Source organism: Podarcis melisellensis (genome assembly GCF_964234715.1).
Source record: "Podarcis melisellensis genome assembly, chromosome: 9".
NCBI lineage: Eukaryota > Metazoa > Chordata > Lepidosauria > Squamata > Lacertidae > Podarcis > Podarcis melisellensis.
Window position 1 is genome coordinate 21,782,261 of NC_138541.1, and position 72,089 is coordinate 21,854,349.

The 72,089-nt window shown below is 43.9% G+C and overlaps 1 protein-coding gene across 1 annotated transcript; it reads right to left on the minus strand.

Annotated features, from left to right (window-relative positions):
* Positions 1-18,425: 18,425 nt before the first annotated feature.
* TACR3 (tachykinin receptor 3) lies at positions 18,426-52,929 on the minus strand. The gene is made up of 5 exons (XM_081925164.1): positions 52,014-52,929; positions 42,077-42,265; positions 41,117-41,267; positions 22,939-23,135; positions 18,426-19,946 (listed from the first exon to the last, which is right to left on the minus strand). The coding sequence occupies exons 1-5, from the start codon at positions 52,472-52,474 to the stop codon at positions 19,631-19,633; spliced, it is 1,314 nt and encodes a 437-aa protein (XP_081781290.1). The 5' UTR covers positions 52,475-52,929; the 3' UTR covers positions 18,426-19,630.
* Positions 52,930-72,089: the final 19,160 nt, after the last annotated feature.

The following is a 72,089-nucleotide window of genomic DNA, read 5'->3' on the forward strand; positions in this document are numbered from 1 at the left end:
GTTTGTTTGAGAACAAGAGAGGAAAGAGACAAGATATTAGGCCAACACTTTAAAAAATCCCTGGAAGTCGAAGGCAAAAGGGCAGAAATTTATAGAGACATTCCTAAATATTTGTTGGACCTTAGAGCCACATACACAGACTTGGCCAAATTGTTAAGATACAACGCAATTCCTTATAGGTGGGAATTTCCTCAAGGTCTGTCATTCACCTATAAAGGAAAGAAGGTAAGAATTAAAACACCAGAAGACCACCAGAAGTTCCTACACGACAACGAGGAGGACCTCCAAAAGAGAGCCGTAGATTCTTGGCCTCCACCACCGGGATTACCACCAGGATCCATACCATCTGGAGGCGGCCCGGCACCACAGCTTCCGGAAAAGGACGACAAACTAGATACCCAACTGTGATACCCAAGAAGTAAACCGGGATGTCTCTACAGCTTCTTAGTTGGAATATAAATGGCGGGAATTCTCCAGAAAAACGCAGAAAAGTATTTCATATTTTGAAAAAAGAACAATTGGACATTATTTGCCTGCAAGAAACACATGTGACAAGACTCCATAGAAAAGTGCTAATCAACAAAAGGTTAGGCCAAGAATTTATTTCATCGGATAAAGTTAAGAAAAGAGGAGTGGTGATTTATGCAAAGGAGAACTTGTCCCCAAAATTTGTATTTAAAGACGAACAGGGCAGAATTTTGGCAATTGAAATCCAGACACAAGGTGAAAAGTTTTTAATTCTAGGAATCTACGCCCCAAATGATGGAAAATCGGAATTTTTTAAGAAGCTGCACGAGATTATGCTGGACTATTTGGACTATAACAACATTATCATGTTGGGAGATATGAACGGTGTCGCCTCAGTGAATATGGATAAGTCACAAAGTGCTAATATAACGAAAGATGGCAGGCTTCCAAAAACCTTTTTTGAAATGACTGACAATTTGGATTTGATCGACATATGGAGGATCAAGAACCCTCTAGGGAAAGAAGGAACTTTCTTTTCTGAGGCCCATATGACATGGACGCGAATCGACCAAATATGGATAACTAGAGGGCTGGCGCCTAAGACCAGAAAAGTGGAAATCTGCCCAAAAACCTGCTCCGACCACAACGCCTTGAGAATGGAATTGAGACTAAATACAACCGGATCGTTCAGATGGAGAATGAATGACGCCCTGTTAAGAGATCAGGAGATTGTTAAGAAGGCCCAAAAAGTTTTAAAGGACTATTTCGAAATAAACTTAAAGACAAATGTGGAAAAAAGAATAATTTGGGACGCAAGCAAAGCAGTGATAAGAGGGTTTCTAATACAACAGAACACGATTAAAAAAAGACTCTGGAATGAAAAGAAGGAGAAGATCTTGGAGAAAATAAGAGAAGGAGAGAGAAAACTGAGATCCAGGCCTAAATCAAAGGAAGTATTGAGAGAAGTGAAGTTTTTCCAGGCACAATACTCGAAACTGATAAATCAAGAGGTGGAATGGAAAATTAAACAAATGAAACAAAGATCCTTCGAATCTGCAAACAAATGTGGAAAATTGTTAGCCTGGCAGTTGAAAAAGAGACAAAAACTTAACACAGTTACAAATCTAGAGATTGAAGGGAGAATGGTTCAGAAACCCGATGAAATTAGAAGGTCCTTTCAGAGATATTTCAAAGAACTCTACTCTCAAAGGCCACAAAAAAGCTTAGAGGTGGACCAATTTGTTATAACTAATGGATTACAAAAAATACCCCAGGAAATGAGAGCAACCCTGAACTGTAATATTACAACCCAAGAAATTGAATGCGCCATTCAGAACCTCCAACTGGGCAAATCTCCGGGACCTGATGGGCTCACTTCCAAATATTATAAGGTACTGAAGGACTCATTGACACAACCATTGCTGGAAGTTTGTAACCAGATTATGGAGGGGAGGAAGGCACCGGAAACGTGGAAAGAAGCTTTCATCACGTTGATTCCAAAACTAGAATCTGAAAAAACTCAACTTAAAAACTACCGTCCTATCTCACTCCTAAATGTGGATTACAAAATTTTTGCAGACATTTTGGCAAGTAGGTTTAAGAAAGTCTTAAATGAAGTGATTCATAAGGACCAAGCAGGCTTTCTCCCTGGTAGGCATTTATTTGACAACACAAGAAACATCATTGACATTTTGGAGTTTTTACAGATTAATTCAAACACAAGAGCGGTGTTGATTTTTATTGATGCGGAGAAGGCCTTTGACAACATTTCTTGGCTGTTTATGAAGAAAAATTTGGAAAGGATGGGAGTAGGGCGGGGGTTTGAAAATGGAATAGAAGCAATTTATTCAGAACAAAAAGCCAAATTGATAGTAAACAACGTGGTGACAGAGGAGTTTAAAATTGAAAAAGGGACACGACAGGGGTGCCCTCTATCTCCTCTGTTGTTTATTTCAGTCCTGGAGGTGCTACTGAACATGATTAGAAATGACCGGTTGACACAGGGAATTGTGGTCGGAGAGAAACAATATAAACTGAAAGCTTTTGCAGACGACTTGGTATTAACATTACAGGAGCCAGCCTCTAGTACTAAAAGAGCGTTAGAATTAATTTCTGATTTTGGTCGGGTGGCGGGATTCAAGCTGAATAAACAAAAAACTAAAGTTCTAGCAAAAAACTTGACAACTACTGAAATAGAGGAGTTCAGAAAAGAAACAGAACTAAATGTGGTTAAAAAAGTAAAGTACCTAGGGGTGCACTTGACCTCCAAAAATTTGAATTTATTTAAGGATAACTATGAGAAATGTTGGTCAGAGATAAAAAGAGATCTGGAAACATGGTCAAGATTAAAACTTTCCTTGCTGGGCAGAATAGCTGCTATAAAGATGAATGTATTGCCGAAAATGCTATTTTTGTTTCAGTCCCTCCAGATCGTGGATAAGGTGGAATGTTTTGGAAAATGGCAGAGGGATTTATCTAAATTTGTCTGGCAGGGCAAAAAGCCCCGAATAAAGTTTAAAATACTAACAGATGCGAAAGAAAGAGGGGGGTTTGCCCTGCCGGACTTGAGGTTATATTATGAAGCTGCAGCCCTCTGCTGGTTGAAGGATTGGATTCTATTGGAGAACACCGACGTCCTTGACCTGGAGGGATTTGATAATGCTTTTGGGTGGCATGCATATTTGTGGTATGACAAGGCTAAAGTTCATAAATTGTTCAAAAACCATATTGTCAGAAGGGCAATTTTCATGGTCTGGTCAAAATATAAAGACTTATTGGAGAGTAAAACTCCGAGGTGGCTCTCACCGATGGAGGCCAAAGCACGTAAAAGACTCAATATGGAGGCCCACTGGCCTAAATATTGGGAAATAATTGAAAAAATTGGAGATAAATGGAGGTTACAGAGTATGGAAAAGTTAAAAAACAAGGTGCGAGATTGGTTGCATTATGCTCAAATCCAGGAAGTTTTTAAAGCAGACAAAAAAGTGGGTTTCCAGGAGGAAAAATCGAAACTAGAAACAGAGTTGCTTGAGCCAAAATCTAAGCTAATTTCGAGAATGTATAACTTGCTGCTTAAATGGAACACACAGGATGAGATTGTCAAATCCTCTATGATAAAGTGGGCACAGGATTTGGGGCATAACATTATGTTTGAAGACTGGGAAAGGTTATGGAACACCGGAATGAAATTCACGGCATGTACTGCCTTGAAGGAAAACATTATGAAAATGATATACCGGTGGTACATGACCCCAGTCAAGCTTGCAAAGATATATCACCTGTCCGATAATAAATGTTGGAAATGTAAGGAAGAGGAAGGGACATTTTTACACCTCTGGTGGACCTGCCCGAAAGTGAAGGCCTTCTGGGAAATGATACATAATGAATTAAAAAAGGTGCTGAGATTCACCTTACCTAAGAAACCGGAGGCCTTCCTTCTGGGCATGGTAGACCAGAGGATGGTCAAGAAAGATAGAACTTTCTTTATGTACGCTACTACAGCAGCGAGGATTCTGTTGGCAAAGCACTGGAAGACACAAAATCTACCCACATTGGAAGAATGGCAGACGCAGCTGATGGACTATATGGAACTGGCTGAAATGACTGGCAGAATTCGAGACTCGGGAGAAGAAGAAACGGAGGAAGTTTGGGAAAAATTTAAGGACTATTTGAAAAAGCATTATAAGTTGTATGAATGTTAAAAAATGCTCCTCTCTAGGAAGGTATAGCTTCAGTATCGGCAAATTTCTGAATTGATAAATAAGACACTATAAGACAGAAGTGAGGTAACGAAATATTTTTATTGTGTGGAAATTAAAAATTAATGCAATTGTATTGAAATGTTCACATCAGATAACACGATAAAATGGAAGATATATTGTTATGTATAAAACAAGTTAACAAATTGCTGAGGTTTTGGTTACACAGGGAATGCAGTGCCCGGGAGATGGGGGGAGTCCATTGGATTTATGGAAGTAAGTATTTGAAAGTGGAAATTTGTTTATTAAAAACCTAATAAAATATTTATAAAAAAATAAAAAAAAATAAAGTGTCCTTGTCTCTGAATGTGAAAATACAGCACACATCCATTCATTCATTCACACATCTTTCAACATGATGTATAAGCCTCATCTGTCAACAATAGCTTGCACTGTAGCTGACCTGTAGAAAGGACCTTATGAATTGAAAATGGAGACATTGTATGTACCCTTGTTAGCTATGAAAATCCATTAATGAAAACAACTTTTAAAAAATGACCTGCACTCTAACAGGACAAACTGGCTAGGCATCAGTCACCAAACTTTTTAGGCACATCTGGAATTTTGAGAAAGTGCACATGGATACCAGTCACAAAATGGCTGCTATGTGAGTGTGGCATACCACAAAATGGATCCCTTATAGAAAAGAGCAGAAAGAGAGAGGACCCTAACATAGCATAGACATGCCCTTCCATCGGCTGACCCTTCAAGCACTGCCATGGTTGCTCATACAGAGAAGCTCCTTGTACCTAACCACTGTTCAGAACAGATGTGAAGGGGTTGTCCAGTCCTGGCATCCAAGAAAATGTGAACCCATTAAAGAGGATGTGCTCAGTATAGCAGAGGCTGAGACACTGAGCAGGAAGACCCAAGAGCATTGTTGCACACAGTTCCAATCTCTCAGTGGTTTGAGGTTTCCATTTGCTTTCCCAGGGTTTATGTTTCCTTTGGAAATGAGGCACAGCGGAGACTGTGGTGTCTTTATGATATATGGTTTATTTACACACATCTACAGCCTAAGGCTACGATGGAGCATTAACACATGAGAAGGGTCTTGGTTCTGTCATTGCTGCAGCCTTGGATTCAAACAGAAATCCAACATTGCTGTAACTTTATACAGCCTAGGACCCTCATACCTACAGGACCGCCTCTCCTGATACGCCCCGCGGAGGACCTTACAGTCCACAAACAATAATACTTTGGAGGTCCCAGGCCTCAAGTACGTTAGACTGGCCTTGACCAGGGCCAGAGCCTTCTCAGCCCTGGCCCCAGTCTGGTGGAACACTCTCCCACAAGAGACCAGGGCCCTGTGGGATTTGACATCTTTCTGCAGGGTCTGCAAGAGGGAGCTGTTCCACCAGGCCTTTGGTCCGGGCCCAGATTGACCCCCCTCTCTCTATGGGAGAGAAGTGGCCTCTTTGGCTATTTCTATCGGCCCATATGGGACCAACATGAATGTCCTGGCCTGGTGAAATTTTAATTCCTTACCCCTACGGTTATGATTCGTGGGTTCCCACTTAATTTTATTTTGATTTTAAATGTGATTTGAATTGTATTTTAAACTAAGCATTTGATTTTGTGTTTTTATTGTATTTTATATATTTGGTGTTAGCCGCCCTAAGCCCGGTCTCAGTCACGGAGGGCAGGGTATTATTATTATTATTATTATTATTATTAATAATAAACCCGTTCTTCAGCTTGCGGCTTTCCCTCTAGCTCACATCATGGCAACTTTCCACTCTCCACTCTGGCTTTGTCTTTCTAATTACCCATGAAGTGAGGGAAGGGCCTTGCCCATTTGCCATCCTGCACAAAGCGCCCTTCCTTTGTTCCCCTTAATGGCCAATCACCTAGGTAATCTGTTCACCAGTTTGGCTTATATTTTAACACTTGCTGGATCCAGCGTCAGAAGGGGCTCAGCCTACAGTCTACTCTCCCCCAACTCATAACAGTCTATCTTTGTGCATTGTGAATCACTGAGGGGATATTTACTGAAACCTTTTCTGTATGTGCTACTGGTGCGCATGAATACTGTTTACACAAACGGATAAATGAACTTTCTTTCTTTCTTTCTTTCTTTCTTTCTTTCTTTCTTTCTTTCTTTCTTTCTTTCTTCCTTTCTTTCTTTCTTCCTTTCTTCCTTTCTTCCTTTCTTCCTTTCTTCCTTTCTTCCTTTCTTCCTTTCTTCCTTTCTTCCTTTCTTCCTTTCTTCCTTTCTTCCTTTCTTCCTTTCTTCCTTTCTTCCTTTCTTTCTTTTTCTTTATACATACATACATACATACATACCCCGCCCATCTGGCTGGGTTTCCCCAGCCACTCAAAAGCAACAAAACATTAAACATTAAAAACAGGGCTGCCTTCAGATGTCTTCTAAAAGTCAGATAGTTGACTTCTGGTGGTAGGGTGTTCCACAAGGCGGGTGCCACTACTGAGAAGGCCCTCTGCCTGGTTCCCTGTAGCTTCACTTCTCACAGTGAGGGAACTGCCAGAAGGCCCTCAGAGGTGGACCTCAGTATCCGGGCAGAAAGATGGGGGTGGAGACTCTTCTTCAGGTACACTGGACCGAGGCCAAGTACATGAACATGACATCAGAAATGGCAACATCCAAAACTTAGTGGAGGAATATTACAACCACCCAGGATACTCTGTAACTTATCTGAAAGCAGTCATTCTTGGACAAAGGAGCTTATTGGGAAGATGGCAATGTTAAGCTACTGAATTAGAATTCATTATGAGGCGGCTGTTCATCATCCCTGCACTTATGTGTATACATACCTCTGCAACCCAGGATAAGACTTCATGCATCTGTTTGCAGTCCACAAAAAACTTATGCCATAATAAGTGTGCTGGTCTTTAAGATGCCACAAGATTCTTTGTTGTTCTGTGTACAAGAGGGAATTTAGTCAAAGGCGGTTACATTTCTAATCAGCATCTGCCAAGGAAAGCAGAACAGAATTACCTCTGAGAAATGGTGACTTAGCTGAAGATACCCAGTAAGCCTTCTGGCAGAATTGAGATTTGAACCTGTGCTTCCTAACTCCATGGCTGGATTTAGGAGCGGGGAACTGAGACAATTGTCTAGGGTACCAGGCAGTGGGGTGGGACAGGGGGTATGGAGAGGCTTGTTGCAGGCTGCTTACTCTAAAATCCACTGAACAGCTGAAGCAAATTGTACCAACAGTTCAATTGCGTGACCGGGTGGTGATAGCCCCAGCACCCCAGGATCAAAAGGAAGGAATAAAAACTCTGACAACATTATATGGAATTAAAATTAGGCCACAACTTTATTAAACTTCTGAATGTAGGAAGACCTTGGCTTGGGTGTGTATCTCTCCCAGCCCCCCAGCCGGGGGGGGACTGGGGCTCATCAGGGTAAACAGGATATGGGGGTGCTCTGCAAGACGTAAGTGTAGCAGGCAGCCAAGCCCATATCCCTGCACTTAGGTAGTTCACTGATGACCTTTCAGTGTATGGCCAGTGACACCCATATATATGTATATGTGTGTGTACACACACCCACACCCTGGAATTGCTGCTGCAGGGGGGTGAGTCACCACTTCATGCCCCACCCCCAATATAGGGAAGAAAAGGCTAAAGGATTCCACCCAAGGCCATAAAAGTTGTGACGAACTGCTACGGGGAAGACAAAAACCTGCCAATGCAGGAATTTTTCCCCCTGGCCCTTCAACAGCAACCAGTCAAAGACTGTAGCAACGCCTGCTAAACAGGAAGAAAAAGTTAACCTGCAAACAAGAAACATTAAACATAAGGAGAGGAAGGAGGATGAATCTCCAGAGCCGAATGCCTGGCTATTGTTGGCTCCATCCTCTATTTATAAATGGGGCTGGCCCCACCTCCCAGCAAGAAACTTGATTGCTGAGGCTGGGCGTGAACCTCCACAATTAACACTGAGAGGCAAGCCAGCCCCTGTTTGCCAGTAAGCTCCCTGGGAACTGTAGCACCACAAGCGATCCCACAAAGGGTACCCACAATGTAAAGTGTGAGTGCTCATTTCCCACATGTACACATGAGGGGTTTTTTTAATAATAAAAAAAGCCCCTCCCTCCCTCCCTCCCTCCCTCTCTCCCTTCCTTCCTTCCTTCCTCTTTATTTGGTGTTAGGGTCGGCAAGGTTTTACCTGCCTGGGTCTGTCAAGTCCCGTGGGGATCTCTCCATGGGCTGGATCGTGAGTGCACGTATGATTTCTGGCATCTGGGCATGTGCAGACGTGATTTCTGGCGCCACGGAACCGAGTCCCCACTCCGCTTTAGCACAGCATGCAGGGACTTGCTGAGCGGGCAGCTCGGTTCGGGGGCGGCTCATGGGTTAGTTAAACTGCCCGCATGGGATGCTTGTGGCCCATGGGCCGCAGGTTGCTGATCCGTGTTAGGGGAAGGGTAGCATCTCTGGTGTGGGACACATCATGCTCCTTCTGGTGTATGTTGTCCACCTTTGGTTCCTCCCCCCCACGCCACTCATCTCTCACCTGTGGCTCCTAGAAGCTGTCAGCATGCGATATGGCCACACCCTAGGAATGGATTCAACTGGCTGGCTAAACCAGGTAAGGGTAGCTGATGGCTCTCAAACCGTTAGTGACTTAGGGACTTTCCTTGCATGTGAAGACAGCCTCCAGGAGATTGAGTGGATGAGACCAACAGCAGGTCCATTGTTCAAGAAGGCAGTTTCTGCATGTGCTGTAGAGGTAATTGAGGAGCAGATGAAGCTCATCAACCTGGGAAGGTAGCCCATCTAGGAGAAGGAAAACTCTGACCCAAAGCCTCAGCTGCCTTGTGGGATATATTCGGGAGAAGAAAAGGCTAAGGAGTAAACCCTACACAAATCCAAAGTTCCTAAGATGGCGTCTTGTATGCCTCCTTCTGGCAACTCCTGTAGCCAAGCTGGTGCCAAATGTATTGCTTTCCTTTCCTTTGGACCACATCAGCGAGACCAAGAGAGGGGTCTTGTCATGTGGGCAGCCCAGGACCTCCACACACACTGCCCACCCTTGTGCCCTGGGGAAGTTACTTCATTGACTTCACTCGCCCAGGTGCACTCCATTCTCTTTTTAAAAAGATGAATAAAATACAGAAAGCTAAAAGTATTTAAAAGATAATCATTTAAAAATAACCAGACTTTTAAGTAAAACAATATGAAAAACAGATCTGTTTTTCATATTGTTTTACTTAAAAGTCTGGTTATTTTTAAATGATTATCTTTTAAATACTTTTAGCTTTCTGTATTTTATTCATCTTTTTAAAAATTTGTGCAAGCTGACTTGAGTCTGGACGAAAGGTTGTTGCTGGTATCCATCTGTCTCGAGAGAGAGAATGGAGTGCACCTGGGCGAGTGAAGTCAATGAAGTAACTTCCCCAGGGCACAAGGGTGGGCAGTGTGTGTGGAGGTCCTGGGCTGCCCACATGACAAGACCCCTCTCTTGGTCTCGCTGATGTGGTCCAAAGGAAAGGAAAGCAATCCATTTAATTAAAACCATTAGATAGACTTGTACGTGATTTTGCTTGAAACACACATTTCTGCAAAGCACATTTCCTCTAATATAATATATTTTAATGCCATTTTCACCCACACATGCATTTTTATGCTAGGGTTGCCATATTTCAAAAAGTGAAAATTTGAACACAAATTTGTTGAGCTATTTTTAAGGAAATTCACACAGATTTGAAGGATAGCTGCATTTTCATTTTCATGGTGTGTATTTTTTGAAAAGAAATTGCAAATCAGGCAAGTTTGCCTTTAAATGTGAAGTGAATGAAACTTCTCCTCCATCCATGCCTTCAAGTCTATGCCTCTTACTTGGGACTAAGCTTCACTGGACTTAATATTCCATGATCAGTCACAGGCCAGTGCTGTATGTTAAACAATAAACACTCAGCAATGCCTAAGTCAGCATGGAAATGTCTGTGGAATTATCCCAAAATCAGAGTGCAAGTGAAGGAGCCCAGGTCCCCAGAGGGAAGATTTCCAGATGAAGATATTTTTGGTTCTGTGCCTAATGAATATCGCAAAATGGATATGGTTTCATATGCTAGGAGGTGAGAGGTTGTGAGAGCAAAGTCTGCCCATATCCTTTATAGCCGTTTTGATTTTTAAAGGCTGTTTCTCAAGTTGCTTTTCATATTTAGAAAATCAGACCTAGAGGAGGTAATCCCTGAGCAACCCCTGGATGCAGATGAATAATTCACGGTCTAAATAAATGTATAAATATACAGTGGTACCTCGGGTTTAGTACTTAATTCGTTCCAGAGGTCCGTTCTTAACCTGAAACTGTTCTTAACCTGAAGCACCACTTTAGCTAATGGGGCCTCCCGCTGCCTCCGCACCGCTGGAGCATGATTTCTGTTCTCATCCTGAAGCAAAGTTCTTAACCAGGCAGAGGGCCTTCTCGGTAGTGGCGCCCACCCTGTGGAACGCCCTTCCAGCAGATGTCAAAGCGATAAACAACTACCTGACATTCAGAAGACATCTTAAGGCAGCCCTGTTCAGGGAAGTTTTTAACTTGTGATATTTTAGTGTATTTTTGGTTTTTATGGAAGCCGCCCAGAGTGGCTGGGGAGGCCCAGCCAGATGGGCGGGGTATAAATAATAAATTATTATTATTATTATTATTATTATTATTATTATTATTATTATTAACCAGGGGTACTATTTCTGGGTTAGTGGAGTCTGTAACCTGAAGCGTATGTAACCTGAAGTGTATGTAACCCGAGGTACCACTGTAATATATTTCTATCACCTAGCTATGCAATAATTCTAAAAAGTCCGCACCCCCACCCCCCCAGATCTACAGCTGGTGGCCAACAGAATGCCTGACAATAACCAAATAATCTTAAGTGGCTTCACAGCTTCCCAAAGCAGGCACAGCTTGTTGACTTTCAAATACTAACTGCACCACAGCAGCGGAATACAAAATCCAGAACATGAAGGCTATTTACAGATGTGTTTCAGAAAACATGTCAGATGTGTTTTGACTTATAAAGTCTTCTTCAGTGGCGTATAGTTCAAGGGCGTTCTCCTGTGTGTGGTCTCACAGAGTCAATTCATATAATATGTTACTTCAGATTCACCATTTGCTTTGTAGCAATATCCAAGCCCTAATGTCTCTTAGTCTTCATTTTTCTCATAGAGGGATGCTCTGTGCCTCTCTCAGATTTGGAATAGCAAATCCTGTTTGCCCACTGATGTAGCTCACTGCATATTGTCCGAAGAGATTAGCTGCTCTACCTTGCGACACACCCTAGACCACAAGAAGTTATATTTAGGAGGCCTCAACAATTGAGCCAGCCTGATTTTAGCCAGCCAGCTGCACACAGTCTTCAGGCAATTTCAGCTTTTTCAGCCACCTCTCCTGTAAAAAATAACACCATCCAGATATATTCGACGCACAGCTTGCTGTATCGTTACGCTGCGAAGGGTACCAAAGGGCGCTATGATGTATTTTTATCAAAAGTCCAGGACGTGACAGATTTTTGTCAAGGAAGCAGAGGTTACCTGCTGAGGTTTGCCGCTTAGGCAAGCCCAAATAATCAAGATGAAGCCCAAGTTTACAGTCTAGCTGCAGAAAGTGCACATTGGGTAAATTTTCTTGCAGCATAAAATTTGCTGAATGTGAACATGCTATGGGGACAAGAATGATATTTTCCAGATACAGAATAATGTACTTTCAGTACACAGATAACTTTCAGGACACAGAAATGTTCTGCCTCTAAGAAAGAAGGAACTCCTTGGCAAAACATTGAGCATCTGGAGGAGTCATTAACCTGCCCCCTGGGATCATCAGATCATAGGTGACCTCTGCATCCACAGATGTATTCTATGGTTTTTTGGGTAGTTTTGTTGTCATCCTGTCAAAATTCATGAAGGATCCATGCCTTGAATCAATGTTTTTGGTGGTGCTCACAAGTACTGAAGCTATGATTTTCATTGTGTGGTCTACCATTGTAAGCTTTAATTTGATGATATTTCCTCCCAGAGAGACTCCACGTAAAATCAGGGCTTTTGGGGTGGGAACTAACCAGAACTCAGTTCTGGCACCTCTCATGTGAGTTCTGGCACCTCTCAGGTGGGCAACATTGCCATTCTAATAGAATGATGCAATGAATGATTGAATTCATGGTGAACTCTGGCACCTCTTTTTCTAGAAAAATAGCACTCTGTAAAATCATGCAGATTCAAGAGGACCCCTTTCAATTTATTGCATCTGACTTTTACCCAAACCCTTTGGAAGTGCAAAGTGTACCAGTTCAGCCTGCTCTTCAAGTGCTAAAGGTGTCTTCAAGCCTCTGCTCTCCTTTCTTACAGTTTGCTATCTTTAAACTGAACTTGGGCATATACTGTATAACCAAAGTGTGGTGTAGTGGTTAAGAGCGGTAGTCTCTAATCTGGGGAACCGGGTTCGCGTCTCCGCTCCTCCACATGCAGCTGCTGGGTGACCTTGGGCCAGTCACACTTCTATGAAGTCTCTCAGCCCCACTCACCTCACAGAGTGTTTGTTGTGGGGGAGGAAGGGAAAGGAGAATGTTAGCCGCTTTGAGACTCCTCAAAGGGAGTGAAAGGCGGGATATCAAATCCAAACTCTTCTTCTTCTTCTTCTTCAAAGTTTCCTGTCGTTGATTTCTGGGCTTGTTTCAACATGTTGATGTTTACCCGTGTAGCCTTGTGCAGTCCCAGAAAACACCTTAGGATCCCTCCTGCACTTTAACATAACCAGTTCCATCTGCTACACAAGTAGCATCACTAGTGGGATAGAGCAGGGAATCACAGTACTGTACTGGCTTCTATGTTGTGGAGTATATGTCTCAAAGAAACCCATGTCAAACAGAGACTGCCAGTTCTTTAGAAGATAATATTAGACTTTCCCATAATATTTCCCATAATATCAGACTTTCCCATTCAGAAAGGATTTGGATTGGAGTACAGTGGTACCTTGGGTTAAGTACTTAATTCGTTCCGGAGGTCTGTTCTTAACCTGAAACTGTTCTTAACCTGAAGCACCACATTAGCTAATTGGGCCTCCTACTGCCGCTGCACCACCGGAGCCTGATTTCTGTTCTTATCTTGAAGCAAAGTTCTTAATCTGAAGCACTATTTCTGGGTTAGCGGAGTGTGTAACCTGAAGCATATGTAACCTGAGGTACCACTGTAGCTGGATCTGTAGTTGGATTGGAGTTCATACACACCGTACAAAGAATGCTGGGAGCTGTAGTTTACCCCCTGACAGATCTACAATTCCTAGCTCTCTTAACAAACTACAATTCCCAGTCATGTGCCTTCAGTGCGCTTTAAATGTATGATGTGTACACAGCCAAGACGTTAAATGTTCTTGTCTTTTAATATTATAACAAGCTGCAGTATTTGTTTGGGTTGCTCAGTAGTTTTAAACTCTTTCATACTGTCCTGTCCTGTGAACACACAGAAACAGACACAGACACACAGAATGTTTTGATCCATTTGGGAGCAAAAAGCTTTGCCTTTTCTGTGGATTTTCCTGTGGTTCTCACCTCCTCAGAAGTGTGGATCCTGCCTGGGGATGTGCAAAAAGTAATTCCTGCTCAGTGGTGTGTTCTTACCAGGCCACCTCCATCAGAGCATCCTTTGCTGTGTGAACCCATATGTGACCCCGGAGACACTGTTTCATTCTTACTGTAAAAATATTTTCCGGAAAGCTTCAAATGGAAATTGATCTCCCTCCTTTCTCATGTTGCAAACCTGGCTTTTAAAAATCAGACTATCCCTACATGGGCTTCACAGCGGCAAGAACTTCATTTCCTAGTGTGCAGCTTGATGATTCTACAGTATTGTGACATTTCATTGAGTCAGTAATTATGGAAATTACTCCTAATGAAGTGTAAAAACAAGCTGACAATTGCCATGGGGGTGGAGAAAATAACCTCCAATCTTTGATTTGTTGAACAAAGCAGCAGAGAGTGACCTTTGAAGGAAAAGGCAAGGCTGATTTGAGTTTCCCCTGTAACTTTTCCAACCTCTGTTATGAGTAAGTTAATTGACCTATGAATTCCCTGCTCTTCAGGTACATTCAAGCTACTTTACTGTTTGTTTCTCCATGCTAAATGGATTCTCCAGGGTCATAAAAGGAGGCAAGCTCTGGCCATTAACTACCTAAGGAAGGTGGCCTAGGAGAAGGTGGAATCTTTTGGGCTCTGGGGGCCAAATCTTTATCTGGCCCCCATCCCATGCATGGGGTTCCCAAGTGCCTGATAGCCTGCTGACTGTCAGGGTCTTGGGGACCGCAGTGCAAAGGACATTGCCCAGTCTTTCATAACCTGACATTTTCTACATGTTGCAGGACCTCAGCTACCATCATCCCTGACCATTGGCCATGCTATCTTGGGATTATGGGAATTGGAGTCCAAAACTCTGGGAGGGCACAAGGTTGGAGGAAATCTGTGCTACATATTCATCGTGTTTGAATAAAATGTACTGGGACAAACCACCCTTTCATATTTTTGGGCAAATGGGCTGTTCTAGCTGTTCTTAGGCAAGTGGTATAAACAATGGACTGGATCCAGAACAAATTAGTCACACTTGTATCCCATTAAGACCAATGTGAAATGACTAACAGAAGCCCTTGAAATCAAAGGAACATCCTTGTGACCACTTGTCCTGGAACCAACCCAATATTCTTGTGATGCAAAAAGCATAGTTTGCTTCTCAGTGACTACAGTATTAGCACCAGGCATGAAGAGCTACACATTTGGGAAACCTGGGCACAATCCAAATTGAGTTTAACCCCTTTTCTCACTTTTAAGCCTACTCACAGCCTTGCCTCTTCTTATCTATTTTCTCTGTTTTCACTCTAACCTTAAAAACCAATCTCCTACTAGACTTCCACTGCTGTATACTATTAGTGGATGTCAGAGGTGAGGGGCTGATGGGGTTGGTTGGTGCTGTGGAACTGGCCTCATGACAGCAACATCTGTGCCTCTTAACAGGATGGTCTGGAGTGGGTGGGGCAGAGAGCGGGCACATTGGCATAGCCAACCTACTGCCCCACCAGCAGCTCATGCTTGTCTTCGCACTCCTTCATGGGCATACATGGAACTGCCTCCATCTGACCTTCTCCTAAGGAATGTTTAAACATTCAATTTCCCCCCTTGTGAGTACTTCTTTATATTCATTGTTGATTAACTTGATACTATTACCATTTCTGTGATGATTATGGTCCTGGTTTTTAACTTTTCCATTTCCATTTCTGTAAGCTGAAGCCACAAAAGGTGTCTGCTATCTGCCCCTGCCTAGGTCATTTGATTGCCCTTTTTACCCATTGCTGTCTTTTTTGTTTGTATATATTTTATTTGTATATATATTTTGCTTGTTTTATGTTGCTATGGCCGTTGGCTAATGTGAATAAAGTCTATCATCTATCTATCTATCTATCTATCTATCTATCTATCTATCTATCTATCTATCATCTATCTATCTATCTATCTATCATCTATCATCTATCTATCTATCTATCTATCTATCTATCTATCATCTATCTATCTATCTATCTATCATCTATCATCTATCTATATCTATCTATCTATCTATCTATCTATCTATCTATCTATCTATCTATCTATCATCTATCTATCTCTATCTATCTCTATCTATCTATCTATCTATCTATCTATCTATCTATCTATCATCTATCTATCTATCTATCTATCTATCTATCTATCTATCTATCTATCTATCATCTATCTATATCTATCTATCTATCTATCTATCTATCTATCTATCTATCTATCTATCTATCTATCTATCTATCATCATCTATCTATCTATCTATCTATCTATCTATCTATCTATCTATCTGCCCCTGCTTCCCTGTTCTGGTCAGGGGGCCTTTCAGAATCACATGGGAGTTGATGCCAGGAGGCTTCAGACCAGGTCAGTAGAAATCAGTGCTTCTATCTGGGGACCCCAAGCTTCACACTTTGCCCTTGCATGCCTAGTAACAATCTTTTCCTTTCCCACTTTTATTTCACCTTTTTTTAAGAGTGTGAGCTTATGAGCAGGGATGAATTCATTTCATTCCTGCACAGCGTTTAATATATTGTAGGCACTTCAATATACCATGGCAATGAATCCAGGGAAAGTAATACCATTTAAATTCCCAATAATTTCTGGAGCAGAGTCTTAAACATGCCAGTGGGACTTAACACGTCCTTAACATTGGCTGAATGGTGTCCCAAGGTCCTCCCCATCTTAACTGTGCATCTCTATAACAATTAGCGCCTGGACAGCAGAACACTGGTAACTTGGTAAGTGACTTTCATGGTTACCATGACATCTGGCATTACGGATCTCTCCAAAGCAAAGCAGGGACATTCTTCTAATAAATCTCAGCATGCAGCAGAAACACAAGGTGTTGATTCTATAATATTTCAGCAGCAAGAAAATATTTTCAAACATGGGTTTCATTTTCTCTCTCTACTTTTTTTTACATTTGATCACGTGCCATTGCACATTTGTAAAGACATATACTTTACAAAATATTACAATATTAAACCTGTACAGACAAAACTGGTTTGAACTGAGTGGAGGAAAAAATGTCCTTGCAATGTAATGTACATTCCATTTTTTGTACAATCTTCACAGTTCCTTCTAATGTAGTGTTCCTTGGACACTGAGCACTGTTATGGGACTTCTTCTGTCAACCTCCATGTTCTGTTCAGGAGTGAACCAAAGATGAAGCTGGGCTGAAACGAAGGACTCTTTCTTGATTTTGTACAGTCCTGTGATTGATTCTCTATGCTTGGACTTCTTGCCAGGTCTTGAGGTCATGAGGATCCAGAAAGCCTATTGATTGGCTCTCCAGGGAGCTAGGTTGCAATAACAGTAGAAAGGTGAAATGATTGTTAAACAAAAGGATACCAGATGAATTTTTTTCCCCTATCTAAAAACCCCTGCATTGAACTCTGGAGACAAACTTCTTCCATCAACCAGAAATTGTATAGACCAGGTGGAACAATAGCATCGGCAGGCAAGGCAGCATGACTCAATATTCAATTTCCATTTCACCAGTCCCCTCATTTTGAGAAGGTTCCTCCTTTGAGGTCAACTATGACTGTGTTTCATTTCCTTAGCAATTGTCCACTTACATGTCACATGTTATACAATCTCAAAATCACCCTGAGCATTTGGGTAATCATTTATCTCCGGTATGAAAACTCTTGGAAGAAGGTTTCTGTGACATTAAATTATGAGGTATGGAATTGAGGTGAATTATTCATTTTCTTGCGTCATCCTGGCTTGGATGGGGCTATGAAGTTACTGACCGATAAATCCTGGGTTTTTCCAGCAAGGGTCAAAACTTAATTAACAACAACAACAACAACAACTTATTATTTATAGCCCACCCACCTGGCTGGGTTTCCCCAGCCACTCTTTGCTGTCATACAACACAGTATTTGCATGCAGAACATTGCATCTTCAATTTACAATAACTCCAAGAAGGTTGGACGAGGCCCCTGCCTGAAGTCCTGGAGAGTTACTGCCAGTCAGTGTAATTCAGAGGTGGGAAAACCCAAGAGTTAATGTGGCCCTAGAGCCATCTCTGCTTGGCCTTCAGGACTCACTAGGCCATAAAAGCTCCCCTAGCCACACACCCCTTTTAGGCCATGTCCCTCAGCATCCCTGCCCTGCACCCTCCTTTCACAGGTGCCTTCTGTGCCAACTTTTAAACACCTGCTGAATACTCTTCTGTTCCACCGGGCCTATGCAGGCAATTAAGAGTGCACCCCCCACTTAATGTATATAATGGGTAAGATCAAGTAATATAGCATACCCTCCAAACTTCCCTATACAGGATTGCCTTTAGACGGCTCGGGGGGGTCAGATAACTCCATACCCTCCAACATTCCTCTAAGGAAAAGTGGGACATTTGGGGATCAAATCAGAAACTGAGACGGCTTCTCTAAATCAGGGACAAACTCTCGGAGAATAGGGACACTTGGAGGGTTTGCTATAGAAGCTTTCTATGGTATGAAAAAAAACACCATGAAAGGGTGGGTGGGAAGTCAATGGATGTGAGTGCCGTTTAAAAGAATTTGTAAATTCTGAAAACTTAATGAAAAGGTTCACTTCTAATGGTTTTATTGTTTGGATTTATGTTTTTATATTGTTGTAAACCACTGTGATATATCTTTGGCATATAATTACCGTATTTTTTAAATAAATAAATAAATAGTGCTTTTGCCCAGCTGGAATGTGTCCCTGAACTGTGATAAGTTATCTTGCTTGTCTGGTTAGAGAGATATGCATATGTAAATGTGCACATAGAAGCCTCTGACTTCTGTATGAAATGAAGCTCAGTCCGTCCTTCCACCCTTTCTCCCTTCCGATGTAGCAAATGGGACTGATGTAGGATATCATTATTTTAGTTGTGCTTTTTGTTTTAAATGACATCGTACAGTTGCTGGACTTGTTACGCTGTTCCCCTCTCTGTCAAGAGGAATGGTGGCATAGAAATAAAATTAAACAGCATTGGCATCAATGTCATTCTCTGAAGTAGGGAGTAGGTGATGAGGTAGGAACCTGCTAGCCCTATACAGAAGCCCTTCTCTTGAAAGGTTAGCTGTCTCCCAGCTACATAGTGAAGTCTAGATCCATCCAACAATGCTAGGTGGAAGATTAGCAAAATCTGCTTCTCGGAGAATTTTAACCATTTTTTTTTTTAAGTTCTTGTCCATCAAATTAAATAGTAAAACTGAACCAAATGCTGGTAGAGGTTTTGTGCCATTGTAAATGGTAGCGTTTACAAGTCAGCAAGTTAGAGAAGAGCCACCTGTTGCCTTAACTGCCAATAAAATTTCTGCACGTCACACGGACTGGAACCAGATGCACTGGATTGGAACCAGAACAAGGTAGTTGCACTTTTAGCTCTCATTGAAATCAATGGGACTTAAGTTAGCTATGACTAACCTCTCACATGGATTTCAGTGGAATCCAATTTGCTCCGGATTCAGACCATTTTTTGAAAAAACCAAACATTCCATTTTACAATATGGCACTGTACCATTAGACTGATGTAAACAGGTATCATGTCAGTGTTGTATTTTCCAAAGCACAGAGACAAGTTGAGCTCAAGAAGGCTTATGATGACAACATACTTATGCACACACACATGCAATCAGTGCTCGGGATCTGTAGCTTAGTTGCCTTCCAAAAGTTTGGATGTTTAGTTCTAAGGCAGGCATGGCCAAACTTGGCCCTCCAGATGTTTTGGAACTACAATTCCCATCATCCCTGACCACTGGTCCTGTTAGCTAGGGATGATGGGAGTTGTAGTCCCAAAACAACTGGAGGGCCAAGTTTGGCCATGCATGTTCTAAGCATTGTCCTATGAGCAATACTCCTTTCTCTCACATCCACTTAAGACTTTAGGAGTACTCGTCCACTGATGTATATGGAGAGTTGATGTAACTCGATGCTGTTGACATGGCTTTGGAGCTCCTGTGTGAGCAACCATTGAAGTTGGGTTCCTGTGAAGGAGCTCTTTTCTTGCGGCTAGATTTGGTGGTTTCTCCATCGCTGGGGTCAAATACCACCGACATGCTGGATTCCATTCTGGAAACTGTGTACAGGCTACTTTGCCTCGTAGGGTGGAACCTGGTTGTCTTGAGTTCCAGTTCATCGTAACTAGATACTTCGATGAAAGGACACCACTGGAAAGCTCTCTTGAAACCAGCTCTGAACCTGAAAGCAAAGAAACCCAGTCACTCACAATGTATTTGTACCACAGGAGATATCAAACAGCATAATGTTGCAAGCTTAGGCGCCTAAAATGGTGGGGAGAGGTTGCGGTGTTTAAACATGTAGTACAGTTACTATGGCAGAAAATGTAATCAGGCTTGTGGGACGAAGGGGGAATGGAGAAAGGGGAACAAGCAGCACAAAGGGACATACCAGGGAACAAGGAAGTGTTTAACTGAGAAGGCACTCTTCACATGGTTGTGTGCACATTCACCAATGGGAGTTAAACATCTAGGGACCTGTTAGCATGTTTGAGAAATGAACAGAACATGTGGAGGACATCTGGGGTGTACTTGTGCAAGACATCTAGCGTGCCAGAGGTAAACACTAAGGGAAAAGAGGCAAATTAGATTAACCAATTAGATACCGAAGTGTCTATCATTAGCTTTTAAGGAACCCCAGTGTCTTAAGAACCGTATAAATATGAGGTACGTGTGATCTCTTGGACTTGGTCTCCTGCCCTTGTGCTGGACAGGAGAGCACGGGATCCCTGGTGGGCAGGTCACCTCCACTGGTCAACTGTTTCTGATTAGTCTGTAACCACAGAAAAGTCTTCAAGAAACAATTCTGTGCAGCTAACCAATTGAGTTTCTTAGCTTTAAGCTTTTAACTCGATTATTCAATTGCCTGTTTCCTGGTATAAACTTGCAATAAGCTTTAAAAAATTCAATTTCTTTTGGGTGCATGCCAGGGATCCAGGTGTCTGTCTGCCTAGTTATGTGACCTGGACCCTGTGATCATCATCTGAGACCCTTCTTTGTGTGCCTCCTCCACAGGAGGTCTAGAAAGTAGCCTTTTCTGTGGTGGCTCTCCACTTGTGGAATGCTCATCCACGGAAAACTTGCCTGGTGTCTTCATTACATAACTTTAAGTGCAAGGCAAAAACATTCTTTTTCTTCCAGGCCTTCGGCTAATTAAACAACCTATAGCCTTTTAAACAGAGGTATTGTTTTCGTTTCTTATTATGGTATGCATTTCGGTGTTTTTATATTGCAAACCACCCTGTGATTTTTGCATAAAGTCCAGCTACAATCAGGTTAGCTTCTCCCCTGCAATAAAGGCTTAGGTTAGTTATCTGGATTTGTGAAGACCTGCTGATAAAAGCCAAAGGACTGTGTATGTTTGAGGAGACTCTTGAGAGTCCCATGGACTGCAAGAAGATCAAACCTATCCATTCTTAAGGAAATCAGCCCTGAGGGCTCACTGGAAGGACAGATCGTGAAGCTGAGGCTCCAATACTTTGGCCACCTCATGAGAAGAGAAGACTCCCTGGAAAAGACCCTGATGTTGGGAAAGATGGAGGGCACAAGGAGAAGGGGATGACAGAGGACGAGATGGTTGGATAGTGTCTTCGAAGCTACCAGCATGAGTTTGACCAAACTGCGGGAGGCAGTGGAAGACAGAAGTGCCTGGCGTGCTCTGGTCCATGGGGTCACGAAGAGTTGGACACGACTAAACGACTAAACAACAACAACAACATGTTTACAGATGTAGACAATAACAGAAGCTCTGGGCAGGGACCGATGCCTTATTTTCTGTATCAATAATGCCATTCATATGTTTTGAGACTGAAACAAGGTGAGAAATGTAGTTTAACTAGTGTTCTTATAGCCATCAGAGGCCAAATGCTTTGTTTGAGTTAAAGCAGGTGAATCAAAGTCAGATGAGAATTAAAAAGCAGACCAGTGCCTAACAGATGAATCGAAAAACATAGTTCACATTTCAGGGAGCAGAAAGGAAACAATGTTTTCTGCTACTTCATTTTGTGTTCCAAGCCCAACATGTACACATCTTGCAATCCATTGCATCTTGCATAATATGGCAGGGGTGAGGGAAGCCGTGTTAGTCTGCTACAGTAAACACAAGGCGGAATCTTGTAGCACCATATTGATGAACAGATTATTGTGGCATATGCTTGTAAATCTGTTAGTCTTTAAGGTGTAATCAGGCTCAGTCACGAAGGGTTGCTAATTAAAAAAAAAATTCAATCCATTCCTCGTTGGCATTTAACAGTATCACTAAAGCAAAATGTGCTCCCGTGCCATTAAAAACTCATGGCGGGCAGGAAGTCAACTGGTGAATTGTTTCCTAGCATTTGTTTGTAACATTTCTATATTCTACCTCTGAGGAGCATTTCAGCTTCGTAACAAGCCAAGAAGTAGATCAGAGTAGAAGATACATTTCACAGCAGAAGACGAATTTGAATTTTGATTTCCCAAGTTAATACCCAATCACGCCCTGCTGCACTGCAGTGGATAGACAGTGTTTTAGGTGTCATGTTGAGCAAACCTTCATCTGCTGAATTTCCAAGTGTCAAATGTGCAGGTTCCCCCCCCCAAAAAAATGGCAATGCCACTCCGTGTCTGAGGATTCAGCTATACAGCTGCAAATAAAATGGTTTAAGTGTGTTTTAAGTGCAATATGCAATGTGACACTAGATGGCAATGGTGAGCCTTATGGAAAATTCAATGTATTTTAAAAATTACTTTAAAAAAGCATTTTCAGAACAGTTTTTATATGTGTCTAGATTGCACCTGAGTTCAATAAAATAGGCACGCAGTTCCTACTCATTATGTAGATAGAAGGGAAGTGGTGATAGTGTGAAACAGCATGAATCAGATTCTGTCTAGCAAATTCAAAGCTACTTTATCATTCAGTGGGCTCCAGTGGCATCTCCTCCCTAGAATGTGCTGTATCAGGCAGAAAGAAGACTCAAGAAACCAAGGTGGTCATGCGCCCTGCTTTGCAGAGGCTTGCCCTCTGTCTGAAGGAGTCTTCTGCTTGAAATATAAAGTACCACAAGATTCAAGGGAAAGTAGGAGGATATCTTGATTTGAAAATGTGAATAAGTGAAACGAAAATGCCCACAGTCGTCTGACAGGTTATTCCTAAATTACAGCCACAAATACCTCACGGAATTCCTAGGCATTCTTACCTTTTATTGAGGCAGCAGTAGATGATTGGGTTGTACATGGTGGAGCTCATAGCAAGCCAGAAGGTGGCTAAGTAGACTTGCTGAATGTATTTCCAGCGGCCCAAGTTCTCATAGATGCCAGTAGCTATAAAATAAATATGGTACGGCAACCAGCAGACTGCAAATGTCAGGACGACAACAATCATCATTTTAACCACCTGCAGAAAAGGAGAGGAGTTTTGGAAAAATGTACGGACATGAATGTCTTTTAGTCATGGAATTTTATTTTTTGAAGAGAACTAAAATACAGGGAACACACCCCCACGATACAAGAACACTGAAACCAATAAAGAAACTCACTAATAATAATCCTGCCTATCTGACTGGGTTGCCCATGGTATATCATGTTTGTGGGATAACAAGCACACAAATGATAGCATATATGTCTTATTATATGACATGTGCATCATATTCAGAGGTAGATATATAGGTAGAGAGATACTAAACTGGAATTTGATCAGAAGCTTCCATGTAGGAAATAGGCAGAAACCACAGTGTAATAATCTCTTTGACATAATAGCTCCTGAACATCTTTTATTCCATGCAACACCAGATTATTAATGTTGCCCATTTGCAGCTGTTAGAATTTGAGATAAATCTATCAACATTCTGGACATATGGATGATAATGGGAAGAGGCAAAGCAGAGTATTAAGCAGGAAATAACATGTGCCAATATCCACCCCCTGAACCCAGGCAGCACGAAGCATTCCAGCAGGGAACCAGGCCAAAGGATAGAGACTGAATTAGTTTTCATCAAGTTATTGTCCCTGCAAGGCTTAATGTGAGCAGCTGTTTTTCTCCAGGGCACTTTCTCCCTGGTGTGGCAAACATTGGTTTTTGAGAAGAGAATTGCCCACACAGAATTTACATCTGAATCAAAAGGTGCTTGATTTAGTGACCTCTGTGATTTAAGAAAAAGCAACTATCTGCATTTGGGCTTGCTGAATGGCTAGCTAGATCTCTTTTATGATTCACAGACCACAAACACATAATGAATACCATCTTCCACTTCTCCATTACTTGATCTTTATTGTGCTGTTGTGTGTGGTTTAGTTTTAGTTTTTAGTTTGTTGTCTAGTCTCTTTGGGGGTCAGCAGGTCGAAAAGCCAGCGACTGTATGAACGGATAAAACAAAGGACTTGACACATGAAGTGATGGACCCTCTTGAGAATGGTCAGATAAGGAACACTTAACTTCATTCATTTCCCTCTACTTCAAAAGTAATAACCATAAACAGAATATGGAATTCCTTGACCAGAGGTTCTCAGTGGAGCACAAAGGATAGAACAGAAAGAAAAAGTCTAGGTCAGCAAACTTTTTCAGCAGGGGGCCCATCCACTGTCCCTCAGACCTTGTGGGGGGCCAGACTATATATATATATATTTGGGGGGAGAACAAATTCCTATGCCCCACAAATAACCCAGAGCTGCATTTTAAATAAAAGCACACATTCTGCTCATGCAAAAACACCAAACAGGCCTCACAAATAACCCAGAGCTGCATTTTAAATAAAAGGACACATTCTACTCATGTAAAAACACGCTGATTCTCGGACCGTCCTCGGGCTAGATTTAGAAAGCGATTGGGCCGGATCCAGCCCCCGGGGTTTAGTTTGCCTACCCATGGTCTAGGACGGTTATGCATTAAACAAGAAGGAAAGATTAAATACTCTTTAAATGAGGAAAAACCCACAATACTCTTTTTTTAAAAAGATGGTTGTCAGAAAGGACACTAAAATAAGATGTGCTGGGATGGCTTCAAGGGCACCCATCTCCCCTGCAAGCTTAGAGAGGTGTAGAGGAGGTGAATGCAGAGATTTAGCAATGGGCATCCTTTTCCCCTTTGGCATAGTTATGACTGTAGCTCCATGGTAAGAGGATCTGCCTTGTGGTGGAAGGTTCCAGGCTCAATCCACATCACATCCAGGTAAGACTGGGGTTGTGCTTTATGTGGAACCCCAGAAAGATGCTGCCAGTCAGTGTAGACAATACCGAGTTAAATAGACCAACCTTTTGATTTGGTATAAGGCAGCTTCCTATTTCAGTGCTAATTTTTTTGCTGCCCCCGTTTCTCTCTGTTTATGCTTGGATGATGCCTGAAAGCAAAGAAGCCACAATGCCATGACACACAACATCAAAAGTGGGTTTTTTCATGTCTTGTTGTTCCTGTGGGTCATGTCTTCTGGCAGCTTGTGGATGATGGAAGCCTTCTTATAACTGGTAACTGAGTGCTTTCCCCAGTGTTGTGACCTGCCCGTCCTGTGTCACTGCAGACTCAGAGATCTGCTTCTGTTATATGTAGAACTGACCAAAAATAAATAAATAAATACTCCCGCGCCCACCACTGAAATTGGTAGTGCTGAAAAAGATGATGGAGATAACTTTTACTAAAAAACTGGAGGCATTTCTATTAAGTATTTTAGATAAAGAGATCCCAAAAAATCTAAGAGAGGTATTCTTGTATGCATCCACAGCGGCTTGTATTCTTGTGGCCAAGGGATGGAAAGATCACGAGGCTCCAAAAATAACAGATTGGCAAATCAAATTACAGGAATTGGTGGAGACGGCTCAACTGACTAGTAAGCTCAGAGGAAAATCAAATCAAAAATTTGCGGAAAAATGGGATGGTTATAGAAGATATGTTCAAAAATACACTAATAGTTTTGACTCCGTGCTAGCATTCAAGTGATAAAGGAACTAAAAGGAGGTGGACAACAATTAAGGATTTATTATGTTTTCAGAATGTATTAGACAAATTATATAGAAAGGTTTATTGTTTTGTGTACATTCAAATGTAAGATAAAATATATGCAAAAGGGACTTGACAGGAAGTCAAAGTTGAAGAAAAGATTTTGGAAGCTAAAAGGGGAAAAAATATTTACTTTCATTATTATCATTTTATGTGTGGGTGTGGGTGTGTGGGTGTCTGCACATATGTGTGTTGTTGAATGCAATGTTTGGGAGGAAATAAGACAGTAAATAACAAATAACAAACTAAAAAAAGAAAAGAAAAAGAAATTGGTAGTGCTGGTGATCCAAGAATTCATACTGCATTTATTTAGAGTTATCTCCATGCATTCATTAATTTTCACATTCTTTTTGACCATCTAAAGCAGTTTCCCCCAACCTTGGGTCTCCAGCTGTTTTTGGACTACAACTCCCATCATCCCTAGCTAGCAAGACCAGTGGTCAGATTGATGGGAATTGTAGTCCCAAAACATCTGGAGACCCAAGGTTGGGAAACACTGAAGTAGGGCACCAGCAGTTGAAGGCCATTGGGCCAAATCTGTCCACCCTCTGTGATGCCATCAACACATCAATTTTCAACTGCAGCAGGGAAAGAGAGATACAGGTGAGTATTATTTATGTCAAAATAAATTGGCAGTAGGCAATTTTGGGGGTGGGGCAACAGGGAGCTTTGGCTCAGCAACCTCCAAGGTGGCTGGAGGGTAAAAAAATAATTGTTCCCATCAATGAAGACATGAAAAATTAGTTATAGTGGAAAGGTTTGGTTTTGAGGGGTTACTATGTGTCAGCCAACATTCATCCTTAAATATTTATCTGGAAGTGTAGTTGCATGTCTTAAGCAGTAATATTTACATGCTGCTCAGCAAAACATGCTCTCCAGGTAGCTTGCAGTAAATAATACTAACAACAACAACAATAACAGCAGCAGCAGCAGCAGCAACAAGAAATTGTTTAAAGCAATTTAAGCACCTCCATGAAATTAGAACTAAACAAAATCAGCAACAGCATGAAACAGTCTAAAAGCAGCAACGTCAAACAACATCAGTACAAAGATGAAAATAGTACTTCTAGATTTTAACATTTTAAATGATTCTATGGTTACAAGACATGGTAAAATAAATTAAAGTGTTGAAAGGATTCCAGCCAGGTGTGGAACCACTGAAAAGAGTTTCTATTGTTTTGATTGCTCCTGCAATTGCAATGATCAATCTATTTCCGCACAAGAAGTTTGAAGACATGCCAAATCATTGCTTCACCGCTATGAATTTGGAGGATTTGGAAAACTGCGTCTCAGAATGATAGAATCATAGAACTGTAGAGTTAGAAGGGACCCCAAGGGTCAACTTGTCTAAGTAAGGTAGGAATCTCAACACACAGTTCCCCATCCAATTTGAAACCAGACCAGACCCTGCTTAAGCTTTGCAAATATGCTAGCTGCTTTATTACTGCACTCTGGGAGGAATAAAACTAGTGCTTTTCCTCAGTGCTACTTTAGCCCTATAAATATAGAAAATTGTAGTCCAGCTCTCCTCCTACTGCAATAACTACCACTTACATTTTAACAGTGTGCATTTATTTATTGCATTTTCTCCCAACACAAGAACATTTCCTTGTAAAGAGTAGGCAGCATATACTTAAAGAGAAAATATTTTGCTTTTGTTCATGGACGGCTTCTTTCCCTATCATTGAAGTCCATTTCAGAAGCTGCTAAAATGGAATAGGAAACATGTATGTACCTCTCTAGATGTTGTCAAGACTCCCTCTTTCATCATCCCTGGGTCTGAAGGGACTGGAATCTAACAAAATCTAGAGAGACATAGGTTCTCCATTCTGGCTGCTAGTCATAAAAGAGAAGAAGGAAACATGACCTCAGTACTGAGCACTCACACTTTGCTCCTCCTCTCTGCTTTGGTCACATGTTTTGCATTATTAAACATTATGGGATTGCATTATGAGTTTTCCCATCCTTCCTGCCCTTGGGGAAAGTGGGGTCTTTCAACATAATGATGTCACATCACCTTTTTTTGCACTACTAGGAGTGCAATTCTATCTATGGGACTTACTTCCAGGTCAGTGGGTATTGGATAGCACCTAAATGCAATTGCTGCAGTAGTTGGTGGATTGTAACTGAAAGGAAATATGATGCAGGTAAAGAAGAATGGAAGGCAAAGATGTCTATGGCAATATCTCCAAAAGCCAACTTTGTGTGGTGACAGCAACATAGAAGAGGTTGGGATGAAAGAAGGAAGAAAGTGTGTGGCTTTGCAACACTGGGGGTGTTCTATGAGGGTATAATTTGCATACCTATGTGTCTGTTAGCTGAGCTCTACAAATCAGCATCTGTGTGCATCTATAGAGATAGATTGTGCTTATGTTCAAAGTAGCACGTGAACGAGCCTTCTGTTATACATAAAAACATATGGAAATGTTGAATTAAGGGTGAAATCCTATGGACCTCCAAAGTGTGTGAGAGAGGTCTGTTGCTGTCCAATGCTAGATCCCACAGGGAAAGCAGCAAGGCTGCTCAGGACCATGGATAGCTCCAAGTGAGCAACTTGCTCCAACTTTCATCCAGAGCAGACTGGGAGCCTTTAAGTCACTGTTTCCTGACTATCTCCTCCAGACTCTATCTGCTAATGGAGAACTTCAGAGCTTTAAAGCGCCAACCCCCTGTACTGAAGACAGGAATGCTTTGTCTATCCATAGCCTTCTGCTGTGGGAGGCATCTGGTTCCTCAGGCTTAGGGGAAAGTGCCCAATAGGGTCCAGGCTCTCATCACAGAGGCCCTGGTGGCTTGGGAATTTATTCTGGGGGCTCCTGTTTGGCAGCTTTGAGTGCAGTGGTTTGCTGATTTCCAGCAGTCAACTCTGACTCTGTGTCTAGATAGCTGCTGGATTCAGGGATCATGATAGTTGCAGTGTCCTGGCTTCTCTGCAGGTGGTAATAGCAAAAGTGGGGCATTTCAGGATTGCAACAGGGGAAGGTTGTGATTTCTGGATCCAAAGCCCCTCATTCCCAGATGCCTTCTCACCCTGGGGAAAAAAAAGATCTGCAAGCCCTGACACTGCACAACTATTTTCTGAATCAATGATGGAGAAAATTTGAAAAAGCAAAAGAAAATCAAACGAGGATAAAAAATGGAAAAGCCACCCCATTTTCGTTTTTTAAAAACACTAGTAATTATTTTTAAGTTGTATAACAAATGTAACCAATAAAAATAAATTAAAGAGGAAAGAACATTACAAAATCTGGACCTTAACCAATTGAACAAATTCAGAAACAAAAATATGAAGATGTATCTTTGTGAAGAAAACTTTTGAATAAATGTAAAGGGTTACAAAAACAACAACAAGAAGAAGACAAACATTTAACAAATCCATATATTGGCACACACCCTAGGGACTCTCCTTTCGTTGTCTGAAATATTTGCATAAGCAATAAATTTCTACCAGTCTCCTGCAATTTTTTCTCTGCATTTACTTCCTCTAGCTATTCTTAGTGTACATGTAAGTTTCTCTGCTAGGGATAATGCCAAATCCTTTTACACAATGCTGTTAAATCAGCTCCATTAAGGTCCTTCCAAAAGCTGGCAATAGTCATACGCACAGCTACAAAATTAGCCAAGCAGGGATTTATCAAGTCTGTATTATCATCTGTAAATACATTCAGTAGCACAGGCTCTGGGGTCTTCCTAATAGATGGTTAGGTGATTTTATCCATGCTGCACCTTGACTTGGACAAGCCTAGCAGGGCTTAGGAAGTGGTGACTCCTTTGCTAAAGACTCCACTCCTTTGTTACTCCAAAGTAGGGAAGACTGGGATCAGGTGGATGGTGTGCCTGCTCAGTCTGCAGTCCAGCTGCTGGTTTTGGGTTCTTTATCTTTAAATTACACCTGTAGTGGACAGCTCTTCAAAGAGAAGTCTGCCTTCTGCAGAGTAGGGCACACGGCCACACCAGGTAACAAACAGCCACTCCAGACTTTGTTCTAAGCTCAGCTCTGATGCCACTGTCCCATTTTCAACCTTTTATCTGTCTTACGTTCCAGAAATGCTGACTTGTCTATAGTATGGCATCATTAGTGGACTGAAAACAGTACCCAGTACCACAGGCAAAATTATTATTATATTGTCATAAATCATCCAGCAATTTTCACGGCAAATTGCATTTCTCCACTCCATTTCTTCTGTTCCCAGTGGGTTAGGTTGTTCCTTGCATTGAGCTGGCAGGCATATGGCGTCAATCAATCAATCAATATGATTAAGCACTTGGTGATCAGTCTGGCTGTTTCTCACCAGCTTCTCCCAAGTTCTGCTTTATCCTAAGGAATCAGCAGATAATTTATTTATTTTTATCCAGCAACCTGACGTGTCACTTTGAAAATCTATAAAAGTGTATAAATGAATGCACCTTTATACACTGCATATTTATCCTTCCTGGAAACTGTCGTTTGTTAAAGGTGCCAAGAATTGCGAGGAGCTAAAATTCCTGGAGTGGTTCAACACTCAAGTCCTCAAGCCAGTGTGGTGTAGTGGTTAAGAGCGGTAGACTCGTAATCTGGGGAACCGGGTTCGCGTTTCCGCTCCTCCACATGCAGCTTCTGGGTGACCTTGGGCCAGTCACACTTCTTTGAAGTCTCTCAGCCTCACTCACCTCACAGAGTGTTTGTTGTGGAGGAGGAAGGAAAGGAGAATGTTAGCCGCTTTGAGACTCCTTAGGGTAGTGATAAAGCGGGATATCAAATCCAAACTACTACTACTACTACTATTCTTCTTCTTCTTCTTCTTCTTCTTCTTCTTCTTCTTCTTCTTCTTCTTCTTCTTCTTCTTCTTCTTCTTCTTCTTCTTCTTCTTCTTCTTCTTCTTCCCAGAGAAGTCTGGGAACTGTAGCCCAGGGAGTCCTCTTTCAACTCAGCCCCATTAACAAAGGTGCTTTGGGTGAAGCCATGATCATTTAAGGTGCCATGATATTGTTTAAAATATTTAGGGCAGATGGGGCCCTAGACTCAACATGCATCACGGCAGAGGTGAGGGACCTTATTTTCTATCGACTGTCACATTCCCTTGCAGGTCATTCCCATGGCAAGAAAGGGCAGATCCAGAAGGACGCCCCCTTTCTCTCTCTTTCTGCCACTCCCTTCCTCTCTGACACCCTTCCTCCTCAGATGAAATTAGGCCAAGGCCCCCATGTTGCCCACCTTCCAGCTCTATGACATCCAGTTTCTAATTTGAGGAGAATGAGGTGGTGGGGGAAGAGGAGCTGACACACAAATGCCAGTGATTGGCAAGCAGTTCCCTTTGCCCTAGTAAGGGCATTGTGCTACATAGATCCCTGAAGAAGACCTGAGGTTTCTTCATTTGCCTGGAATATAGATGGGATGCATGGTTTGCATTAGGGAACATTGTTTGACACCCCTGACATGGCATTCTTGTGGAAGAATGAATCAGGAGCACAGATGGGGAAAGGTATTTCAGTGGTTACTAGCCATGACAGCTATGTCCTGCCTCCACTGTCAGGGGCAGTATATGCACCTGAATAGCAGTTACTGGGAATCACAGGTGGGCATACTGATGTTGCCCTCATGTCCCACTTGCAGGCTTCCCACAGGCAACTGGTTGGCCACTGTGAGAATAGGATGCTGGACTAAATAGGCCATTGGTTTGATCCAGCAGGCTCTTTTTATGTTCTTATGTCACAGAACAGAATTTTCTGTTCTTGGCATAATCACGGGCAAAGCTAAGAGCAACCACCACAAACCCTCTCACAACACTGATTGAGCTATCCTTATCAAAGGTCTCAAGCAGGGCCAGACTGAGGTTTGATGAGGCCCTAAGCTACTGAAGGTAATGAGGCCCTTTATATGACCAGCTGTCCTCTGTCAACAACAAATTGTCACTGTTTTTTGTGTTGAACATAGGCTATATGGTAATTTATGGACCTAATAGGTATCTAAAGCCATTTGCACATGCAGAATGTAGGCACCCTATATATAGAAATGAGCAAACCAGTGATATTTTAGGGAGCAGGCTAGCAGGCGGGGCCCTTTACTAACATCATAGGAGCCTACACAACACAAAAGACTGTTGTTGTATGTAGGTTTTATTTTATTTGTTTTTTTATCTTATATTTTGGAAACGTACATCCAGGTTTTTTCCCTTTACATTTATTGGGGGCCCCTAAGAGAGTGCAGCCCTAAGCTACAGCTTGTTTAGCTTATATGTAACTCTGGCAGTGGTGTCAAGAGGATTACAACAAAATTGCAATGCTATCAAGTTTTCCAAGCACCTCGGCAATAAACTATTTCTTTGTCCTTTGGAGTTGCCTTTTAACAACAGCAGTAAACTTTGCCCGGAAACTGGAATTGATAGCCCAAAATGAAATACTGGATGCTTGCAAAGGTTAATGGCAGAGAAGCACCTATCTTTTTCTATTTGAAAATAACATGGATGCAGGGATACTTGAGACTCAGCTCCCACAGCCTGATTAATATTCTGCCCACTATCAATCCATGCAATTGCTAAGTGCATGAATGATGCCACCTCTAGTTTGGTTCTGAGCTGCATGAAGCAATTGTCAATATTGATAAGAGAACCCTATTAAAAAAATAAGAGTGAAAAGACAGAACTTGTTTGACACATAAAACACCATTTATTTGAAAGAGGCCTCTGTTCTTTGGGAGAAGTCATTTAGTTTGAATGAATCACAGGGAAAGTCAAGGTGCGGGAGCATATCTACATTGCTATGCATTAAATCCATTTATTACCAAGTTTGATATCAACAGACCTTTTGCCCTCCCAATTTTAGTGTTAAATTAAGAGCCGGAAATTGAATTAATTGCTATTCCGTTAGCAGAGTGTAAGGAAATGTGTTCCATTGCCTTTAGTAGTGGGATGGTTAAATAAATAGTATGCAGTGGCAGGAAAGTTGACGTTAACAGGCTTAATTCAAATTAGAGATCCCTGTGAGAATATAGATGAGATTTCTGAAAAAATGCTCTTTCTTTCTGGATGTTTGGAACAAGAAATGGAGAGGCAGGTGGTTATTATAAATCCTAGCTCTGATCTGGACAGAAAACAAGTCCTGCATTGGGTTCTCCTCTTTCGCCAGTGTTAGGCTACTGAAAGGAGGAAAAACCCATTGCATCCAGAATTCTAGAATCTGCTCAGCTAGAGGCACAGAAACTACTCCCAAGCATATGTGAAGATTGTTGGCAGCACTGCTGATCACTGGAGCCAGCCAAAAGAGAATTTGCTGCCTCAGGTAAATATGGGTTTATTGCTTGTCTCGCTCCACACAAACCATGAGTGGTAACCAAAGCTTTGTTCATGGATTTACAGCTTGTGGTTTTCCTGGACGGGACAAACTGAGCCTGAATTTGGATGACATGCTAAGCCAAACAATGGCTTCTCTTCAGAGTAGCACAGCAGCAGCACCAGAGGGGGAACAAAGCAGCCAAAATATCCTCTCTGGGAACCCACCGGCTTGCGATAAACCATGGTTTGGCTCTGTGATCTGAACCAGTGGTTTGCTCAAGGCAAGCCAGTGAACTTTATAAGAGTTCTTCAGGCATTACAACTAAGAAGGGGCAACCAGAGTAGAAAAGCACTCTTGGTCTGCACTTTTAGCTTGTCTCTGTCATCATATGACTTGTGCCAGCTTCCTTGTTTTCTGGTGGAACTTCTGCAGCATGGGAGCAAGCAATGAAGCCCTCCATATGTTTGCTTCCCTGCCCTTCCCTGGCTAAATCAGTGAGATCAGGGTAGGGTGTTTGGACCTTGGAGGTGATTCAATGTGACTAACAAGCAATAATAAAAACAAGTTGAATGAATACAACTTAAAAACAAGATTAAAATACAACATTAAAATATTGAAACATTAAAATATTAAAATGCAGCCTCATCACAGGAGGAGAAAGGAAAAAGAAAAAAGAAAGAAGAAAGAAGAAAGAGGGGGAGGGAATCAAATTGGCTCCAAGCCAAAGGTCAGGCAGAACAACTCTGTCTTACAGGCCCTGCGGAAAGAAATCAGATCCTGCAGGGCCCTGGTCTCATGAGGCAGAGTGTTCCACCAGGTTGGAGCCAGTGTTGAAAAGGCCCTGGCTCTGGTTGAAGCTAATCTTCCTTAGAGCCCGGGACCACTAGGGTGTTGCTATTTATGGACCTTGAGGCTCTCTGTGGGGCACACCGGGAGAGGCGGTCCCGTAGGTACGAGGGTCCTAGGCCGTGAAGGGCTTTAGGTGCAGCTATAGAATGGCAATAGTCTTGGTGAGTGATTTGGGCAATGGAAGTGCTGCCCTGATCATTCTCCCACACCTTACAGAAGCTTTTGAAACCATCCACCATGTTATTCTTCTGGGTCACATATCAGGGTTGGGCTTAGACGAAGTGCATTACAATGTGTTCAACGGGGCATACACCCAGCATATGCAGGATTATATCCTTAGAGATTTCTTTGTTCTGAGCATTGCTTTCAAATAAATTTTCTTCTGCACTTCTTCTTTACAGTGTCTGGCACAGCGAGTGATTTTTCACTTTATCACCACCACCAGACCTTTGACAGATCCTTAGCAGCAGAAGGACTTTTGCTAACAGAAAAGGAGATGGTGGCACCAACCTAGAAAATTGCCTTGTAAAGGATTTGGCTGTTGTTTCATTATAGCATTTAGCCTATAAGCTGAAGATAATGGGAAGCTTTTTAATGGATGACATGGTACATGGTGTTCTCATTCTCACTCTTTACAGACCATGCTAATGACCTAAACGTAGCATTCCAGAATGGTACTTTCAGCATATATTTAGCCAGTTTTGATTTCTCTCTCTCTCCCCCCCCCCTCTTCTTGTGCTTCAATATTAAGCATAGTGATCTGCTCTTTGGGACAAATGAGTGTTGATTTACTGCATAGGTCAACAACCATTCTGAGTCCAGGGGCAGATATAAGGAACCTCTTGGCATCACAAGAGGGACACTGATGATGCTAAAAACCCACCCATCCACTGCAAAACAAGCAACACATTATAAATACCCCCCAAAAAAACAAATAAAAAACCAAAAACACGAACAGAGCAAACAAGTCTTGCTGGGGGAGAAGGACCATAATTGAGTGGTAGAGCACCTGCTTTGGTAATCTCTGATATCTCCAGATAGGACTGGGGAAGTCTCCTTGTCTGAAAACTTTGAGACTCACTGCCAGTCAGTGTGGAATATATTGAGCTAGATGAACCAATGTTCTGGTTTGGTATAAAGCAGCTTTTTATGTCCTTATTGCTCCAACCCCTACCCCCAAAACGAAAAGTGAGAGCAAAAGTCACATTTTATTTTAGCAGGCACAATGTCTGTGGGCAATGTGTTGGGGATCCCACATCAGTAATCTGGAGAAATGTGTAATTTCACTCACTGAAAAATTATAACTTGTATGTGGATAACTACAAGAGAATTTGGGTATTAAAATGGTTTATCAAATTGTATATCTGAATTTGAGCTTTTGGGTCAAGCTTAAAGTTTTGAAGATGTGCTCCAAATGATTTTGTATCAATGCAATATGGATAGCTTTGACATTCAATTACCAAAGTAGGTTTCTGCCTCTCAGATATGACATTTGACCGCTCTTAAACAGCAGAAGGTTGCAACTAAATCTTGCACACAATTAAGCTGGCATCAAGCTTCAGAAAAACTGCTGCCGAAATAGTTCTAGGGTGAAGGAGAGAGCATTTGTTTTGTACAAGGTGCTCAATGCTCCAGCAATCTCAGTTACTAGAGCAGAAATTAATCTGGCACATAAAAATGAGTCCGTCAAACACTGCCCACCGGCAACCCTTTATCAGCACTGCAGCCACCACTGCAAGGGGAGGAGTAGAGATTTGAATTCTAGGTAAGCTGTCACTCATGGCTTGAATTGCTAGAGTGGCATCTAAACTCACAGACTGAGGGGTGCTGGGGGGGGGGAGCAGGACAGCCCTTTGCTCACCTCTCTCCTTGAGAGGCCTTCGTACAAACTGCCACAGCTGTTGGAAGAGGTGGCACCTGACCTGGAGAAATGTGCTTGTTGTGCTCAGAAGCCAGGAGACAGTGTGATGTAGTAGTTAGAGGGCTTATCCACACATACATATTGCCTGCTGTTTTCCAGGCACAGGTCTGAGCTCTGAAGCTCCATATCCAAGTGCTTTCCCCTCCCTGCACCCAGAGCATTTCCTGCAAAAATAAGCCTGCTCTTTAAAGCTGAAGTGCAAAACTGGTAATTTGGGTTTTCTGTGGATTGCTCTTGGCTCCAATTCAGCTTTAAAGAGTAGATCTTCATGGAGAAAGCTATGGAGCAAAAGAAAGAGTCCTCAGACACAGAGATCTGAGGTGTGGACCATGCCTGGGAAGCACAGAGAAAAGGTAAGTGTAGATAAACACTAGGACCTGGGAGACCAGGGTTCAAATTCCCACTTGGCTATAAAGCTCATGGGGTGACCTTGGGTCAATCCAATTCTCTCAGCCTAACTTACCTCACAGGATTGTTGTGAGGAAAAAATGAGGAGGATGAAAATTATGTGTACTACCTTGGACTCCATGGAGGAAAGGCAGGATAAAAATGCAATCAGAAAAACAGTAAGTAATTCTTCTGACTGGGATTCTGAAGTAGGGAATGGGTGAATATGTCAATATCACTCTAAAGTACTACTGAATTTTCACAAGGGTTTAAGAACTGGACTTAAGACTGGAGAAGCTGGAATTTACAGTTTCTCCCATGTCTTATCTTGTAGTTAATCCTATACTCTGCATTTTCAACCCTCTTAGTTTCACTGACAAAATGAAAAGGAGGTAGTAAAATGGCTCATCCAGTTCCCTCTTGTGCTAGGCACAGAAATACTGGTGTGACCCAATTCCTCTTTGCACACCCTGTATTGTTGTTGTTGTTATTTCTATGCCACACTATACCTGAAGGTCTCAAGGCGATTCACATAAATATCAAATACATAAAATCAAAACAAAATCAACAACCCAATAACACGCCCCCCCCCTCCCCCAGAGAGCCAGCATTTTAAAAAGGGTATAGGAAGTAGATCAAGTCAGGCAAAGGCCTGGTTAAAAAGGAACGTTTTTGCCTGGTGTGTAAAGGTGTATAATGAAGGCGCCAGGTGAACTTCCACAGATGGGGAGCAACTGCAGAGAAGGCCTGTTCTTGTGTTGCCACCCTTTGGACCTTTTGAGGAGGCGGCACACGAAGGAGGGCCTCAGAAGATGATCTCAGAGTCTGGGTGGGCAGTGGCGTAGCGTGGGTTGTCAGCACCCGGGGCAAGGCAAGTAATTTGCGCCCCCTAACCCATGGATTTGCACCCCCACACCGTGGATTTGCGCCCCCTAACCCCCAGATGTTGTGCCCGGTGCGGCCGGCCCTCCCTGCACCCCCACGCTACGCCACTGTGGGTGGGTTCATATGGGAAGAGGCAGTCCTTGAGGTATTGTGGTCCTGAGCCGTTTAAGGCTTTATAGGTCAAAACCAGTACTTTGAATTGGGCCTGGAAACTAATTGGTAGTCAGTGCTGTTGGACCAGGATCGGTGTAATATGCTCAAACCGTCTTGCTCCAGTGAGCAACCTGGCCACTGAATTCTGCAACAGCTGAAGTTTCCAAACCGACTACAAAGGCAGTCCTATGTATAACACATTGCATCTGGTAAGCATAGACAACAGTAGTTAGGCTATCCCTGTCCAAATAGGGGTGTAGCTAGGCCACCAGTCGAAGCTGCTGGAAGGCACTCCAGGCCACTGAGGCCACCTGAGCCTCAAGTAATAGCAAAGGATCCAGGAGTACCCCCAAGCTACAGACCTGCTCCTTCAGAGAAAGTGTAACCCCATCTAAAGCAGGCAATCTCCCACCCATCCGGTTTAGGAAACCACCCACTAACCCATCCTCAGTCTTATCTGGATTGAGTTTCAGTTTGTTGGCTCTCATCCAGTCAATTACTGAGGCAAGACACTGGTCCAGAACTTCCACTGCCTCATCTGCAGATGTAAAGGAGAAGTAGAGCTGAGTGTCATCAGCATACTGCTGACAACATACTCCAAACTTCCGGATAACCCCACCCAGCAGTTTCATGTAGATGTTAAATAATGTAGGGGATAGAATTGAGCCCCGTGTAAGCCCACATTGAAGGTTCCATGGGGCTGAAAAGCACTCCCCAAGTAACACCCTCTGGTTGTGACCATACAAGTAGGTCTGGGACCACGTCAAAGCAGTGCCACTCACTCCTAGTTTGGAGAGTTGCTCCAGAAGGATACCATGGTTGATGGTATCAAAAGCCGCTGAGAAGTTGAAAAGAATTAACAGGGAAATGTTTCCCTTGTCTCTCTCTTGACAGAGGTCATCATACAGAATGACCAAGGCAGTTTCTGTGGCAAAACCAGGCCTACACCCTGATTGAAATGGATCCATAAAATCAGCTTCTTCCAAGAGCACCTGGATCTGGTCTGCGACCACTCGCTCCAGAACCTTCTATAGAGATGACAGTAACTCAGATACAGCCAATCGAGGCCACACGTCTTTTATTTATTTTATATTGTATTCTCCCTCATCTCCCTCATCTCCGAGCTGGTAAGAATATTTTTATTAAAACAAAAAGACGGAGAGGCAGATACTGTATGTTTTTACAGCTTCCCCCTGAGAACAGGCACACACTGTCCTCTAGCCGGTCCTCAAATGCCTGTGCAATCAGAAAAGATGCTAACAGTAACACCTGAAATTGAAAGTGCCATGGTTCCTTCCAGTGTGACTGAAAAAATAAAAAGGAGGTGGGAAACCCATCATCCAAACATTTCAGGCCATACATTATGCAAAAGGCAGCACCCGCTCAATCAGGGAGAAGCAGGACTTCATTAATGTCATGGATGAAAGTCAGGTTGATAAATGGCATCATCATTTTAACCAAGGCCGTTGGGAGCTCTTTCATTAGTGCTTAGAATGTTTTTTTTAAGCCATGACGAAGTCAGAACTGACAGCAGAGAAGACAGGATACTGACATCCTGTTATCATTGTGGATTTATTAGAGCCAGGCTGTTCAGTTAGCTATAAGTATAAACACACACACACACACACACACACACACACACACACACACACACGTATCATCTATCTATCATCTATCTATCTATATCTATCTATCTATCTATCTATCTATCTATCTATCTATCTATCTATCATCTATCTATCTAATCTATCATCTATCTATCTATCTATCTATCATCTATCTATCTATCTATCTATCATCTATCTATCTATCTATCATCTATCTATCTATCTATCTATCTATCATCTATCTATCTATCTATCTATCTATCTATCTATCTATCTATCTATCATCTATCTATCTATCTATCTATCATCTATCTATCATCTATCTATCATCTATCTATCTATCTATCTATCTATCTATCTATCTATCTATCTATCTATCTATCTATCTATCTATCTATCTATCTCTATCATCTATCTATCTATCTATCTATCTATCTATCTATCTATCTATCTATATCATCTATCTATCATCTATCTATCATCTATCTATCTATCTATCTATCTATCTATCTATCTATCCTCTATCTATCTATCTATCATCTATTCATATCTATCTATCTATCTATATCTATCTATCTATCATCTATCTATCATCTATCTATCTATCTATCTATCTATCTATCTATCTATCTATCTATCATCTATCTATCTATCTATCTATCTATCTATCTATCATCTATCTATCTAATCTATCTATCTCTATCATCTATCTATTTATCTATCTATCTATCATCTATCTATCTATCTATCTATCATCTATCTATCTATCTATCATCTATCTATCTATCATCTATCTATCTATCTATCTATCTATCTATCTATCTATCTATCTATCTATCTATCATCTATCTATCTATCTATCATCTATCTATCTATCTATCATCTATCTGTCTATCTATCTATCTATCTATCTATCTATCTATCTATCTATCATCTATCTATCTATCTATCTATCATCTATCTATCTATCTATCATCTATCTGTCTATCTATCTATCTATCTATCTATCTATCTATCTATCTATCTATCTATCTCTATCATCTATCTATCTATCTATCTATCTATCTATCTATCTATCTATCATCTATCTATATCATCTATCTATCATCTATCTATCATCTATCTATCTATCTATCTATCCTCTATCTATCTATCTATCATCTATTCATATCTATCTATCTATCTATATCTATCTATCTATCATCTATCTATCATCTATCTATCTATCTATCTATCTATCTATCATCTATCTATCTATCTATCTATCTATCTATCTATCTATCTATCTATCATCTATCTATCTAATCTATCTATCTCTATCATCTATCTATTTATCTATCTATCTATCATCTATCTATCTATCTATCTATCTATCTATCTATCTATCTATCTATATCTCTATCTATCTATCTATCTATCTATCTATCTATCTATCTATCTATCATCTATCTATCTATCATCTATCTATCTATCTATCTATCTATCTATCTATCTATCTATCTATCATCTATCTATCTATCTATCATCTATCTATCTATCTATCATCTATCTATCTATCATCTATCATCTATCTATCTATATCTATCTATCTATCATCTATCTCTCTAACTACCTATCATCTATCTATCTATCATCTCCTACTTTCCCACTTACCAGCGCAGGGCTTAAAGTACCTATAAATGTGACACACCAACTGGACAGAGACCATTTATCTACAATGATCCATGCACTGATAATATCAAGGGCGAGTTTGATTTTATGTAGGGCTGCCTTGGAGGTTGGTCCAGAAACTGTGGCTAGTGTAGAATGCTGTGGCACAGCTGTTGGGCTTTAAAGGGTGCTTTTAAACACATGGCATGTACACAGCCTTCCTCTCTATGTTTCCCATTCCTCCAAGCAGCAGCCAACACAGAGAAGCAGAACGAAGGAAATAGGAAACCCACAACATGGAGCCATCCCATCACACATTTTGCATTATTAAATATCCCAAGGGCAAAAGGACGAGGCAGTGCAAAAGCCATTCATTCACTATCACTGTCCTGTGCTGGTCCTTGGAGCAGCAAGGCAGCGATGCACATCGGTCGTCACAGCAAGGAGAGCTGAGAGTTTCTGGGCCTCAGTGTCCTGACCACCTCTTCTATGCTCCCACTTCCTTTGGAGAGAAGGAGAGTTTCAGCCCTTTGGCCTGAAGATGGAGGCTTCTCCTGTACCCCATGACCTCACGCCTACTGTGCTGTCTGCACCATTGGAATTTGCATTACTAAACAGGCAATCACAACCATAAAGCTACAGGAATTAATCCTGTACTAACTAAGCAAGAATTAGTGGTACATTACCTTCCTCTTGGCTTTCAGCTGCTCGTGATATTTGTCAGATGTATCGCCAGGGATCTCTCCGCCCCAAAGGGTAATTCCAACGATTGTGTAAGTGATACCCATGACAAGCAGTGGGAAACAATAGACAAGGGCGATCACAATGACGTGGTACCTGCAAGAGAGCAGCACTGAACTGATGCATTCTTGGAGAAGGACCCTTCAGAAGTTAAGCATCTGGTTGTCTTGGTAAAACAACCAGGCTTCATTTGAAAGATAGGGAAACGTGGGCAGTGTGCCCATTCAACATTAGGAATAGTATACTAATTTCTTTTTCACACACAACATCCCTTCATCTTGTGTGAAGGGAACATGAAAGGGAAAAGAACTTCCATCCAAGATAGGGGAGGTTGGTCCATTTGGGTGAATGGGGCAATGCACTACCAACCTTGGTCTGCCCTCAGCCATGCCTATCTTCCTAGGGAGGCTGTTAGCTTCCTTTTCCTTAGTCAGAGGCAATACCTTTAAAGCACACCTGAAGCACTTTCTCTTCACCTTCCCATAAGGCTGCCAGGAACAGATTACTCTTATCAGAGGTCTGAGCTTCCAGAGCTGTTGAAATGTGGCTAAGGGCTGCCCAGGGTTGTATATGGACCTAGAGCAACTGTTTGCCCACCTATGATCTAAGGATATGTTTCATCCTACAGGAGCTCCTTCTTGACACCCAAGGTCTTCTGATGAGGGCCTGTGGTTGCTGGAGCCAACTTCCTACCTGACACTGCATCCATGGCAACAGAAATGATGAAAGAAGGCCACTTGTATTCCTCCTTTACCTCCACCTCTCCACTAAGGACTTTCACTATTAATTCAAGCTACGAGCTACGCAATCTTTGCTTTGGTCCAGCACAATAGGCTATGCTCTTAGGAGGCCCACACAACAACAACAGCAAAGCATGCAAAAGCGCCATTTAAAGCGCAACTTACGTAAATCGTTGTTTCATGCCGCCTGGCCACGAAACGTAGCACAAAGTCCTTGCGGGCATCACATTCGTCTTGGAAAAGAGGCACTGTGGCAAGGCAAGCAGAAAGGCCAGAATCCATATGCTTGCAATGACCACTTTCGTAGCTGTGGCAGACAGTCTAGGTTTCAAGGGGTCAATAATGGCCATATATCTGTGGAAACAAAATTGGCAGAAAACGTTACAAAATCAGGAATGGTTTGAATGCTTTCTCTTTCATACAATACAATGCAGGAAATGAAAATGACTCTTTGGTAACGTCTCTCGCCACTCCTCAGTGGTTGGGCAATAGGATGGCTACAGTGCCGCAAGGCAGAAGATAAATAACTGAAGGCTCCCATGATCCCAAAGTAATAACCCACAGAGGAACTGCCCAGTAAGTCGCTCATTTGATTCATTGTTCAGGCCTTTCATCTTTCCGTTTCCCCTGCAGAGGAGTGATTATGTCTTGCCTTGACATTGCCTGGGACTGGATCCTCTTGACTCAGTAGAAGCCTCAACATGCTTCCTACAGACATGTCCATAGGGTCATGTGTCACAGAGGGAACTTCTTTTCTTAACATTCTTTTCTTCTTTTCTTTTGGCTTCACACGGTAACTTCCCAGTTCGCTATTTCAAGATCAAGATGCCTTTTTTTTTCATTACCTCTGAACATGTGCACAACAGGCAGATTTTTATTCCAGTTCGTTTTAGTGTTTTTATGTATCATTTTTAATGATGTTCATAAAGCATCAAAGCCCTTTTGTGCATTCGCTCTTGTCTACGTTGCTGTTGACAGCAGAACTGGTGTTGGTGGGGCACTAAATCTAAGCGATGGAACAGGCTGTATTATTCTCCATACTACCTTGTAAATATATATGGGGTAGATCATGATAGTTCAAAGGACGGTAATTGGTTCTGTGTTTGTAATCGCAAGTGCCCGCCTATCTGGCTAGACTTGCCAGAGAATTGTATAATAAACAGCTATTACCCTGATCAAACTCTAACAGAGCTGAATGTCTATTCAATGTCCATTCTAGAACCTCCTGGGACATTTTTTTTAATAAAAAAGATGAGGTGAGCAAAATTTCAGATTTTTATACAGTTAAATTAAGGGAAACCTATCAGTTTGCAATGCTGGTACAGTCGGGACTGGGACCAAGGCTTGCCCATTCATTGGAAATTTGTCCAATTGCTTCAAAGTATGAGTCCTGGAAAAGATGTTGAATAGCTTCCAATGGGGTCTGTGTTTCTCCAGAGGAGGGAATGTAGCCCATGCTTTGCAGATGGAGGGTTGCCGGTTCAATTCCTAGCATCTCCAGTTAAAAGGGGTTCAGGTGATGGGTCCGTTTCCATCACCTCAGCCCAAGACCCTGGAAAAACAGCTGTCACTCAGGATGGACAAGATGAGCTAGATGGGTCTCTCACCTGGTGTAAGGAAGCTACCTGCAATGCTGTGGGAAGTCTTTTCCTGTCTTGTTTCTATTGTTACATTTGTGTCTCACTCTTACTCATCCACTGTCACTTACCCCACCCCACCCCATTGCTAGGCACAATGCACCCACCTCATAAGAGTGTGAAAATGAGAACCTGGTGTGAGTTGCTGATTCCCTCTTTCCCTGGCCAGGAGATGGAAGGAGCAATGAATGAGAGGGTGCTGACTTCTAGCAACTCTAGCTCATCACAGGGCACTAGGCAAATAGCTATTATGATTATTATTTTTTGCAATGCAGCCCCTCTGTTTTCTTACCCTAAGGAATATTATCACTTTTGTACATACAGTGGTACCTCAGGTTAGTTACTTAATTCATTCCGGAGGTCCGTACTTAACCTGAAACTGTTCTTAACCTGAAGCACCACTTTAGCTAATAGGGTCTCCTGCTGCTGCTATGCCGCCGGAGCACAATTACTGTTCTCATCCTGAAGCAAAGTTCTTAACCTGAAGCACTATTTCTGGGTTAGTGGAGTCTGTAACCTGAAGCGTCTGTAACCTGAAGCGTATGTAACCCGAGGTACCACTATACCTGTTTGTGTAGTAACCTTGAATTGCAAACTGTGCTATAAGACAGGTAACAAAGAAAGATTTCAGCCCTGATTACTTCACGAGTGAGTTATTTGAGGCACATGGGTGAACAAGCATTTTGTTTGGATGAGATGATACACATTTGGGACATGTGCTTTAATTGGATAGATGGTTATTTCAACATTCTGTTGCTGATGCTTCAAGGAAGTTGTTCTGTATATTTAAGGAGTGGGGAAAACACATGTCCCAAGCACACACAATCTCTGTTCGCCTCTACCAGTCAACGACCTAATCTCACAAATTAAGATTCCTATTCTTATTAGGTAGCAGAAAACAAAAGTTCCACAGACTCATGACTGTAAAGAGTGGCAGGGGAGAACCTTGTTGTGCGTTGCAGTGTGTACGCTGGAGGGAAATAAAACAAATAGTCCATAAAATGGTGTCTTGTGAAAAAAAGATTTTAAGAAGGCATATTTGAGAAAGATAATCTTTTAGTACCCATCTCTTTGGAAATATCGTTTGCAGAAAACACTGTAAGACAATGACTTTCTATGGAAACCCACGAGAAATAATCAGCTCAGGTTTCCCACAGTTTCAGCAATATAAACATCAAGAACATCTGTGAAATTACATTGTTTCAGTCCCAGCATAACCACAGGACATAAAACTGTGCAAGTGTAAGAGGCTTGGATGTCATTTCAGGAAAAAAATGAACATTAACTTAGGTATAGGAAGTAGAAAAATCTGGAAGAAAAATGCATGGGCAACCCCCTCTGCCCACCAAGTAGCCTGTAGCAGAACACATGTTCTGCATGCAACACATCCCAGGTTCAATCTTTGGCATCTTAGCATAGGACTGGGAAGGTCTTCTGCGTGCTATCCTGGGGAGCTGCTGCTAGTCAATGTAGGGCTGATGAAGGGTACATCCATGCCTCCATTTGCCCTGCAGCCTTTCCCTGCAAAAACCTGTGCTTTACTGCTGAATCAGACCAAGGTTTACAGTGCTTGCTGTGGCTGTAGAGACTGATATGGGAGAGATATGTTTTGTTGCAGCTGGGGTAGATGAAGGCATCCTGTTTAGCTGCTGCAGATGCACCATGGCGTTTCTTCTCTCTCCGCTCCTCCCAGCAGTTATTCCTCCTCTGGTCACTGTTACGGATGTCTGTCTCCAGGCCCTGCAGTCGTCTGCGAGGGATTCCCACAGAGTGGAGTTGATCTTGCCAGCCATCATGTCATGTTTGCAGACCTCTTTGCAGTGCAGAGTTGGTCTGCCAATGAGCCCGGTGCCTGAAGCAAGCTCCCCATAGAGCATGTCCTTGGAGATCCTTCCATCTTCCATTTTTGTGGACATGACCAAGCCAGTATAGATGTTGCCGAGACAGGAGTGTGAACATGCTGGGAATGTTTGTTTGGGAGATGACATCTTTATTTGAGACTCTGGCCTGCCATGTGATGCCCAAAGGTTTCTTGACACAGCACATGTGGAAAGTGTTGAGGCATTGCTCCTGGCAGTTATATGTTGCCCCATGACCCACTTCTATAAAGCAGCGTGCTCAACATGCAAGCCTGGTAGATCTTCACCTTGATACAGTGGTACCTCAGGTTACAGATGCTTCAGATTACAGATGCTTCAGGTTACAGACTCTGCTAACCCAGAAATAGTACCTTGGGTTAAGAACTTTGTTTCAGGATGAGAACAGAAATCGTGTGGTGGCAGCGGGAGGCCCCATTAGCTAAAGTGGTACCTCAGGTTAAGAACAGTTTCAGGTTAAGAATGGACCTCCAAAACAAATTAAGTTCTTAACCCAAGGTATCACTGTATTGCATGTTAGCATCACATTCTCCCATACTGTTTTGGAGAGGCGAGCCATTGCTGTAGCTGCCTTGCCAATACACTTGTCCAGGTCACTGTTGATGGAAGGGATGCTGGTTATGGTGGAACCCAGGTAGACAAAATTGTCTACCACCTCAAGCATGTGGTGGTCAGTGCTGATGCATGGAGTCTTGACCCTCCATCCTCCACCTCCAGGATGTCCTACAGATTCAGGAATCGGTCTAGTAGGAGGGTACCCCTTGAAACCTGCAACTGGCATTGCACAAAGTGACATATATCCATCTTCCATTTCAATGGATCTCGCTCAGGACCTTTTCCTGATCCATTTTGGCCATGGTGATCCATATGGCTTTTAGCCGTGTTCTTTTTGCTTTGATGCCAGAAACATTAAGCTCCCACTCATAAGGAAAACAGATTCATTTGCAGAAGAATTTTGATACCCTGTGCACCATGTCCTCATATTGCTATTAATACATGAACGAACTGTCAATTTAATCCTTCATAACATTTTGCTCCTTTCAGTGGCTTTTGTGGGGGAAAAGTAAGTGGCAATTATTGCTGATAAATATTAATGCCATACTCCAAGCTTCGTAGATATCCGGGATATGGGGAAATGAGCCGCTTGCAAAATAACAGCAGTAATAAAAAAAAATACTTAGCATTTTTCATAGTGATCACAGTGTGCTATTGACTCCAACTCAATTAAGCTTCTCAGGCTTTTTGTGAAGTAGGAAAAACAGAAAGATTGCTTCATTTGCTACTGTAATGAAAAGAAGATCTTGCATAACAACACATAGCATTTGAAAAGCTAGTTTGAACCTATGGTTTCATCTAGTCAAGGTTAGGTGGTGGGAAGAAACAGGGCGGGGGACTGATTCAATCTCCTAGATAGGAGAAGCAGGCAGTGTATTTTGGAACACCATTAAGGCTGAGGCCACCAACCTTTGGGGGCACATTGCAAATGGGAGAAACTTTTGTGAAGACACACACACACACACACCACAAGCAAACACAGCCATCTGTTCTGTGGGTTCCAATAAATGCTAGGACTTTTCAGTCAATTCAACCAAATCAGTTGCGGATTGCTCTGGAGCAAGTCAGGCCCACCCAGAATGATCTGGAGCACTCCAGAGTGCTCCAGAGCTGAAAAACACTCTGTGAGAAAGCCCTGGTAGCCTGTCTCCAAAGTGTTGTAATTAGTAATCATTAATAAATTTAATTAATTGTACTTAATTATTAATTACAACACCATTTAACATGAATGTCAGTGTGAGGAGAATAGGACTTTGCTCATGTACAACTCTAGCTTCCAATCCACAGCTAGAATCTCACCAAACACTCTGCAATTACAGTGCCTGAATGGGGGGGGGGAATCAAACATTAACGGTGGCTATCACAATAAAACATTGGCGCTATGCTACCTGTCTGAAACTTGGCAAGGTTTCTCTCCTCTTGGGAGGCTACCACTTCTTCAAATTTCATGCAGTTATGAGCAAAAACAAGAAAGCTACAGCTGTTTTGGTTTCCTAATGCAAATGAATCATCAGAAGACAGAGGGTCACATTTAGATGCTTTGCAAATCACTTATGAGCTTGATAGATGCCAAATCACAGAGGGAAGATATATAGCACAGATTTTCTCAGTCTCTTGAAGTTGTGGAATTCAGTCCTATGTGAGATCTGGCAAACACCATCCCTCACTCCTTTTAAACAGGCATGAAGACCCATCCCCCACCCCCACCCCCACATTTTTAAAAATGAAATCTGGGATTATCAGGATTCTAATCCATCTGTGCTAGTGGCTAAGATTTACAAAATGAATTACTTTCACTTGATCTGTATTTTGATTGTATTGTCTACTAATTAATTCCCTTGGGTCTACAAACACTCTGTGAGGTGAGTGGGGCTGAGAGACCTCAGAGAAGCATGACTGGCCCAAGGTCACCCAGCAGCTGCATGTGGAGGAGCGGAGACGCGAACCCGGTTCCCCAGATTACGAATCTACCGCTCTTAACCACTACACCACACTGACTCAATCTGACTTGCTGAACTGAAGCTTGGTTAAGCAAAATCTCTCTTCAGATTTCCTGCGCATCTGATCAGATCTGATTCAGCAGGTGAGATCCACCATTTGCAAGGCACAGCAGCAGAACACCAAGAAAAGCTACAGGACCCGGGGGAGTTAATCAGTACACAATACAATAAAAACAGAGGTCAAGCGAAAGTGTGGGTGTGCCTTTAGATCATATGCCTTGGTTGCTGCACCAGGGAGTGACTACTATATGCAGTTCAAGGAAGAAGCAATCTGCTAGACATGTGAGAATCAACCTAGGACAACTCCTTCCCACCTTTAGAAGAATATTTATTTATTTCCGACCATTTATAATCTACTCAATTACAATCATCTGTAAGCAGTGTGCAATAGGTGGACTGACAGCAACCTAACCTGTGCCACAAAATCCACCCAAATTGCCTGTGGGAACCATGTTAGCCAGTTGCAGTCAAATCAGCAAAGAGCCCTGTGGTTTTATGATATTTTAATGGGCAACAGAACATTTCATCAGATGCATTAAGTTAGTTGGCAGAATGTGTACACACATTGTATATTTAGACACACACACACGTTCATACACATACTGAAGAGAACATGTAAACAGTGAGCTTCAAAGGCCATAAAATGCGAGGAAAAAAACGTATGGACATTTATATTCATATATTGTGTGTTTATGGGACGCGGGTGGCGCTGTGGGTTAAACCACAGAGCCTAGGACTTGCCGATCAGAAGGTCGGTGGTTCGAATCCCCGCGACGGGTTGAGCTCCTGTTGCTCGGTCCCTGCTACTGCCATCCTAGCAGTTCAAAAGCACGTCAAAGTGCAAGTAGATAAATAGGCCTCCGGCAGGAAGGTAAACGGTGTTTCCGTGCACTGCTCTGGTTTACCAGAAGCAGCTTAGTCAAGCTGGCCACATGACCTGGAAGCTGTACGCCGGCTCCCTTGGCCAATAAAGTGAGATGAGCGCCGCAACCCCAGAGTCGGTCACGACTGGACCTAATGGTCAGGGGTCCCTTTACCTTTACCTATTGTGTGTTTGCAAGTCTCTGTCTGGGCATCACAAACAATAAGTTATTTGGGACCTCCAAGGAAAGGTTGCAGTGTGGGGTGTTCCTGTTCATGGTCCTGTTCATTTTCCCATGCCCTCTCCCTGGATACTCCATTACTCCACTTTTCTGGCCCCATTGAGCATGCCCAGTCCTCATTGGGCTGAACATTTTTTACTCTCTCTCTCTCCTTAGGGTATTTCCCACACTCCTAAATTTATTTTGCCCTTCCCCAAGCTTCGTGATATGTGGATGGCACTGTTCTGGCTAAATAAGGATTCACACTCATCCCTGTCCTTCAGAAAGAAGAGGAAGTTATTATGATTAGGATCACTAGCCATGATGACTATGCTCTTCCTCCACTGTGGATGTATGCCTCTGAATACCAGTTGAACCACATGGTGAGCATGGTGCTACATTGGGGAGCTTGCAGGGCTTCCCATAGGCATCTATGTAGCTGGTCACAATGAGAAGAAGATGTTGGATTAGATGGGCTCTGCATTGCAGGGCGTTGGACTAGATGACTCTTGGTACCCTTCTATGATTCTTCTTATGTTAGAACTACAACATCCCTCACCATTAGTCATGCTGGTTGAGGCTGATGGAAATTGTAGTCCAGAATATCTTGAGGGCACTGTGTTGAAGAAGGCTGCCCTATACAATAGTGAACCAAAGTTTACTGCCATGCCATGTGCCAAATGGCCCACTGGAGTTGAAAGCTGCCTTGCTGAGGTTTCACACCAACTGTTTGTCTCCTGCTTGGTCTCTTTTATGTTCAGCTGCTTGGGGCAACTCCTGCGGGAAGCCAGCCAAGCAATTATCTGAAGAGCTATTATTGCACTTCGTCCAAGTGTACCATTGCTGATCCCACGCAGAGGAGGTTTTTCTGAGCTTTTGTTTTGACTGGAGATAACGGCTCCTTGAGGAGGAGAGAAAAGTTTTCACCGTGGTAAACCTTAGCCTGATCTCAGCAGGCTCAGCAATGACTCATTGGCCAAAGAAGAATAACACCCAGGTGACTGGCCTGTTATGGAGCACTAGCAAAATAAATAAATAAATAAATAAATAAATAAATAAATAAATAAATAAATAAATAAATGAAAAAAGAAACTTACTGAATATTGAAAATATATCAAGGATCTGCTAAAAAAAAAAAAGATTAGTTGGATAGGTAAAGGGACCCCTGACCATTAGGTCCAGTCGTGACTGACTCTGGGGTTGCAGTGCTCATCTTGCTTTATTGGCCGAGGGATCCGGCGTACAGCTTCTGGGTCTTGTGGCCAGCAAGACTAAGCCACTTCTGGCGAACCAGAGCAGCACACGGAAACGCCGTTTACCTTCCCGCTGGAGCGGTACCTATTTATCTACTTGCACTTTGACATGCTTTAAAACTGCTAGGTTGGCAGGAGCAGGGACTGAGTAACGGGAGCTCACCCCATCACGAGGATTTGAACCGCCAACCTTCTGATCAGCAAGTCCTAGGCTCGCGCCACGCGCGATACTGACCAATAAAAATAGCTTTCCTATGAGCATGTATACACAGAATGCATGCCCTCATTAGTGAATGATCACAGCCTGTTTTTGCTTGCATCAGATAATGAATTAATTCTAACACCCATCCGTGGGGCATTCTTGGAGTAATCAGGAGAGCCTGCCTCTGAGCATGCACAGAACGCACCACTCATTGCCCAATAAGCAGGCTCGTTTCCCAAGCATTTCGCCATCTTTGGAAGTAGAGTAGCTCTCCAGAACTCATTTGATTTTTTTTAAAACTCTCATTAAAAACAGAAAAGAAATCAAGCAATAAAACAAAGGATCGGTGCCCTGTTGCTTCGGACTCTCCGAGAATCCGAAGTTTGTGTCCTTTACGCAGTAAATGGCAGCAACTCTCTGAACCTACAACAGCACAAAATGAAAGACAAGCGGTGATGGCTCTCTCAAGCACGCTCCCACCCACCCAAGCAAAGTGATGGAGCCGATCTCATTCATGAGCGGAACCCTCCGAACGTATCCAAAAGAGACTCGCGCGTTTGTTAGAACGTTCCACAGCCGCCCTAGACACTCCCACTAGACCGCCCAGAGCCACAAGTAGCTCATTGACAAAAAAGGGGAGAAAAATAGCAGGAAGCGATCAATTAACCTCAACAGTTGCAGTGACGGAGGCAACAGAAAACACATTTTCTAAAATGCAGCTTTCTAAAATGCAGGGCAAAAACAACAACTCCTCCCACTGTCTCTGAAGAGATGGTTCTTCCCCTATGACTGCTGCGAAAATAATCATAATCGTAAGAATACAGAGAAGAGGGAGATTTGAACGGCTTGCGCAGATCGGATCGCCTGATCAGAGCAGACCCTCTGGCAGCGAGGGAGGGCTGGCAAGCAACGCAGCGAGGCTAATGAAAAGGGCCGGGAAAGGGAGGGGATAATCAGGATTAAGAAAGAAAACGCGAAAATAAACACACTTTTACTACAGGATTATAGCTGACCTAGTACTGTTCACAAGCTTGATAGGGAGTGTGTACTGCGGCGGAGCGGAGCCGGGAATGGCCAAAAGGGTAAGTGATGCACGTAGGTAACAATGACTAAAAGCCGAGATAAAGTGGAGCCTCCATGGTCAAGCGCAGTAAACCCCCGAATATCAGATCCTGGGGGGGGGGGAGACCCAGTAGTTCCCTGCTTAGGAGAGCCTAGAAACACGTGGCCAGGCGCGCTTACAACACCCGACGTTTGGTCCAGTTAGGGCAATTGCTGTGATAACTTTCAAAGATGCTGTTAAGATACACACCACAATCCCTTTACCGTGCAGAAAAAGAGAGCAAAGGCGGGGGGGGGGAGGGACAACCAGATTTTCGCGGGGACTCGAGCTGAGTAGTGACACCCAAACGGAGCGAGCAACGGAGGTTCCGACGGGGCGCGCCCACCTCTCCCGCCTGCCTTCTCCTCGCGTCTCCCGGCCGCCCCTTCCTCACCTGTCCACCGCAATGACGGTCATGGAGTAGATGCTGGCGAAGACGGCGGTGATGGGGAAGAAGTTCTGGAAGCGGCAATAGGCCTCCCCGAAGTACCAGTCTCCATGGAGCGCGTAGATGAAATTGACGAGCGTGTTGAAAGCGGCCACGGAGGCGTCGGAGAAAGCCAAGTTGACCAAGAAGTAGTTGGTGACCGTCCTCATGCGCTTGTGCGCCAGGATGATCCAGATCACCACCACGTTGCCGAACACGGCCACGGCCACCACGGCGCCGTACGCCAAGGACCAGAGCGCTATGCACCACGACGGCTGCACGAAACGGTTGGAGAAGTTGGCGGCGGGCGCCAGCGGGAACGAGGCTGCCGACCAGTTCCCGGCCGTCGGGGATACGCTCTCGTTCCAGCTGCCCAGCTCCGCGCCAGCGCCGCCGCTGCTCCAGTTGGCCGCGGGAACCGAAGTCATCTCACTCCTCAGCGCCTTCCCCGGCAGAGAAACCGCGCGCCTTGCGCCCCTCCACCCTGGACAGCCAGGGAAGGAAGGCGCAAGGAAAGCGGCGTTGCACGCCTGGAAGCAACAGCCCCGCGGCGGTGGGGGCAAAGCCGCTTGAGGATCCGCGACGTCTCCAAGTGCGCTCCTTGCGCGCTTCTCTGGGTTGCTCAGGAATGCTGTTTGGAAAGGGGGAGCGCTCCGCTGCCGGCGCCACTTTTATAGGCGTCTGTGAATCCGGCGTCGAAGCTGCTCGGCTTCATAGGCTGGGGAGAGCTCTCTCACTCCCCCTCCCCACCTTTCCATCTGCCGCGCGATCCCTCCCCTTGGCGAGCTTTGGCCAACGGCGTGCGCTTCAAGCGGTCGTCGGCGATGAAGTGACCGCGGACCAGATCTATGGCAGAAACGGAGTCTGCGCTTAGGTAATGGGAGGCTCCGGAGTTATACGGAGGAGAAGGTGCATGACCTCAGACCGTGATACTTCCAGCCCTGCCCGCGTTTGGGAAACATAGGAAGCTGCCTTATACCAAGTCAGACCATGGGTCCATTGGGCTCTGTTTTGTCTGCACTGACCGGCAGCGGCTCTCCAGGGTTTCAGGAAGACATTCCCAGTCCTCCCCGGAGAAACCAGGGATTGAGCCTGGGTCCTGGGACCTTCTCCAGGGGCTCTCCTGCTGCCTCTGACTTCTGCCTTAGTCTTCTGTCGACGGCACCACTGCTGAGTTCTTTTGTTCTATATCCACTGTGCATTAGCAGATATTCTCCAATATTCACCCTGCTTCCACTGAAGTCCATTGTATGGCCCCGACTTTTTCTAACATGCTGTGATTTCACGAATGCTTTAAATAAATCTCCTGTATGAGAGCAGGGGTGCTTAAAAACACACACACCAAATAAACAAATGCCTTCTGAGTTTCATCAAGGAGTCTCTATAATACTTTGAGGCTGCAGTCCTATTCTCACTTTACACAGGTGTAGTCAATAATATCAATGGGACTTATTTCTGAGCTGAGATTGCAGAAAATCAGATTAAGCGGTCCAGTTGCTTCTGTGCTGATCATCATAGTGTTGAGTTTGGGGAACCATTAGTTAAACCATTTCCCATTCCCTGCCATCACTCATTATGCTGAGAAGCACATAATTCATCAGATGCTTGTAAGAACATGACGGCTGTGCTCTGTTTCCATGCTCAGAGGCAGTAATGCTTCTGAATACCATATGCCTGAAATCACAGGACGGAATAGAATAGAACTGCAGAGCTGGAGGGAACCACGAGGGTCATCTAGTCTGACCCCCTGCAATTCAGGAATCTTTTGCCCAAAGTGGGAGACAGTCAGCTTTATTGTATGTAGCCAAAGGCCTTTACAATATACAGAATCTTATTTATATTTTATACATGTATTTCAAAGCAATACATGAATTGAAGGAGAAATTTGTTATGGAAAGTCACAGGGCCACTGCGAATAGCCATGCTCCGTGGGTAACATAGCATTAAATTAAAATGTATAATTCATTGTAATTCTTGAGATGGTTAGAATGCAGCCCCTTGACTGTCAGTGCAAAAATATTATTTGTCTTTTATTTATTTCATTTATAGCGCACCTTTTCCTCTGGGGAGCTCAAGGCGGCACACATGGTTCTTCCCCTCCTCATTTAATTTAGCTGCCAAATGCATAACGTACAAAGGTTTGTCGGCTAGAAGTTTGATTGCCCCTTCCTGAGGTGACTGATCCAAGTACAACTGAAGAATAGAACTCAAGACAGAACAGAAAATAGTGCACAATATTGTTAAGAGTTTGTGGGTGCCAAAGCTTGTGTGCACCAGACACTCATAATTTCTGGATTTAGTAAGTGTTAGAATTTAATCAATGCTTGGAGAGTTTAAGTGGAAGCCAGACTCTTAAGAACTGGACTCAGCTTCCTGTGTTCAGGAAATCACCTGAGAGATGGGGCATGAAAAGAGAAAGGAGACAGTGAGATGGGCCATCAGGAAAGGAAAGGCTCTTGAGCTCTGAGATAATTAGCAGAGGCAAAGCAGAGTGGGGAATTTGGGGTTGCCGTTGGGGACGGTGTGGGCTGGAGGGAAATAACTGCAGTCTGTAAAACATGGCAAATTGGAGAGAGGCCGAGTCATGGCAGGTGTCTTTTTGAATCCAAGGCTGCTGTGGCCATAGGAGAAGCAAGAACCTCTTGGGGTGTCAATGCTGTAAGTCCCTCCATCATAGACTCAGGTTGTATATATGTGTAAATAAACCATATATCATAAAGACACCACAGACTCCTCTGTGCCTCATTTCCAAAGGAAACATGAACCCTGGGTAAGTGCCTGGAACCCTTGGAATCTCACACCACTTGGAGACTGGGCTCTTCCTCTATTCTTAAATTTGCACCATAAAAGGTATGTAAAACCCTGACGTTGCTGAGTTTCTAGTAAACATGTATAGTTCCCAATGTCGCGTATTCTACGCGAAGCTTTCAGCAGAGACGCTAAGAGTTCCAGGTTTGTCCAGTTCTGTCTTTTTTAATGTGAGCTATTTACACAGGCATGTACAAAAGAAACAGTCCATACAGAGTACTTACAAACGAATACTCTCCTCCACCACAGCTCTACAGCACAACCACCATACAGGACAACCACCACACCAACCACACCCACTGTTACACAGGCTTTCCTTTTAAAGCAGGTGATACTAATTACACTCCTGCTGAGTCACTCTGACCCAGCAGAGTATTGCATCATCCTGTTGAAGCCTGCAGACTTATCCAGTATCCTGCGAACATCCCAACACTCCTCCTTAAGTCAAAGGCTTGAGACCTAATAATTCTCTTAAGTCTCGAAATTTAGGAGCATCCAAACATTTTGTATACAAATCTGCCACATTCCATTTTGTGTTACAGTGCTGTACCTTTAACACATTTCTTTCCAAAGCATTTTTCACATTTCCGTATCTTATAGCTATATGTTTACTCTTGCTTTTAAAGTTCTGTTGGTTAGCAAGCTGTTGTGCAGCCATGTTGTCACTTAGCACAGTGATTGGCATTTCAGAAGGTATTCCAAGCTCTTTTGTTAGGCAAGCAAACCACTCTATTTGTGACACACATTCGCTTATGGCTGAGTACTCTGCTTCACAAGTACTTGTGGCAACAAATGTTTGTTTCTGGGATTTCCACTGAACCAGGGCATTTCCAATATATATGCCATAGCCAGTGGTAGACTTTCCATTTTCTCTGTCCCCCCAGCTGGCATCAGCGTATGCATACACTTGCTGATCATATCCTATATCCAGCACCAGTTTGTAATCTTTTGTGCCTTTCAGATACCTTAGGATTCTTTTAAGTGCTAGCCAATCTCTCTGAGCCGGGTCTGCACTTCTTTGGCTTAACATGTGCACTGCCAATGTTATGTCGGGTCTTGTCCAACAACTTAAATATAACAGAGAACCCAACAGAGAATGAAACGCTGTTGCATTCTCACATTTTTGCCCTTCTGGTTCATTTTTGTACTGGGTAGTTATGGGAGTATCAACCTCATTTGCTCTCTCCATTCCATATGTCTTTAGTAATTTTTCGATTTTTTCCTTCTGACTCAGAGAGTAGACGCCCTCTTCATTTCTCTGAACTTCTACTCCTAAGTAATTCTGAATCTCTCCCAAATACTTCAGTTTGTATTTGTTACCTAGGCTGTTCATAAACCAAGACACTTGCTTTTGTGCAGTTGTTATCAGACAGATATCGTCAACATACAAAAGTAAATAACAAACACTTCCTTGCACCACTGCTGAATATAAACAGGAATCAGCCAGGCTTTGTTTGAATCCCATCTTTTTCAAAGTTGTGTCTATGCATTCATGCCATAGACGTGCACTTTGGTGCAACCCGTATAGTGCCCTTTGCAGCTTTAACACCATGCTGTCTTTTTCCAGCTCATAACCTGGTATTTGCTGTAAATACACCTCGGCGTCTATAGGAGCATTTAAATATGCTGAGGCAACATCAAAATGATTAACTTTTAACCCTCTCAGACTTGCCATTGCTAAAACTGATTTTACTGTTTCAGCCTTTGCTGTTGGGGCAAACACTTCATCATAATGTATCATTTTCCTTTGTGTAAAGCCCCTTGCCACCAACCTGGCTTTCCTCTGACAACTACCATCAGCCAGCTTTTTCACTTTAAAAACCCACTTACAGCTTATGGGCTTTTTACCTTCAGGCAATTCTGTAGGGACAAACACATTGTTGTTTAGCAGAGAGTTATACTCTGCCTGCATTGCCTTTAACCACGCCTCTTTCTCTAGAGTAGGTAACTCTTGCACTTCTTCAAAGTTTTCTGGCTCAGTTACACAAACCTGGTTTATGGTGGCTGGGAACCCATAACGGTCTGGAGGCTGACCTTTATTACTTCTTGCAGACCTCCTTGGTTCATTAATCTCATCCCTTGGGCTACCTTCAGGACTGCTTTTGGGGTGGATTGACTCTGTAGATCTACCTCCTCCTGTCCCTGTTGCACTTTCTTTTCTCCCCTGCTCCATACTAGCAGCTGGAGAAAAATGCTCAACCTTTACCTCCTCCCTTTCAGTTTCTCTGGGAGAGTTGCCAATTCTCAGCTTTGTTTCAACTGCCTTATCAGGTATGCTCGGCAGTAAAACTTTTTCTGGCAGCAGGTTTGCATGTATCTTGGGCCAATTTCTTTGCTCATTAAAGCTGGCTGATCGACTATAACTCAAAAGATTTTTATCATCTTCAAACCTGTAAGCTTTCGTACCACTTTCATACCCAAGAAATAGCAACTGCTGTGCCCTTTTCCCACCTTTTCTTCGGTTCTTTACAGGTATGTCAACCCATGCCTTTGTCCCAAAGATTCTCAAATGTTGCAAACTGGGACTTTTGTTATAGAGAATTTTATAGGGTATGTCATCTAGTACCCTTGACCACAAGCGATTCCCAATATAATTTGCGGTCTTAATACTCTCAGCCCAGTACTTAATTGGGAGATTTGCATCTGCTAGCAATGCTTTCATTTGTGTCTGCAAGACACCTCCCCTACGTTCTGCTACTCCGTTCTCCTGAGGCGTCGCCACATTGGTAAGCCTATGTTTGATCCCTTGGGAACGCAACCAGTTTCTTAGGGAGCTTGCCATAAACTCTCCTCCCCTGTCTGACTGAATAGAGCACACCTTTTCGCCAAGTTGCCGTTCTACCCTTTTTACCCAGAACTTCAAAGTTTGGGCAACGTCAGACTTTTGCTTCAATGGATAGACCCAGCCAAATCTAGAATAGTCATCCACTAGGATCAAGCAGTACTTGTTATGGGAGACACTTGGTGGAAAAGGACCAGTTACATCAGCATGAATCAACTTCAGTGGTTTTTTGGTTTCTCTCTGGCTTGCTCTTGCTACTGGGCAAGCCCTGCTTTTAACCTCCTTGCAGATATTACAGTCTAAGTAATTATCACAACTTTTTATGTTTTTCATCCCCCCACACAACTCCAATGTTTTGTTTAGCACCTTATAGCTAGCATGAGCCAGACGCCTGTGCAGGAGATGAATACACATATCATGGGTTGGGACATTTTGCACATTAGCAACCTTAGACTCACACTGCAGTACATACATATTAGCTCTAAGGTTAGCATTTGCCAACACTGCCCCATTTTGCTTTATCTGGCACTGGTCTCCCACAAAGTTTACTTCAAAGCCTGCTTTTGCCAAGTCAGGAATGCTTAGGAGATTGTTTTGCAAACTAGGCACACACAACACATTCCTGAATGTGTGTCCCAGTTGTGGGAACACAACCTCCCCCTCACAAACCACATTAGCTTTCTGGCCCGTAGCAAGACTTACATGTTTTTTGTTTGAAGCCCTAGCATCAGTTAGCAGTCCTTTTCTTTTACAAAAGGTTTGAGAAGCTCCACTGTCCAGAACCCACAGCTCTTCATTTTCTTGACCATCTGCAGACACCCAAGCGGTAGACTCTCTCTGCTGCCTCTTGTGCTTCTGCTGTTTTTGTTGTTTTCTCGGGCAGTCCCGCAGCAGATGTCCACTGGACTTGCAGCAAAAACACCTTTTTACTCTGTTGACCACCGGCTGGTCTGCAGTAGCTCCTCCTGGCTGTTTCTCCAGCTCCCGACACCTCTGCTCTTCCCGGCTGTTGTTCCCTCTGGGATGCTCCAACAGCTGGGCTGAGGTCATCTTTCGCTCTGCACGCCTGTCCTCCTCTGCATACAACCGTCCGGTAACGTATTCCAGAGTCAGCTTATCAGTCTCTACAGACTCGAGGGAGTTGACCAGCATATCATAGCTGTCATCAAGGGAACTCAGGACTATAAAGACTTTGTCCTCTTCCCCCACAGGCCTCCCTCTTAAGGCTAGCTCCTGGAAACAGCCTGTTAGGAATTTTAGGTGGTTCACTAGGGAGTCCCCCGGTTTCTTCCGACACCGGTACAGTCTCCTGGTCAGTGTTATCAGTGAGCCAGCTGTCTCTCGCACATGGACAGCCTTGAGCGCATTCCACGCCTCACTTGCCGTCACCTTATCAGCTACGTAGACTAGCTGGCTGTCGTCCACTCCAAGGATGATCGTAGCCAAAGCTTTCTCATCCTTTTCTAGCTGGGCCTCTGCTAGTGCCAGCTTTTCGTCGTCGTCCTCATCTTCCTCAGGGGGCTGCGGTGGAGTTTCCACCACCTTCCACAGTCCCTCACGCTTGAGGAAGTGTTGCATGCGGACCGACCAGATGCTGTAGTTAGTGGCCGTCAGCTTCTCCAGCAACACGCCAGTTCTGGACTGCTCCATCCCTGCAGCTCACCTCCAGCACCCACGGCTAGATAACTGCCACCTGTACTCTTGCGCAGCGGAAGCGTGCTGGGCCCATAACCCTGTCGCGTATTCTACGCGAAGCTTTCAGCAGAGACGCTAAGAGTTCCAGGTTTGTCCAGTTCTGTCTTTTTTAATGTGAGCTATTTACACAGGCATGTACAAAAGAAACAGTCCATACAGAGTACTTACAAACGAATACTCTCCTCCACCACAGCTCTACAGCACAACCACCATACAGGACAACCACCACACCAACCACACCCACTGTTACACAGGCTTTCCTTTTAAAGCAGGTGATACTAATTACACTCCTGCTGAGTCACTCTGACCCAGCAGAGTATTGCATCATCCTGTTGAAGCCTGCAGACTTATCCAGTATCCTGCGAACATCCCAACACCCAATTAGTACAATGGTGCTTTACTCCCAAGTAAGTGTACATAGGATTGCAGCCCTGCAGCCAATTCAGTGGTCTTCACACCAAAGTATATGTGTTTATGACATACAGCTCTTCTTATTTTGGTTGTTTTTGCTGCACACAAGACTTACAGAATTACTCATCTAGATTTAAAGATTTTTCTCTCCTTCCACACTGCTTGAGTCTATATCTCAATGAAAAACACCCCACTAAAATCAATGGGGGAAATCCCATTGATTTTTTTAATAGGATTCATTTGCTCCCTACGGTGATGTTATTAGGGATGGGAATTGAAGGTAGCAGTGACATCCTTCTGAGACAAATTAAATAAGATTGACATTTCCCATTGCTGCCTCTCAACCTCAACCACCACAGCTTCCCTGGAGAGGAAGGTTAATTTCTTTAAAATGATTCCAGAAAAAGAAGGATTGTGGGTGTCTGGCACCTGAGCTCTGCTTATTAGAAAGCAGACACGGTCAACACATAGTTTAAAGGTGTGCCATTTGTTGCACATCATGATTTTGGAGAGCAGTAAAGTTTTGACTCATTGACTTTATCTGGTTTGTATTGTCCACAAAGATGGCATGTTAGAACATATCATAGTAGACAGGTAAAAGAGACGTGGGTAGCACTGTGGTCCAGTGGTGTAGCGTGGGGGGTGCAGGGGGGGGCTGGTCGCACTGGGCGCAACATCTGGGGGTTAGGGTTAGGGGGCGCAAATCCACGGGTTAGGGGGCGCAAATTACTTGCCTTGCCCCGGGTGCTGACAACCCACGCTATGCCACTGCTGTGGTCTAAACCACTGAGCCTCTTGGGCTTTCTGATCAGAAGGTTGGCAGTTTGAATCCCCGCAATGGGGTGAGCTTCCGTTGTTCTGTCCCAGCTCCTGTCAACCTAGCAGTTCGAAAGCACATCATAAGTAGGGAAGGTAAACAACGTTTCCATGTGCTCTGGCACTCGTCAAGGTGTCCCATTGTGTCAGAAAGCTGTCTGTGGAGAAACACTGGCTCCCTCAGCCTGAAAAGCAAGATGAGAGCTGCACCCCATAGTCACCTTTGACTGCACTTGACTGTCCAGGAGTCCTTTACCTCTTACCTTTGATAGACAGGTGATAGCACTATGGTTGCTAACTAACCAATGACCTGCCTCAGGGCTTTGCAAATAGGCCCAGGCCAGACTGGAAATGTAGGTCCCATTTCAATAATCTTGACCCCCTCAAAAATGTAGGCCCTTCCCAATTGGTCCACCTGTCCCCACCCTCTGTTTTGGCCTGAATGCCTCCTGTGCATTTAGCAGCTGCTTGCTGTGAAGGTAATCAGCAGGTGAAGCATTTCACAGCATGGAGATAGCATGAGAATTGCAAGAACCTGTCTCAGGGACGTAGCTAGGATTTATGTTGGGGGGCAGGGTAGGACACCCCCTTGTCATCACCCTCTGTCTAGCAGGTTCAGAATGAAATGTCTCATCAGTGGTTGTTTTAAATTTCTTTTGACCCTAAGTGCTCAGAAAAATCTGTTAAAACCTTTCTACAATTTCTACTTTTAGTTACGGTAAGTATTTTTATTTATTTGCTTGATTTAGGGGGGTACAGCTGCCCCCTGCCCCCCATTACACCCATGACCTGTCTCTTTGAACTGCTTTACACATGTGCAGTCCCAGTATCATAAGAAAGCATAGCGGCCAGGACTGAGGATGCCACCAGCTGCAACAAGCAGTGACAAAAAATTCAAGGCAACCACTCTGGGCAGTGACTGCAGGAGAGACACCATGTCGTAGATCAGGGTCCCTCTCCCCAGTGTCACATGGAAGATCAGAGAGTCATAGACCCTTGACCTGTCCAGGTTAAGTAAAGATCTGCTCCCCAGGGATGAAAACACCTTGTGCCACATGGCTGCAGCAGTCTAGGAGAGCGATGTTTCTTCCCTTACCATCAATATCTCAGTGATGTCATGATTCATTTTGTACAACGTCATCACAACAGGTCCCATAGCTGAGCCCAAGGACAATCCGAAAGTGCAGGCAGCTGAGCTATGTTGATAATATATTAATATAATTAACAAAGCAGATATTAAATTCTTATGGCAAAACGTTTCAGCTTTTGCCTTCTTCAGCTGCTCTGATGTGAATCAAAGGGTCTCAGCATCCTTTGATTCATAGAAGAGTAGCTCAGGAATGGGGAAGCTGAAACGTTTTGCTATAAGAATTTAACATCTCTGTTTTGTTACTCACTGTAATAAACCACATTAACCACATCCTCTGAAGATTCAGAGCAATTTTTCTGTAGCTCACTCTCACCTTCTCATACAAAGGCGACATAGCCTAATTCCCCATTTATTAGGATAAGCAAGAATGCAATCCTATACAAGTTACCTGGGGGTAAACCCCATTGAGTTCAGTGGGGCTTGCTTCTGATTTCATAGGATGAACTTGTAAAACATACTGAGATTTAACAAAAGCCACCTGAATGGCAACCTTTAGCCATTTAATTAGAAATGCAAACAGGCTTGCAAAGAAGGGTTACTGTTTAAGCTGCTAGTGTGATGTAGCAATCACATCAAAGGAAAGGAAAGGATAGAAGTACACAGCCATTGCTTGATTATTTTTTTCATTCTTAGGCTTCCTCTAGGCCAGGGGTCAGCAACCTTTTCCAGCTGTGGGCCAGTCCACCATCCCTCAGACCATGCGGTGGGCCGGACTATATTTTGGGGGGGAAATTAACAAATTCCTATGCCTCACAAATAACCCAGAGATGCATTTTAAATAAAAGCACACATTCTCCTTATGTAAAAACACACTGATTCCCAGATTATCTGTGGGCCGGATTGAGAAGGCGGTTGGGCTGCACCTGGCCCGCGGACCTTAGGTTGCCTACCCCTGGTCTAGGCTAATCTGTCACAAAAACTTGAAAGCCTCATTATCAGCTGAGTCACCAGAGCAAAGAGGGGCCACCAGCTACTCCAACACTCTAGTGGATGATGTCATCATTTCTGCCATGAAAAACAACTACCATAGAGCTGTGCTTCCTGCATTTCCACTCCATTGCACCACTGACCTTTAAACCTTTAAAGAGCACCAGTTGGAGCTGTAGAAGCTGTAACATCTAGCACCAGTTACCTCTGCCTTCATTTTTTAATAGACGAATTTTACAGCTTTTTGGGGTCTTAGTTTTCTTTTGTCAGCAGCTGCCTTGGAGGCCTGTTGTCAAGCAGAACGGCTTAAAATTTTGAGTCAACACCTGCATAGCATGCTGCTATTAAAAGTGGTTGAAACACTGGCTGCCTTCGTTGGCATCTGAGAGGTTTAAAGAAATTCAAGGAGACAGCACAATCTGAAGCTATAACAAGAGCCACAATCAGGTCTTTTGCTTACGAGGTGTTTATCAATTAGAAGAGGAACGTTAATCAAAAGGACCTTCCAACTAATCAGTAACTAAATGGAGAGACATTTGACAAAGAAAGCCTGTCATCTGGAACGCAGAATCGTGTGCATATGAATGTGTGACAGGGATTTATTTATTCATTCAACTCTTCATAATCCACACTTTTCATGTATATATTTATCAAGGCAGCTTATAATATAAACATGCAGTAAATTAAGGTTATACAGGGAGAGTCCTTTAAAAGAGGCCCCATGGATACAGAGTACACAAACCTCTATTGGCAGGGAGTTCCACAGGGCAGGCTCTGCCACAACAAAGGCTCAGTTTCTGGTGAAGGCCAATCAAACTTCAGGAGCATGGGGAATTCTGCCCCATCAGACTTTTTCAGTGATCAAAGTGCAGTATAAGGCAACGGCTGTTCCTTAAGAGATGGGTGTATGTTGTACTTCACAACATTTGGTTAAATTGTGGAGCAGGGCCAGTGGTGTGCGGGGCCAAAAGTCAATGTGGGTGAAGCAGCAAATGTAAACTTTGCCTTTGTACAATAGGCTAGTTTCTACACACATTCCTCACTGTCCTAGACAAGCAAGAGACATTATCAGAGTTCAAGGTCAACATCTTCCAAGACAACAATGCCCACTTACACCACAAAGAACTCATAACCCACCTACTTTCAGCAGCCAGAAACACCATAACAAGACACTGGAGAGACCTGTCAGGAGTAAGCATGGACCAATGGTACCAAATAGTATGGGAAACAGCCTTACTAGAAAAATTAACCAATAAACTGAAACTGACACGGTGACAAATAGAAGACGACACCTTTACTCAGGTATGGGTCCCCTTTATCACATACACAGCCCAACAAGACAATGACAATAACCCACCAACAGAATACAAATCAATATGGCTAACCTGATCCAAAACACCAGCCACTCCACTCACCCACAAAAACAAAGATCACCACAGCCAATCACAAACAAACAACCACACCCTAGGCCAACCCAAACCTCTCTCACCACCAAAGGAACACAAGTGAACAGCACAAGAAACGCTGACACCAAACCCTACATACATTAAGCATAACAGAAACATTGCCACCCGACCCCACCCCCACCCATCTTCCCTCCCTCCACCCCTTCTCTTTTTTTCTCCCCCTAATGTCTCAACAAATGAAATGGATTTGTAAAAATGTTACATGGAAAAAACATGAGAGACATTACACTTACTTCTGTAAAACAAGAAAATATTTACTAAAAAATTAAAAAAAAATCCCAGCCAGGCAAAAACACTCAAAGAGGATGCAAAGCAGGGCCAGTGAGGGTTGTGGCTTGGGTAGAGTCCCAAGGACCATTTTGGGATCTACCACCAGCAGCACGACAGCTGGGACTGGATCTATGATTTAGCAGGTATACCAGGATTCTCAGCACTTGATCATCGCCAGCAGTGGCGCACTAGCAGATGAGCAATTCCACCCTAGTCAAAACCCTTTTGGACAGCATATTGATGAATAGAGTTGCTTTCTTTTAATTATTGTTTTGTTCTTTTGGGGGGGCACTTGCATTTTGTGTTGTTATAGAAATGTTTATGCCAACCAGTCTGGGATCTTTTGTGCCGAAGGCTGAGATGATTATCTAAAATAAGCTGTATAAGCAAACAAACTAACAATACTGTGTGCTCTGACGCTAACCCATTATTCTACCCACTGCTGGCCTTCGTTACTTCTGGTAGGAATTATATTTCACCAGACAGTGTTTGGAGAGAAAAGGACCTTCGCACATGCTGCTCATTCATTTAATGCAGGGCTCCCTTTCCTTGGCAAGAAGTGAAGATGATGATTCCTTCTTTGGTTTTGGAGATCCATTCATAAACTAAAATCCCTCGTCTGACTTGCCAATGTGAGCTAGCTCTCTTGATCTCCCGAGGCTTTATCTCACTGCACCAGCTCTTTGTGGTTTAATTTTCTATCATAGGCACTTTGAATTCCCTTGCCTCCCCCCACCCACCCCCATCCTTCAGCTGAATCGCAGGTTAGAGCGCTTGAAGGACTGTCTTTCTTGGCAGGTGTTTTGACAGATGAAAAAATTCTTGCACACTAGGGGTGCTTTCTGCCTGCTCCAGATTCGCAGTTTGCTCATCTATTTCATTCACAAATGTCCCGGTGATACCTTGTTTGCTGTGACAGCTTATTTGTGCTAAGCTATTCTCCTGGGCTTGCCAGCCCTACCTGGCTTCCGAGTCGAGATAATTTTCATTGTATTTATTTATGGAGCTCTTCTCATCAAAACTGGTTGGAGCCACAGAGCGGAAGCTTCTGCCTGCTTGTTCTTGTGTGTGAGAGTATGAATATATCCTCATCATAAAGCCTGGGGAACTGAGATGTATGTTATTTATTTATTTATTGTTTTCTATTATATACTATACTGTTATTCCACCTTGGCTTCCAATGCAGTCCAGGGTGGCAAACAGAAAGTGATAAAACAAGAAGCACTTCTTGAAAACAATTCCATTACAGGTGAGACTGGGAAGGGTCTCAAATTTAAAGAGTTGTTGAAACAGCTGTGTGTGAGAGAAGAGGAACTGCCACTCAGTGGTGGGAATTAATTCCTTAGGGCACATCAGAAATATGGCCAATATCTTGCCTAATAATGGGAACAACCTGCCCTGTTTGCCTGAGACTGAGGAGGTTAGCTTTGGATTCTTAGCCAAGTTCTCTTTTAATCTTGGATGTTGCTGGAGAGAGAGAGAGAGAGAGAGAGAGAGAGAGAGAGAAAGAGAGAGAGAAATATGGAGGAGGGGAAGAACCTGTGTCCCATCAGATGAAGTATCCATCACCTTTGACCATTGGTTCTGCTAGATGGGGTTGGTGGGAGATGGAGTCCAACAACAGGACCCCACTGCTGCTCTAGACACCATAAAACCCCTTTGGGTTGCATCACAAGATGGCTGCTGTTCCTTTGGCCCCAGAGGTTTTTTTTTTCCTTTCAAATTTCTCCTTTCCACTGCTGGCTTAATGTCCTTCCCAGGGAACAGTAGTTCTAAGAGGGGCACTAGAAGCAGCAAACGGAAGATTCAGAGCCCCAGTCTCCACACAAGACTCTAATTTCCAGGTGTCTTTGGAGAAAGCTAATGGTTATTACATTGGTGCAAGGCAGATATGTTTGTAGTGTAGGAAAGCCCTAATTAGAAAGGCATGATTAAACAAAAATGACTTATGTTTCTTCTGTCACTTCCAGACATCCCTTAATAAGATATATTTGGTCTGTAAGACCAACTAGATGGACATTTGGGCAGGAGAAAAGTTTATTTATGTATCTTATATATACAAATGAAGAAATGAAACATTATTCCAGTAAGGAGAAGTCTTACGTATGCATTGATTCTGTCAGGGAACTGCCATCCAAAGAACCGGAGGTGCAAAGGCTCATTGAGGTTGAGAGAGAAGTAGCAGCGGAAGAGGGAACCAGTAGAGGGCGAGCAAGAACTCCAAGGGAAAGTGAGTCGGAGGGATGGCTCAGAGACGCTTCCAGCGAAAACAGTGGGGAGGTCTCAGGACCTCCTATAGGGACACCCACTCCTCGCCGGAAACTGTCACGCCGAGAGTCCAGAAGACGTGTTTCCGTTAAAGAGCTTTTATGTTGGAAACGATTCCGAAAGCAACCACTTTCGGATTCTACTAGCGATTGACGCAGCCATGCTGGAGGGGCTCCGTCACAGGCAGAGGTTTGAAAACCTGATCAAACTCTGAGGGACTTGCATTTTACGCACAAGCAGCTCATCATCCCATCACAGCAATCCGAAAGTCTCCGAAAGCCAGCTTGTGCAGGGAGAGGCATCATGAGCAACCCAGCCGGAACCGGAGGAGCAGGAGCAGCTGGAGGGGGTCCAAGCCTGGAAGAAAGGTACAGGGCGTTGGAGATCCAGCTGGCGCTGCAAACGGCGAGGCTTGAGGAGAGGAGGGCTCAGGATGCAGAAAAGGGAAAGGAGAAAACCACCCCGCTCGCCAGAAAGGTGCCAGGATTGGTGCAGAAATTCGGGGGGGATCCCAGGAACTATCATGCCTTTAGAACAGAGATGCAATACGCTCTCAACCTGCAGTTTGATGACTTCCCCGACGAGGAATCGCGAGTGGCTTTTGTAATTGACCATCTCGAATCGGGGGCGAAGGACTGGGTTAGACCCCTGATGGCAGCGAATAATGAGATCCTAAAGGACACGAGGAAGTTTTTTCGTGCCATGGACCTGATGTTTTCCAGTGACATTGAGCAGGGGGTGGTGCGAAGGCAGTTAATGGCTTGCCAGCAGGGAAGCCGATCTGTCCGTGAGTACTGGACTGAGTTTACTATGCTGATTCATAAATTGGGGTGGGACCTATCGGCGGAACCCATCCAGATGCTTTTCGAAGAGGGGCTTTCTTCGGCCGTCAAAGATGAACTTTCCCGGGGGCCCAGGGCGGAGTCTATGGATCAGCTGACCAAATCTGCGCTGTCCATAGGAGCGCGCCAGGAGGCGAGGGCTTTGGAAAAGCGGGAAGGGAAAGGAGACCGTTGGAGGGAGCTCTGCATTCCAGACATTCCAGAGCCACCTTTCCCGCCGGCAGAGCCGATGGAAGTTGGAACAGCGCGGGCGCGCGCAGTTTCAAATCCCAGTGAAGGGCGGAAGAAGGAGGGAAAGAGCGCCAAGAGATGTTATCTCTGCCAACAGCCAGGGCACTTTGCCAGAGTCTGCCCACAAAGAAAGGAATGGCAAGGGATGGCAGGAGCTGTTGGGGAAAAGGAAGAGGAAAGCAAGGAGCAAGTAAAAGCCAACGCCTGGCTGCCACCGTCGGGGCACAGCAGCCAGGCCAAAGAGCAGTGAAAGTGCCCACGCCGGAACCTCCCAGACCTGCTTTAGTGATAGAGGTGTTACTAGAACTGCCAAACGGACACCCACTAAAGATCAAGGCGCTTTTGGATTCAGGCAGCTCCTGTAATTTCATGAGTAAGGAGTTTGCAGCTGAGCACCAGATACAGACCATCCCTTTAAGTAACCCCTTGCAGGTGACTACGATTGACGGCAGAGAGCTGTTGGGGGGAGAAGTTAGCCAACAGACTGTCCCGATGATAATGAGGGTGGCAAGGCACACCGAACGGATAGCGTTTAATGTGGCCACCTTGGGAGGAGCTCCCATCATTTTGGGGATGAGCTGGCTGGCGCTACACGATCCGCTAGTGGGCTGGCATCAGAGGGTGGTCTCCTTTGGGTCAGCGCATTGCCTAGAACACTGCAAGGAGGGGAAGGTTCCGGGAGGAGCCAGAGTCACCCTAGCCGGGATGGAAGTAATGGACAAAGGGAAGGTGCCCCCGCAATACGCAGATCTGAGCAACGTATTCAGCGAAAGGGAAGCAGACAAACTGCCACCGCATAGACCCTTTGACTGTCAAATCAACCTACTCCCTGGGGCCCAACTCCCAGTGGGCAAGCTGTACGCCATGTCAGACAGGGAGATGCAGGAGCTGAGGGAGTTCATTGACAAAAACCTGAAGCGAGGTTTCATCAGAGAGTCCCGAGCGGTGGGGGGCAGCCCAGTGTTTTTTGTGGACAAAAAAAACACAGATAAGCCGAGACTTGTGTGTGACTTTAGGGCCCTGAATGCAGTGTCGGAACCCCTGGCTTTCCCTATGCCCCGAATTGATGACATTTTGACCAGGGTAAGGAAGGGAAAGATTTTTACAAAGCTGGACCTGCGGGGGGCGTACAATCTGATACGCATAAGGAAGGGGGATGAATGGAAGACCACCATGTTCACCCCTTTGGGAGCCTTTGAATACCTCGTTATGCCCTTCGGTCTACAAGGAGGCTCCGCGTGCTTTCAAGCTTTTATAAACCACGTTCTGGGACCTTTGCTCTACAAGAATTGTGTGGCCTTTTTAGACGACGTGTTGGTGTATTCGGAAGATGAGGAGCAGCATGTGAGGGACGTTCGAGAAGTGTTGGGCAGGCTGCAAGCCAACCAGCTGTGGGTGAAACTGGAGAAGTGCCAGTTTCATACCAAGGAGGTGGAATTCCTGGGGTACCGCTTGTCAGACAAGGGATTGGCCATGGATCCAGGCAAGGTCCAAGCGGTACTGGAATGGAAGACACCGAAGACCAAGAAGGATGTGCAAAGATTCTTGGGGTTTGGGAACTTTTATCGGAAGTTCATCAAGAACTTTGCCCACTTGACGGCGCCCATCACCGACTGCCTCAGCAGCAAGAAGAAATTTGTTTGGACGGCAGAGGCGGAGCGAGCATTTGAAGAACTGAAAAGGGCTTTCGCCTCGGAAGAACAACTTCTGCATGTGGATTTACGAAAACCCATGAGAGTGGAAACCGATGCATCCGACCGGGCGGTAGGGGCGGTACTTCTTCAACCGGGGAGGAGTACGTCGGAGTGGAGACCGTGTGCCTTCTTCTCGCGGAAGCTGAATAAATCCGAGAGGAACTACACGGTGTATGACAGGGAACTACTTGCCATTCACGAAGCGTTCCGGAGGTGGAGACATTTATTAATTGGGGCACAACACAAGGTGCAAGTGTGCACCGACCACAAGAATTTAGAGTATTGGAGAACAGCTCGAGTGCTCAACCAACGACAAGTGAGATGGGCACAGGAATTCTCCAAATTCAACTTCGAAATTTGTTATGTGCCAGGCCCAGAAAACGTCAGGGCGGACGCGCTCTCACGCAAACCAGAGTATTGGGAAGGGGAGGGGGCGATCGAAGAGAGACATGTCATCCCTGAGGACCGCTGGGTGTGTGGGGCGGCGCTGGTGGGGCAACGGGAACTGGTAGAGGAAACGGAAAATGATGAATATGCCCAGGATAAGCTCAGAGGTCTCAGGGGGGAGGGCGAGAGCCCCGGAGGTTTTGAGGAAAGAAATGGGGCATTGTATTACAAAGGGGCACTGTATATACCCGAAGGTGAATTGAGGGGGAGAGTACTCAAGCAGTTGCACGATAGCCCCACGGCGGGACATTTTGGGCAACACAAGACCATGTGGTTGGTTACCAGGGAATTTTGGTGGCCCAAGGTGAGGGAAGATGTAAGGGAGTATGTAAGAGGGTGTGACCAATGTCAGCGAGCCAAAGGGGAAAGAAGGGCGCCGGCAGGGTTATTAGAACCATTACCCACACCAGAACGGCCTTGGGAAGCGGTATCAATAGATTTTATGACGGATCTGCCAAAGTCCAAGGGGAAAACAGCCATCATGGTAGTAGTAGACCTGTTAACTAAGATGTGCCACTTTGTAGCATGCTCACATGCAGTCACAGCGGAAGAAACAGCGAAGTTGTTTGTAGAACACATCTTTAGGTTGCACGGGGCTCCCTTGAGGGTGATCTCAGACCGCGGCAAACAATTTACTTCCAGGTTCTGGAGGAAGCTCATGAGCTTGCTGCACGTGGAAGTCAATTTTTCAACTGCCCGGCACCCTGAAACCAACGGGCAGGCGGAAAGAGCAAATGGCATTCTTCAACAATATCTGAGGTGTTATGTCAATGACAGAGAGAACGATTGGGTCGAAAAGTTGGCGCTGGCAGAATTTGCCTACAATAATGCGGAGAATGTGTCCACAGGGATGAGCCCCTTTTTGGCTAATTACGGGTGTCACCCCAGGGCATTTCCAGGGGAAGGAGGGGAGAGATGGAGCGTCCCAGCTGCTGAACATTTTGTAGAAGAGATGGAAGCGATCCATCATCAGCTCCAGCTCAACTTAGAAAGGGCCAAGGCACAATATAAGAAGCAGGCAGACAAGAACAGAAGGGAAGGTGAAACCATAAGGGTGGGGGATCAAGTGTGGCTGTCAACCCAAGGGTTGCCGTTCAAAGGGGGTTGTAAGAAATTGAGGCCCAGAAGATTGGGACCCTTTGAGGTCATTCAGCAGGTCAACCCGGTGGCTTTCAAACTCCGGTTACCCAACCACATGAAATTGCACCCAGTGTTCCACAGGTCGTTACTGTCACCATACAGGGGGGGACGTGAAGGGGAGCACGTCAGGGGACCAGCCTTGGAAGAGAGGGAACGCCGCAACCATGTAGCGGAAATCCTCGATTCCAGGTGGAAGGGAAATCAGGTGGAGTATTTGGTGGCGTGGGAAGGGGAACCGGAGTCAGAAAACACCTGGGTGATTGCAGAGGAAGTCAATGACGAGGTTTTAACAGAAACGTTCCACCAAAGATTCCCGAGGAAACCTCAGCCGGTAGCAAGGTTTAGGAGGGAGTATTTCGGCACCACCGATGAGGAAGAGGAACTGGAAGGGTTCGCGGAGTCGGAGTTGGAAGAGGGAGTGGACTCCGATGACGAAGAGTACCGAGAGACCAGGGACAGCAACAAGTGGAGGGAAGTGTTCGAGACTTCGGAAGATGAGGGAGGTTCTTTCAGGGGTTTTACCTCCTCACCGCCCGTAGGGGAGGAGACGGGAGGGGGTGAAGGGGGCCCTGGAGGGGAGGTGGATGTCAGGGAACTGCCATCCAAAGAACCGGAGGTGCAAAGGCTCATTGAGGTTGAGAGAGAAGTAGCAGCGGAAGAGGGAACCAGTAGAGGGCGAGCAAGAACTCCAAAGGAAAGTGAGTCGGAGGGATGGCTCAGAGACGCTTCCAGCGAAAACAGTGGGGAGGTCTCAGGACCTCCTATAGGGACACCCACTCCTCGCCGGAAACTGTCACGCCGAGAGTCCAGAAGACGTGTTTCCGTTAAAGAGCTTTTATGTTGGAAACGATTCCGAAAGCAACCACTTTCGGATTCTACTAGCGATTGACGCAGCCATGCTGGAGGGGCTCCGTCACAGGCAGAGGTTTGAAAACCTGATCAAACTCTGAGGGACTTGCATTTTACGCACAAGCAGCTCATCATCCCATCACAGATTCTTAAAAAAAAATTTCATTAGCTTTTGTATAATAACATAACATCCTTAATCTCCCCCCACCATAACAAATATTAAGTTATACTTTAACATGAGGGCTTC

What these genes read in the sequence shown, in the direction of transcription:
- TACR3 (XM_081925164.1), bottom strand. Translation starts at nt 52,474, where the DNA reads ATGACTTCGGTTCCCGCGGCCAACTGGAGCAGCGGCGGCGCTGGCGCG. An exon ending in AGCTGAAAGCCAAGAGGAAG is followed by an intron (nt 23,136 to 41,116) that starts GTAATGTACCAC and finishes CCTTTTCTGCAG; the next exon opens with GTGGTTAAAATGATGATTGT. An exon ending in TACTGCTGCCTCAATAAAAG is followed by an intron (nt 19,947 to 22,938) that starts GTAAGAATGCCT and finishes CTTTGCTTTCAG; the next exon opens with GTTCAGAGCTGGTTTCAAGA.